The 72,089-nt window shown below is 41.7% G+C and overlaps 2 protein-coding genes across 3 annotated transcripts in view; one reads left to right on the forward strand and one right to left on the reverse strand.

Annotated features, from left to right (window-relative positions):
• Nucleotides 1–58, reverse strand: part of LOC115139660 (H2.0-like homeobox protein) — a 3,423-nt gene extending 3,365 nt beyond the window's left edge. The window contains exon 1 of one of the 2 annotated variants that reach the window (XM_029677283.2): nt 1–58. This exon is cut by the window's left edge and continues 521 nt beyond it. The gene's annotated coding sequence lies outside the window, so the exon portion shown is untranslated. The other variant, XM_029677285.2, reaches the window with a different exon arrangement.
• A 25,193-nt stretch (nt 59–25,251) lies between these two features.
• On the forward strand, nt 25,252–55,187 carry LOC115140528 (solute carrier family 35 member F6-like). Its single transcript, XM_029678858.2, has 6 exons — nt 25,252–25,433; nt 41,116–41,188; nt 41,359–41,530; nt 42,210–42,425; nt 46,920–47,030; nt 49,496–55,187. The coding sequence occupies exons 1-6, from the start codon at nt 25,357–25,359 to the stop codon at nt 49,969–49,971; spliced, it is 1,125 nt and encodes a 374-aa protein (XP_029534718.1). The 5' UTR covers nt 25,252–25,356; the 3' UTR covers nt 49,972–55,187.
• The last annotated feature ends 16,902 nt before the right edge of the window (nt 55,188–72,089 follow it).

Below are 72,089 nucleotides of genomic sequence, written 5' to 3' on the forward strand. Positions count from 1 at the left end.
CAGAAAGGCTGCCGTCTTTGTGTAAGTGCCAGAAATCTCTCACACAACTCTGACATGTTAGTCTTTGGTCTAAGTACTTCAACGTTGAAGTTTTTCCTCTGACACGGATTGGTTGCTTTCTAGCCAATAGAAGTTTGGTTTCGACACCCAAACACGCCCTTGTGATGGACATGTGCAGAGTTAAGTGTAGCTAATGACCATATATTGAATATCTTCATAAACATTTTCAACAGCAGTCACAGGCAACATCATCATCTTCGTCACTATCTTGTTCATCGTGGATGGCATGCAGCAACGACAACAATAAATCCAAGGGCAAACGTCTTCTGCAAGATGAACATGTACACATGTCGAATAGTGTAATTACGTTTATCCTTGCACTCGGCTTTTAGGCATTCCCCTGTATTTGTCTCTGAATACTTAAAAAAAAAGGTTGATACAACAATTATTAGGCTGCACTAGTGGAATCACATTTTCATATTTTCTGCATTGGGTTGGGTGTTTTGTCGCTCAAATGGCAAAACAACTGCAAATTAAACGATTTAGGGTACAAAAAAGTAAACACGGACAATATTGAAGTGTGCATTTGACAAAGATTTCATATTTTTGTGCCATGTTTAATTTCTGACAATATCATCAATCGAACATCATACATTTAGGTTACAAGCTAAAACAAGTGAAGTACCACGATCTACATGGTATATGTAGCGCCGAGTGCAGGAAACTATAGTTTCTATTGGATTCAGATTAGTCTGTTTTTTATGGGCTGTGATTCGTGCGAAATTAGCAGATATGCCTGTTGGATTTGTCTCAAAATAGAACATGTTTATTAACTATTTTAGGATACAGCAGCAATCCTTATTTCTTCCTTGGTAGAGGGGGAAACATTATAATTGCTGTTAGAACTTCCTTTTTTCAATATTTGTGCAACTTTATCTCGACCTGCAAGTTGCATGGTGACGCAAATCCGTCCCTATGCTCATAATAAACAGAGGAAATCTATTCCCCTCTTAAACGAAAACAAAATTAACTTCAGAGGCAATACTTCACCGGGTAACAAACATAATGGGGGGCTGATTATTATAACAATTACAAATATGTATGGGTAAATTGTATTTTTTAAGTATTATTGTAAGCAGGATTAGGTCTATACTTTTTGTCATTTTATATGGATAATAATATAAAAATAATCACAATCATAATCAGCATCATCATAACAATAAAAGTACAATCATATCCATATTGATAATAATATAAAATCGTTTACTCGTGGAATATTGTTGTTGTTTTTTAATCAAACTGAATCTCTATAACATGCTTACTTTCTCATACACTCCTCTAAAATGGAGAAGTAGTGTGCTTGTGTGTTTGTTTGCCTGCGTGCATGTCTGACATGGAGACGAGTTTGTATCGTGCAGGTACACGTTCCCAAATTCCCACGCCACGGATATAGGCCCATGCACTGTTTAACCCATTGTCATTACTGCATTCATTAGACTTGATTCATTGCCGGCAGGATCTATGACCCTGACTGCCTGCTATCGTGGTGTTTTCGGATGACACTTTTCCGGGTTCAAATTAGAAATTAAATGTAGGCTAACGTTTGCCCCCGATCATGCAGTCAAAACAATCCAGGGAAAAGGATGTAGCAGAGGCACAAAGGGTTACCACGCCTAAGTTATTTCAGGTGCCGATGAGCCTTCAGAGGGAAGCATTAAAACATGCACACTAAAACATGTCAAGGCACTGGAGGCTTGACACTCAAGAACGTCAGTATGTCAGTAAAATAGTGCCATTTAATTTAGGAAATTATTTCATAGTGAGTGAAGGTCAGGTTTGTCCAGTTGAAAATTAAAGTATGACCCATGTGACAAAGGCCTACAGTTATTGTTTCAGCTCTGATAAAATTGTTTATTTGCCTTTAGTTTTCAATTATATCAATGCAGGTTTGTGTTTAAACACCAATAACATTGTAATAGCTACACATCGTCCATTTAAAAGTGCTTTGTATTATACTTTATCCTGGAAATGTTGATTGAGGCTATCAGAACTTCCTAAGTGTATAAGCACGTTGAAAAAGAAAATGTCAAACCATGCATGAGTCCCAGTAAACAGTGGCAGATAAAAAAATATATATAAGTTTGACAGCAACAGCTGACTTCAAGCCTATTGTTGTCAGTTGATTTCTCAGTGTGTATTTTTCAGGTTTAATGGTATAAGCACGTTGAAAAAGAAAATGTCAAACCATGCATGAGTCCAAGTAAACAGTGGCAGATAAAAAATATATCTAAGTTTGACAGCTACAGCTGACTTCAAGCCTATTGTTGTCAGTTGATTTCTCAGTGTGTATTTTTCAGGAAGGCTTATCCGAGCTCAGGAAGGCTGATTGAGCGCCTCATCTAACAACTCTCTCGGATCAGATTTTGGGAGTCAATTAAATCATTTCCATTACTACACTGAGAATTATTACTCTACTCTGGTAAAACGTCGACCCAGGCCAAGATGACTATTTCTGGCAATGTTTGTCTCAGGAAGGAACTTTCGTAGATTTAATGGGACCTGGGCCATTGTACACGGCCTTCTGTATGGCATAGTGCCATTATTTTCAAAGCAAAAAAATATATTTTAAGGGAGTTATCCAACGTCAATTGAAAACAGGATTATCCCGTTTGTAACCCCAAATGTGGCTTTTATTATATGTATTCATATTTTAATCAGTTCTGTTTAATAGGTCCCCATGTTATGAGGGAAATGGACTCTCCATCATGTGAAAAGGTCTAGATGTTTTTGAGGATTGTTTCAGGGTGTCTGTCCGCTCACTGGTTCAACAAACATCAATTGTCTGTGTTATGTCTGTGTTGGTCCATATGAGTATTCCCATGACCTCTTTGACAGAGGGTTGGGACACCAGGCTAGCACAAAAAATATATCCCTATAGGTCTCAGTAGGCCACATTAGGACACAGACCACATTATCCAGGTTTTTGAATCTAATAGGAGAGAGCTCTTAATGTATTCCTTTATTTGTGATTGAAACATCATCTAAATGCATCAGGACCCGTTGGGAGACTTAGGCTGTTTGTTTTTGTTGCTGAATATTTGGAGGCCTATCAGTGTTGGACTGTTGCTAGGGCCAGCCAATAGGAGAGGAGCTATAGCCCAGCTGCCCATCAGTGGAGACAGGACTCATCACGCAGGAAACATAACAATCTAAATATCCTGATCTTCCACCACTGATCATGGGAAAATATGGAAACCTCGTGGATTTTCCCCTACCCTTTAGGCCAGCAATCACCATCCGGAGAGTTCCACTCATATGGCCATTAAATGTAACTCCACAAACTTCATCACAGGCTATAACAGTGATTGTCTCTGAATATGTCCACCCCAGACAAGTGACTCATAAATGCCCTCTTGTACCAATCCAAATGGGGAAGTGATCTATATCCCTAGTATATTTAGCTAATGAATAAGTCACAAACACATTTTATTAAATCCATATATAATGACTTTTCAAAGTTAGTAGGGCTAGTTGTATTTCAACTCCCTCCTCCCAATTAAATATAATTGTCTAATGTTTTTCTTTCCCCATCTCTTTGAGAAAAAAGAGAGCAAAACCCTATACTTACCACTCAAACAGAAACATCCAGATTTATAATGCCAACAGCCAAACCTGAATGTAGTTTAATCTCCACAGTTATTGTGGTTTTAGGCCATATTAAACTCAAATAAAAATAATTAACCAGAAGGCACATCATTAAAATCACATCATTGAAAAGGAAGATCCTGAGAGGCTACAGTGTGGGCCACATTATCTTTTTTTTCTCTCCATTTGTGGTCATAGAATTATACTGTTCTCCTACCTTTGCCCCACAGAAGAGTATAGATAAAACATTACGTGGTCATTAGATGGACATTGGGAGTGGTAGACTAACTACACTCGCCTCAGTCTGCCCTGTCGTTTAAACAATCGAAGGGCTTATTTAATGGAAGCTTTTAAATATGATGGTGTCCCAGTGTCTGTACATTAACAACCTTTGTGTTTACATAAAAACAGCCCCGTTGCAGATTAAAGTCGCTCCCCTCTTCGCCTCTTGTGACTGGTGCATTTAGGGCCTTCTGATTACTCGCTGGGTCAATGTACACAGGGTTAAATCACATTTGCTGAGTACTCCGGGGTTACAGCGCTAAATAAGAGAGGAGACTAATGGAAACGTAAAAGGTCATCATAACAAACCATTACTTATTTTTCTCTCCCAGTGTCCTGGCAGGCATCCCATGAGGCAGAGAAGATTCGAGGAACAGTGCGCACTCTGTATAATGACGCCCATGAGACCGATCGCCCAGGTCACTTTGGCAACCCCGTGGGCCAAAAAAAACTCAAGTTAAATGCTCTCTTTAAGTATTGTCTGCGACTGTGTGCTAGAGTGATCAATTTTGCATGTATTTAGCGCAACCCTTCACCATTGAGGTAAAGCAGAGCCTCTAAGGGCCGCGGCGATAGATCTGTACCAATGTCACACACTGTAAAATTGTTGTAATAACAAGCCGATGTGGAAACAATTGCGAGGGGTTAGCACCTGTACTTCCCAGATTTGGCCTACTAGAGCTGAATAACGTTCAATAGGCCTAGAACATTACACAGCCTTATTTTAACTTCTGAAAATGATTGTTATAGTCTACATCAGCCATAATGTTCTCTACCTGATTTATGGCCGTTAACAAAACAATTAAATCAAGGTTATGATCGGGCGTGTTCTTGCAGAGCGACATTTCACACTCCAAGTATCATCTTGATGGATTCCAGTTTTGTCAACGCTCCAGAGCTGTCCAAACAGACCGTGTTTTATTACCTCTCCCTGAATGTACAGCTGTCAAAATTACGAATGTATAGGACTTGTCATTAAACCAGAAACATCGTCTTAGCAATGCCAAAATGAGACAATAACATACAGTCATAATAGTTAGTATATTTAATTTCCGAATCTTCATCGCGAATCTGGGTAGTAATGTGGGAATACTATGCGTTAAGATCTATTTCAATGCCTTGTAATTTAATTGATTTGACATAAATCAAAATGTACAGCATCGAATATATAAAAGTAGCCTAACAAAAATATGAATACTCTTATTAATTTTGAGAGCAAGACAAATTCACATTTTTGTTATAGGCCCCAGGCCTATATATTATCCTAACGTTTTGTAAATATCATATCCATCTTTGGGTGGCAATAATGTTTTCTCTAATAAATCCGTGTTCCTTTTCTTTGTGCAGTTTTCATTATGGACACCTGGGCAGCCACAATTAGCCTACAGCACTTCCTCCCCCAGGACACCAATGCACTTTCACTTATAAAGATCACACCCCAGGGAGCACAGGTCCCGAGGCATCCATATACATGTGTTTAAAAAATACACCAATAATAGTTTTTCCACACAATCCCAAGCGCCCTATTTCATGTACAGTTTTAATGTAGGCTAATGCATTTTAAAATATATTTTATCATGTCAGCCTAAAGGTCATCAGATAATAGACAATACAGATACAGTAGCCTCATTTGTTTTTATTATGAAATGAAGTTTCTTTGGAAGCACGTGAAGCTATTTGGCTGTTATGCCAACTATAGTGGATTGTGAATATCAGTAGCCTAATTGTATTTATTCCTGCTAAATAATTAATGAATAACTGAAGGTGATTATATTGTTATTAGATGTGTCTATTGCTTATTTCTACAGGCTATTGTTAATAAAGAAAGGTTACTAAATGTAGCCTTATCAAGTTGTAGGCTACCCAGGGCTTTTGGGTGCAATTTACCTTTCAGGCACACACACACATTTACAAAATTATATTAGCTAACAAACCCTTCGTTGTAGACATTGCCTTTATTAAAATGTATAAGGTGCAGTGTTGCTGTGTAGGTCTAGCTTACCTGGGTATGATAGGATACCCCATTTATACATTCTTCAGGCTAGCCTACATTACCAGTTAAGCTTCTCATTTCTTCATAGCTCCTCTCTATTGATTCACCAAGTAGGTTACAGTTGGCCTAGTCTGGGTATCAGTCTTTTTGAGGTAACATTCCACTGACATTTTTGGCATATAACAGGAGTGAAATGCAATAACTGAAAAGAGATGGCAACCAGGCTTACAGTTGGCCTTTAAATAAAAGGCTATATTCTAACATCATTCTTGAAATCGGAAACCATTTTTGACTATTGTTTTATGTGATCAGAGATTCTAGTCCCCGTGCAGGTCCTTATTTGGAGTCCTTATTACAGCCTAATAAACTCTCGATACACAGGTCAACTTTAACAAAATGCTGTCATCTAGTGGTGGTTCTTAGAAACAACCTGTCATTTAAACAAATGGTACTTGTAATTGGAGCTAAATAGACTGTGCTTACACAGGCAGACCAATTCTGATATATTTTTCAGATCAGCTCTGAAAAGTATCTGATGTGATTGGTCAAAAGACCAATTTGTGGAATAAAATATCAGAATTTGGGCTGCAGGTTAGAGCATTGGGTCAGTAACTGTTGTTCTACACCTGAACAAGGCAGTTAACCCACTGTTCCTAGGCTGTCATTGTAAATAAGACTTTGTTCTTAACTGACTTTCCTAGTAAAATAAACTATTGGGCTGCCTGTGCAGATAAACACTCCAAACAGCCTACCCGGCCGCTCGGACGTGCCCGCATGATCTTAAAGCACACGGTTCGTTTGTATCAAATTCCAATGACAAAACTGGGGGCGTCAAAAATGCCATTTCAGAATGTGGGAGGGACATGTCCACCCCGTCCCCAGTCAACGTTGCGCCCCTGGTTATGTGCAGAAAAACATTCTCTTTTTGTCTTAACCATCACTGCGCTTCCCAACAATGTCTCAATTCGGATTACAACTTGGTCGGTGCTATCCGCAATCCTTTGGGCTTCTCAACTCTGACGTTTAATTTAAATGGTTAATGTAAGGGTTATGGTTAGGGTAGTGGATTAGGTTAGGGTTTAGAGTAGGGACGTCCCAAGGATCCCACATAGCACTAACCATTAAGGTGGGATCCCGGTTAGCACTAATCATTACTAAACATTGGGCTATATTTAGTGCATTGAGTGTGACACAGCATCAGGGAGGTTTTTCTCCTAAAATGTCGATGTAGATCATCAAATCCAGGCACGTTGAGCGTATTGTGGACAACGCGCTTCTCCACTGAAACCAGTGCTGTTGAATTCCGGTCCTGGATGGCCGAAACACTTCTGAGTTTTGTTTCTACCTGGTAGTTATTTGCACTCACCTGAATCAGTCCCTGATTAGAAGGAGAGGATGAAAACCAGAAGTGTTTTGGCCCTCCAGGTCCGATATTGAACAGCCCTGGCCTAAACTAATGCACAACAGGCTTGTCAAGTACGAATAATTCGGTGGGATTGTTCCCGTTTCTTATCCCAATAAGCAATCTATTTGTCTTTCCTCATAGCACAAGTTCAGCTGTGGTCAGAATGTTAAAGATCCAGCTGTCCACTTGACAGTCTGCTAAGGAAAGAAACTGCCCCGTAGAGGCTCACTTTCGATTCAGTTTCAATGTTTCATTTAAATGGCAATGTTTAAAGAGGTAGCCCATGCTATTTATTTTGTAAGGCATGGATGTATGTATAGCTTTTTGCATGTATAGGTGTATTTCACTTTTCAGAATCGCCCATCATAATGACATTAGTTTTCTATTCTTAAGATTAAAACTTTGAGCTTGAATGACCAGACACACAGTGAAGGACATGGTTTTCAGAACTTACAGATCAAACTTATCTTGGATTGTGTTGAAACCATATCCATTTTACTAGACTACCACATCACATAATACAACTAAGCCATTACATTTGATGGAAATATTGTCTTTCAGTTTCATGTAGCGGAAATGTAATCTAACAGCAGAACAACAGGATCACTGATCTCTATTGGATGTTCCAGATGATCCAGCTGCAGTTGGTTGATTGCAGCTCCCTGTGGTTTGCATTGAGGATATGCTGGCGTTTAACCTCTGGCCCCAATTGGGTTCTAAACTATAAGGCAGGAAGTTTTGCTGGTAGCAGGCAGGGCCAAGTAGAACTCCAGCTGGTGGCCGGTGGCCAGCTGGTGGCCGGTGTTGGTATGACAGGAGACAGGTGAAACTGGACACCTGCACTGGCTTGGATATTCATTTTTAAAGGGGAAATTCAAGGGGACATTAAAGAGGAAGGACAAGTTATACATTTGGCAGATGTTTGTAACCTTTGTATCATAAATAACCATTATAGCAGAATCTTTAGTATACTGATGAATGTTGGTCAAAATGCAGAAATCCTGGGTCATTTTACCAATTCAGTGAAACCAAAAAAAATTGATTTCGCCGAATTTTACCATTCTGGCATAAAGAGCACATTTTCAATTTCATAAAAAAAGTTAGCAGAGAACATGCCTACCGTTTACCCTCACTCCTAGGACAGACCAGAGCCTTAGATATGCAGTTTTAGAAACTGTTCTTCGTTTTGTAAGCATTACTACATGGCAAAGCAGCCAGAAGATTGTGGTTTGCAGGTCATAAAAGCACTGATAAAGGGTGAATATATACCCATTATCATAAAAGCACTGCATGAATCTCTCATCTTATTTGCGGTCCGAGAAAAAAAAAAGAAGCTTTTAATAAACGCATTTCATGGAAGTCTACGTAATTTTATATGACTGGAGACAAGCAGAATGTTTTTTCATACCACAATAGAGCATAACAATGCATGAGCGCATGCTGCAGCACCGGAGATGTTTTGATTTCTATACAGACTTTTGTTTAAAAAAAAAGAATAGTCTAAGTTTGGAACAGTGCTAAAGTTGAGCCCAACAGAACCAGTTACAACTAAACTATCTGACCATTAATGAATCGAGAAAAAGGCATTAGTTGTTTAACACAGCATCCGCATATCATCAGGTAGGCCTATATGCACTTGTAAAATAAAATCATTTGGGAAACTATCATTTTCTAATTGATTCTTATTTATTCCATGATATTGTTGTTACAAAATAGATGTGTTGACTGTGATTAGGGCGTGGGAATATAAGAGCATCTGCTAGGCTAAATTAACTAGTCATGCATAGCTCACCACATAATCCTCAAACCAAAGACTGGCCAAACACATTCAAAGGCACTGTATAGCCTAATAAGGCATTTTTCGTTTCATGATTATTTAATTCTAAGACATTTAAAATATATATATATATTTTATACTGCCTAAATGCTCAATTTATAGTCATGTTGTTGAAGTACTGTTGTAGATGTGTTGTTGAAAAGCTGAGCGCTCCTGCCAGCCTGTACTGTGTAACAAAGCCTCAGACCTGGCGGCAGAACGAATCAGTTCGACTGGCCTTTGATTTCCATAGGGTGGAAAGCTTTTTCACAGGACCTCCTAAGTGTGATCGCACTCCTATGCGCATTTTCTTCAAACAGTTGCACATCAATAATAACGTTTTCGTTTCTCAAAATCATTGTCACATGGTTAATCATAAAAATCTGAAGTAAAATGATAAAATGATAAAAATCATGTGATCCATTGGCGGCTAAAGAAATGAGAGACACAGCAGTAGGCCTATGACTTCCCTCGTCATAAAATACATAAGCCTTAAAGCCGACAAATACAAACAGTAGAAAATATCATGAGGAAAATTCCGGTTCTTTCAATCACATTCATCTATCTACTCAAACGGTCTGCCTCCCTTTCTATCTGACTCGACTGTAGCTGTGGCAGCAGAAGTGCAACATCGTATCAACTCATCACTTGATCCGTCTGGACGCTGTAGCTAGCAAACGTGCAGCAGTGTATCAACTAGCCCATTGAAGGCCCTCAGTTTCCTGCGCCAGTGAGCTCGGGACAGAAAGCTGTTTTTACGACGTTTCCACGGCATATATATGGGATAATAAGGTCCTTATATGTTGCTCTTTTATATTGCTTGATGATTATCGAGGCCAGGGGTGTTGTAAAGATTTTTCAAATACTGAGGAACCATAGTATCTTTCGCAATGGATGTTAACAAACAAACTTCGTTGGCGAAGAAAAAATGAGTGGTGTACATGGTGAGTTAAGACAATCAGAAATCAGACATTGCAAAATAGGCACTTTCCTACATTCTAGACAGAGACGCACCATATTTTCAGCTCACCCCCCCCCCCACCTCTTCTTCTTGATGCAATATTTTAAATAAGACACATTATCTTCACACATATTTTAGACGCTTTTTACTGACAGCCGCAACTCAATCCGCTAGACCTAATGCCACGCGCAGACTGGTGATTTGAAACAATCCACATGACTGTATTTTAATCTTCTGTGGTTAAATCCTGGTCTCTTGTGAAGTATTTTGAATTATTTAATTTAAACAGGAGTAATTATATATATATATATATATATATAATTTTGGCGAAACATCCATTTACTTTAGGGCAATGCAGCATTCTAACAGTGCACTGTGCACCCGCAAACTTTCCTTTCTAATTCGCAAGAGGCTGAAACCAGAGATCTGTAGCCTATAATGACGAGCTGCTTTAAGCTGAAGTCTGCATATTATTCCCATAGAAACGCATTGGGTTTATACTGGACATAATTTGGAGTTTATATATATTTTTTAAAATATATATATATATTTTTTAAACCTTGATTTAACTAGGAAAGTCAATTAATAACAAATTCTTATTTTCAATGACGGTGGGTTAACTGCCTTGTTCAGGGGCAGAACGACAGATTTTTACCTTGTCAGCTTGGGGATTCGATTTTACAAGTCCAACGCTCTAACCACTAGGCTACCTGCCGCTCCAGGTAGCGGCAAATAGAGTAATCCCTCTCGTTTCGCCTCCTCCTCTCTGCCGAAACCACCGGAGAAAGCAGCCGAGCGAGCGAAACGGCACCTATCTATTTGTAGCCCATGTACTGTCTGTATCGGATGCTGTCTGGCCAGAAATAGTATTGTCATGCCATACTCATTTGGTCCAGACAGCATCAGATACATGGTCTACACATACTGAAACAGAGGGGCGCTGTTTTGCTCACTCGGATGCATTAATTGATGCGTCTTTCTGTTGGCGCCATCTCGGTCAAATAAATGATAAATATTGGACGGGCGAGAAGGTACGGTAGGGCGGGCCAGGCCCCAAAGTCCCACCCATAACGCTGGCCCTTCATTTTCCTTCCTTCTTGGCTACCTGGCTTGCTGCTGACTGATTTAGAGTTACTATGTTGTTTTAATAACCTGTTAAATGTCTAACGTCAATTGATAATGACATAATCACACATTAGGCTTCTTCCCAGGCAAAGTATTTTTGTTGTCTCCTATAGGTTATAGTGCAGCCTCTGAATATCATAGAAACAAATCAAAGATATGCCATTTGCATCGGTCACTTCTTTCCACTGCATTTTATAGATTGTTTCTTCATAAAGCAGTGCGGACTAAAGTGTAGTTATATACTGAATAAAAATATAAATGCAACATGTAGTGTTGGTCCCATGTTTCATGAGCTGAATTAAAAGATCCCATAATTGTTCCATACCCACAAAAAGCGTATTTCTCTAAAAACGTTGTGCACAAATTTGTTTACATCCGTGTTAGTGAACATTTCTCCTTTGCCAAGATAATTCATCCACCTGACAGATGTGGCATATCAAGAAGCTGATTAAAGAACATGATCATTACACAGGTGCCAGAAACAAGCTATAAAATGCCACATTAAAATGTGAAGTTTTGTCACACAACACAATGCCACAAGCAGGCTGTCATGTGCCTTTTATTGAGGAGTGGCTTCCATGTGGCCACTCTACCATAAAGGCCTGAGTGCTGCAGAGATAGTTGTCCTTCTGGAAGGTTCTCCCATCTCCACAAAGGAACTCTAGAGCGCTGTTAGAATGACCATCGGGTTCATGGTCACCTCCCTGACCAAGGCCCTTCTCCCCCGATTGCTCAGTTTGGCCGGGCGGTCAGCTCTAGGAAGAGTCTTAGTGGTTCCAAACTTTTTCCATTTAGGAATGATGGAGGCCACTGTATTCTTGGGGATATTCAATGCTAGAGACATTTTTTGGTACCATTCCCCAGATATGTGCCTTGCTTTGTCATTGTGGGGTATTGTGTGTAGATTGCTGAGATTTTTTTTTTTAATAAATACATTTCAGAACAAGGCTGTAACGATTTTTTGGGGGGAAAGAGTCAAGGGGTCTGAATACTTTCAGACGGCACTGTATATATATATATATATATATATATTTACCCCCAAAAATATTGGGGATTTGAATTTATGCAGACAATTGCATTGATGGAAGCCACAATCTTTCTGCAATATTAAAGCTGATCTACCCCCTCTTCTTTTTGTAAAACACCTACTAGCCTAAAGTCAAATTAAAATGAAGACTGTTTAAATTAAATAGGCCTTCTCAAATAACCCTACTTTCAGCACCAATACACTGTCCATCTCCACAGCTGCCACTTCATAGTCAGGAATGGGTAGGTTACTTTCTAAATGTAATCCGTTACAGTTGCTACCTGTCCAATATTGTAATCGATATCGTAACTTTTGGATTACTCAAACTCAGTAATGTAATCTGATTACATGCCGTTACTTTTAGATTACTTCCCCCTGTCCAATATTGTAATCGATATCGTAACTTTTGGATTACTCAAACTCAGTAATGTAATCTGATTACATGCCGTTACTTTTAGATTACTTCCCCCTTAAGAGGCATTAGAAGACAAAAAATGTACAGTAAAAGTCTAAATTTGGACACACCTACTCATTCAAGGGTTTTTCTTTATTTTTACTATTTTCTACATTGTACAATAGTAGTGAAGACATCAAAACTATGAAATAACACATATGACCAAGGAGCTGTTGACGTTGTAAAGTTTGAAAAATTCATGCAAAATCGAGTGAGATGAAAATGGACAAACCTAAGGGTGTGCAATGTGTAGGCACACTGAGTGTACATTCAGAACCTTGATTGAAGACAGTAGGTAACATGATCAAGGAGCTATTGACATTTGACATTTTGAAAAATATGTAAAATCGAGTGAGATGAAAATGGACAAACCAAAAGATGTGCAATATGTAGGCCCACTGAGTGTACATTCTGAACCTTGTTTGAATTCAGTAGGTCACATGACCAAGGAGCTATTGAAATCAGAAAGCTTGAAAAATTAATGTAAAAACATGAGATGAAAATGAACAAACCAAATATAGAAGGGTAGTCAGTGGACATTCTGAACCTTGTTTGAGTCAAGTAGGTCACATGACCAAGGAGCTATTACAATTCAAATGTTTAAAAAGTTTGTACTTTGTTTACGCCCCTTAACTAAATCATCCTGGAATACAAAATGCTGCTCACATTTCCACGTTTATTCGTTTTGGAAAGCAAATTAATGTCCAAATCGTGAAAATTAGACCTGTGCAATGTTGTGCGCAATTTTTCCAACACCATGATACATATTTGGAGTCTGTTGCTCAAGTGGATTGAAAGCTATTGTGGTTTGAAAGTGCGAATATCCATTGAATATCCAACTTGAAACAGTCCGCGGTGTCTCTGACTTGTGGTCAGATTCGCTCAGGTGGAACAAAATTAACAAAACAGCCACACGACAATATTGGTTTTCGTGGTAAATGTGAAAAAAATAAATAATTTGATAATGGTTTTCATACACATACCTTGTCCATAATTTAGAGGCCTATGGGATTGTCATTGAAGAGGTAAAGGAGGGTGGTACATGTGATTTGCATAACATACCATTACCAATTGACATACCTTTGTATGCCTCCTTGTCTGTATACCTACAAACACAGGAACAAAAGTGAGCAGTTCAGTCATCTGCACCCAATATAGCTAGCCTTCAACATATTCTTATAGCATACATATTCTTACCTATTTGTTGAGTGATATCCATTGAATTGTGTCCATTTTCTGTTTTAGAAAGATTTGCACAAATATGAAAAGATAGATGGTTTCATCATAAAACAATATAAATGTAGGTCATATAAGGGACTTAATACCTTAATTTGAGGAAAGCGTGTACATTTGTCAGAAGCCTACCCCCTACTTTTTCGAACATTCTGTTAAAAATCGCGCAACATTTCAGCGTCCTGCTACTCATTCCAGGAATATAGTATATGCATATGATCAGTATGTGTGGATAGAAAACACTCTGACGTTTCTAAAACTGGTTAAATCACGGCTGTGACTATAACATAACGTGTGTTTCATCGGAAAGCGCAAGAAAAACTGATCACCAAAATCTGGAAAATATATCAATGCGCTACTTGCATGTATTGTCTATTGGAAAGCAAATTACATGGGGCTGAGATTGCAAATGCGCTACGCTAAATGCTAATAGCACTCCTTAAAACTCAAACGTTCATTAAAACACACATGCAGGGTACTGAATTAAAGCTACACTCGTTGTGAATCCAGCCAACAAGTCAGATTTTTAAAATGCTTTTCGGCGAAAGCATGAGAAGCTATTATCTGATAGCATGCAACACCCCGAAATACCTGAAGGGGACGTAAACAAAATAATTAGCATAGCCGGCGCTACACAAAACGCAGAAATAAAATATAAAACATTCATTACCTTTGACGATCTTCTTTGTTGGCACTCCTAGATGTCCCATAAACATCACTATTGGGTCTTTTTTTCGATTAAATCGGTCCATATATACCCTAAATATCGATCTATGAAAAGTGTGTGATCCAGGAAAAAAATAGCGTTTTAAAACGCAACGTCATTTTTTAAAATTAAAAAAGTCGACGATAAACTCTCACAAAACACTTCGAAATACTTTTGTAATGCAACTTTAGGTATTAGTAAACGTTAATAAGCGATCAAATTGATCACGAGGCGATGTATATTCTATAGCTGTACGTCTGGAAATAATGTCTGGGTAAATCTCAACCAAAATATCCTGTCGGAGACCGGAAGAAAGGCGCTGCCTTGCGTCCGTTTGACCAAAAAACAAATCGTAGGCAAATGACAAGCCTGTTGACATCGTGTGGAAGCTGTAGGTATTGCAACCTCGGCCCCATTTAATGTGGTTCACCTTTATCAAAGGGTTGAAGTGGCGCATGGATATATTTTTCCATTTTCAGTGATCAGATTTTCCTGCACTTTTCGATGAAACGCACGTTCTGTTATAGTCAGATTTAACCAGTTTTATAAACGTCTGAGTGTTTTCTATCCACACATACTAATCATATGCATATACTATATTCCTGGCATGAGTAGCAGGGCGCTGAAATGTTGCGCGATTTTTAACAGAATGTTCGAAAAAGTAGAGGGTCGACTTAAGGGGTTAAATAATATATAAATAAATGATGTCATATGAAATTGTATCTTGTGAAAAATAAATATTTAGACTACGGCTTTGTTTCAATGTGCTATTTCAAAATATACAGTACCAGTCAAAAGTTTGGACACAACTACTCATTCAAGGGATTTTCTTTATTTTTAAGAAATAACACATATGGAATCATATAGTAACCAATAATAACATGTAAGGACATGTACTGTATTTTCATTTACTTTTGAGGGTCTACAGCTATAACAAAACACTGAATGCAAACTTATGGCATAGGTCATTGTATTAGAATACATTAATGTATGATTTCTATAAACACTAGGCTTATATCACACATCTTTTCAATGATGAAAGAGAACAAAGATTCAATATATTCAAAGAATAAAGGGAAAGGGGAAAGGGAATATCTAGTCAGTTGTGCAACTGAATGCATTCAACCGAATTGTGTCTCCCATTTTAACCCAGCCCCTCTGAATCAGAGAGGATGTTAAAGCAGGGTGGCAATGCAAAGCAAATTATACATAAGCTTCTACTACCATCTATGGGTTTCACCATCATGCTTTACCAACAGCTTTTCATTACTCTTATGCAAATGTGTGTATAGTTTAAAAGAATGGTCAAACACGGTAAAGGGTAAGGTTGTTTACGTCAAACCATTGTGTGGTTAAAGCATAAACTGTGGAACATGACCCAGCTCTACATCATAGCCTTAGACCCGGGCTCTGCTCAACTTCTAGTCTCCTTATGGTCTCAAAAGACTGACTCAAACACAGAACACCTTACTTGTTAAAAAACATCACTAAAGGGACAGTTCAGCGAAATTACATATGATCTCAAAATGATTTCATAACAAGTAATTGAGCAACAAAACATGAAATGTAAACATGTTCAACGGAGACATTAACTTACATTTGTTTTTAAAATATGTAATTATGTCAAACTATCCCTTTAATGTTTTTGCAGTACTAAGCTTTGGGGCTGTGGAGGTTCTCTTTTGCCGTTGCCGATTTATGATCCAACTAAATTAGGTGAGCTCACTCCCCCACTTGTAGAGATATCTGTTGCTGTATCATCACAGCCAAATATGGAAATGTGAGCTTGCTCATGTGACTGAGGATGCAAAATACAGACAAACAACTTCAGTTATGCGACAGTCATAGAGTAACTATAACAGACATGACCAACGTTATTCTTCTACAATACACATTTCCATCCTATTTACTGATCCAATTTTTATACAAGCCTGAGGGTTACATAGAAGTCTTTGGCATCATGTTGTATTTTATATCTAATTCACTCCCTCTTTCCATCCAGCCCATATCCCCTTCTTTTCACATCCCTTTTACATCAACAGTCACCTGAGACTTCGAGCTTTGACAATGATGACAGTGTCCCCAGTACGTGTTTACTTGGGTTTGCACGCCTCTCCAATTTGAAATGCGGGTCTCCAATGAAAGGGCATCCAGGATCGCATCAGCCTGCCTCTGAGTTGGAAATAACAGTTATTACAACGATGCAGACTGATTGTTGACATATTCTCTAAGGGACATGGAGGGCTGCCAATTCTATTACATCCTGCACATTTCCAGCCAACGGCAATGGATGGGGCCCAAAGTGTGTGTCTGTACGTGTGTGTATTTGTGTGTGTGTTTGCGTGCGTGTGTCTGTATGTGTGCATACGTGTGTCTGTCTAACTGATATGGAGACGTCACATCCAACGCCATGTGTGTGCTCTCATGTGTGCGTGTGTGTGCTGCCACCGAAGATAGCTGAAGTGTGTCAGTGAATGTGAATATCTATTGATTAGCTTTGGCACTGTCTGATAGTGTCACGGTTTTCTTGCGGTGAAGGAGAGTCGGACCAAAATGCGGCGTGGTTATTTAGATACATCTTTAAAATGAAGATGAAACACGATCAATACAAAAACAATAAACGTAACATGAAAACCGAAACAGTCTATGCTGGTGCAAACTAACACAGAGACAGGAACAATCACCCACGAAACACTCAAAGAATATGGCTGCCTAAATATGGTTCCCAATCAGAGACAATGATAAACACCTGCCTCTGATTGAGAACCACTCCAGACAGCCATAGACTATGCTAGAACACCCCACTAAGCCACAATCCCAATACCTACGAAAACCCCAAGACAAAACACACCACATAAATAAACCCATGTCACACCCTGGCCTGACCAAAATAATAAAGAAAACACAAAATACTAAGACCAGGGCGTGACAGATAGACAGATCTGTGTTAATACCACAGCTTAATTAAGTGTCACACACACGCATCCTTTGTTTCTTTTTCCACATCAATCTGAGTGTGCACATCAATTTCAAATAATACTTTAGTCTGATGTTTGGACTGTTCGGTTCATTAAATAATATATAAATAAATGATATCATATGAAATCGTATCTTGTGAAAAATAAATATTTAGACTAGGGCTTTGTTTCAATGTGCTATTTCAAAATATACAGTACCAGTCAAAGGTTTGGACACAACTACTCATTCAAGGGGTTTTCTTTATTTTTATGAAATAACACATATGGAATCATGTAGTAACCAAAAACGTGTTAAACAAATCAAACTGCATTTTATATTTTAAATTCTTCAAAGTAGCCACCCTTTACCTTGATGACAGCTTTGCACACTTTTGGCATTCTCTCAACCAGCTTCCTGAGGAATGCTTTTCCAACAGTCTTGAAGGAGGTCCGACATATGCTGAGCACTTGTTGGCTGCTTTTCCATCACTCTGCGGTCCAACTCATCCCAAACCATCTCAATTGGGTTGAGGTCTGGTGATTGTGGAGGCCAAGTCATCTGATGCAACACTCCATCACTCTCTTTCTTGGTCAAATAGCCCTTACACAGCCTGAAGGTGTGTTTTGGGTCATTTTCCTGTTGAAAAACAAATTATAGTCCCACTAAGCGCAAACCAGATGGGATGACATATCACTGCAGAATGCTGTGGAAGCCATGCTGTTTAAGTGTGCCTTGAATTCTAAATAAATCACTGACAGTGTCACCAGTAAAGCACACCATCACTCCTCCTCCTCCATGCTTCATGGTGGGAACCACACATGCAGAGATCACCTACCCTGCGTCTCACAAAGACACGGCGGTTGGAACCAAAAATCTAAAATTTGCACTCATCAGACCAAAGGACAGATTTCCACCGGTCTAATGTCCATTGCTTGTGTTTATTGGCCAATCAAGTCACTTCTCATTATCGGTGTCCTTTAGTAGTGGTTTCTTTGCAGCAAATTGACCATGAAGGCCTGATTCAGACAGTCTCCTCTGAACAGTTGATGTTGACATGTGTCTGTTACTTGAACTCTGTGAAGCATTTATTTGGGCTCCAATTTCTGAGGCTGACTCTAATGAACTTAAACTCTGCAGCAGAGGTGACTTTGGGTCTTCCTTTCCTGTGGTGGTCCTAATGAGAGCCAGTTTCATCATAGCGCTTGATGGTTTTTGAAGTTCTTGAAATTTCCCAGATTGACTGACCTTCATGTCTTAAAGTGATGATGGACTGTCGTTTCTCTTTTCTTATTATATATGCACAGTCACTTTAACTATACATTCATGTACAAATTGGCCCGACCAACCAGTGCCCCCTCACATTGGCTAACCGGGCTATCTGCATTGTGTCCTTCCACCCACTACCCACCACCTGCCAACCCCTCTTTTACACTACTGCTACTCTCTGTTTATCATATATGCATAGTACCTTTAACCATATCTACATGTACATACTACCTCAATCAGCCTGACTAACCGGTGTCTTGCATATAGCCTCGCTACTGTTATAGCCTCGCTACTCTATATAGCCTCGCTACTGTCTTTTTCACTGTTGTTTTTCTCTCTTTACTCACCTATTGTTCACCCAATACCTTTTTTTGCACTGTTGGTTAGAGCCTGTAAGTAAGCATTTCACTGTAAGGTATTCACCTGTTGTATTCGGTGCACGTGACAAATAAACTTTGATTTGATTTGAGCTGTTCTTGCCATAATATGGACTTGGTCTTTTACCAAATAGGGCTATCTTCTGTATACCACCCCTACCTTGTCACAACACAACTGATTGGCTCAAACACATTAAGAAGGAAAGAAATTCCACAAATTAACAAGGCACACCTGTTAATTGAAATGCATTCCAGGTGACTACCTTATGAAGCTGGTTGACAGAATGCCAAGAGCGTCTTGACTTTACTTTCATTAATCCGATGACTGTTATTTCTCTAATCAACTAACTATGTATAATTGTTACCCAATTAAATTAATCATGCAACAATTAACTAATTAGGATTTGGGTCACCACGAGACCGGTTATTTAAAGAGTTATTATCTTCCAAATTAAACTGTAAAGGTCTTTACCTATTACATCCATAAACAGTAAACTCATTAATTATAACCCCGTATCAAATTATCATTCTGAAGAGTCGTAACCTCCTGCATCTGCAAAAAACCCAGCCTTACTTAAGATTCAGTACTACACAAATTGGTTGAATGATTTATTTGCTAGCTGACTAAATGGCAACACAGGATAAACATACACACTTAATACATTTAAACAGGTCCTTAGTGGACTGACAAGATATGCTACAAAAGACATGGAGAGGGCTCCTCTTAACGTTTGTACATTTTAGAAACTACTCTTACAGTAATCATATACTCCCGCCTGTCCGGCGCTGCCGGAGCCTCCCACCTGTCCGGCGCTGCCGGAGTCTCCCATCCGTCCGGTGCTGCCAGAATCTCCCGTCCATTCGGGACCCGTGGCTAGGGTCCCCAGTCCGAGGTCGGCTGCGAGGGTCGCCGCTCTTAAGAGGCCACGGCCAGAAAGACTATGGTGGAGTGGGGTCCACGTCCCGCACCAGAGCCGCCACCGCGGACAGACACCCACCCAGACCCTCCCCTATATGTTCAGGTTTTGCGGCGGGGGGGGGGGGGGGTACTGTCAAGTTCTGACATTAGTTCCTTTGTTTTGTCTTTTGTTTTAGTATGGTCAGGGCGTGAATTGGGTCTATGTTAGTTTGTCTATGATTTTCTATTTCTGTGTTTGGCCTGGTATGGTTCTCAATCAGAGGCAGCTGTCAATCGTTGTCCCTGATTGAGAACCATATTTAGGTAGCCTGTTTTTCATTGTGTTTTGTGGGTGGTTATTTTCTGTTTAGTGTTGTGTTGCACCTTACAGGACTGTTTATTGGTTGTTTATTGTTTTGTTTTCAGTGTTCATTAAAATATTTAAAATATGAACACTTACCACGCTGCACCTTGGTCCTCTCCTTCCCCAGACGACAAGCTTTACACGTGAGCTGCAGCTACACGCCTCTCTGGTCTGATATGTTAATTCTTAACCCATCATTTTATACAGTTCTTCAAAAGGGGCAGTTTGTGAGGCTGACATGCACTCGGACCTCACTCAAGGGGTCGGTGACTACTCACTTGTACAAAGATATATAATCTTAGAGTTTCTAAGATCACATCCCTCTCTTTAACAAACGCACTTTCATAATTTTTCATATCTCAAACACAACGTAAAGGATGGAAAGTTCACACATATATTGGGTATACTTTTCAAGTTACAGTATTTCCTTTATAACATTTGTAATGACATCACAAAATAACAACCCATATGACATTAGTCTTCTTTTAGGTCACCTCTGCCCATTCTCCATGTTCTATGTTATTCTCCATGTTCTATGCTTTAGAAAGTCTTAGAGTTTCGTCATGAAAACATCTGTGAAACAAAGGCACATTCCTGTGTGAATTTGGAGAGTGAGATAGTTGAATATTCTAATCGTTGATTTACAACAGGGTGTGAACTGTCAACCCCCCACCTGCTCCCTTCTGTGGGTGAGAGGGGGTCTGGCCGAAGTTATCCACTGCAAAGCTGATCCGACATTCCCAAACACATCCGACCCATCTGGATCCTCACAGGACAGTCATGACAAGTGTGCAAAGCTGTCATCAAGGCAAAGGGTGACTACTTTAAAGAATCTCAAATATAAAATATATTTTGATTTGTTTAACACTTTTTTGGATACTACATGATTCCATGTGTGTCATTTCAAGCAAAATTTAAATTAGGATTATATAATTTACCCCTCTGCTGGGTCAATCTCCCAACCCAATGTGCTGGGTTTATGTCACGACCCAATACAATGGGTTGTTTTAACCCAGCAATATATAGTAGTTTAATTAACCCGGCAGTTGGGTCAAGCGTTCAACCCAAGGCGCTGGGTTAGAAACACAACCCAAACACGCTGGGTTGAATTAACCCAATGCCGTGTTTGTCCAATATTAACCCAGAATTTATTAACAATAAGGAATAATATTCAGTTTCTATATTATAAGATACCAAAATATAAATTGTTTTCAGTATCCAATTTTTTTATTTTTCTGATTTGTTTCAATGCATTCAACAACTTTGGACAAAGCACTTCCACAGCCACCCATCTCCAAAGTTCACTCAAAAAGGCAATAGTTCTGAACTGGGTCTGAGTCTGGGTTTTTTCATTATTAAAATGGTGTTAATTATCTTTTAAACATCCATTGGTTAATCTATTGCTCAGTTATCACTTGGCCCATGTAAACAATTATGTAGTTGTCCCTTTAAACATCCTAATGTCAACATCCACATAGTTGTAGCTACATAAAAACTTATACAATTTATTTGGGAAAGATCCAGTCTTTGCTATTTTCTTCATTACCATACTGATGATTTCAAGTTTATTGAATTTATTTGTATCTGTTAGACAATGAATACATGTTGTTGAGTATATTTACTACATTTGTTTTTTTCTCTGAAGTAAGTTCATTTATAGGTATGTGATTTGAAGATACATTCGGAGGTTTACACACACTTTTTCAACCACTCCACAAATGTCTTGTTAATTAACAAACTATGGTTTTGGCATGTGGGTTTGGACATCTACTTTGTGCATGACACAAGTAATTTTTCCAACAATTGTTTAAAGACAGATTATTTCACTTATAATTCACTGTATAATAATTCCAGTGGGTCAGAAGTTTTCATGCACTAAGTTGACTGTGCCTTTTAAACAGCTTGGAAAATTCCAAAAAATGATGTCATGGCTTTAGAAGCTTCTGATAGGCAAATTGACATCATTTGACTCAATTGGAGGTGTACCTGTGGATATATTTCAAGGCCTATCTTCGAACTCAGTGCCTCTTCGCTTGACATCATTGGAAAATAAAAAGAAATCAGCCAAGACCTCAGATTTTTTTTTGAAGACAAATCTGGTTCATCCTTGGGAGCAATTTCCAAACGCCTGAAGGTACCACGTTCATCTGTACAAACAATTGTATGCAAGTATAGACACCATGGGACCATGCAGCCATCATACCGCTCAGGAAGGAGACGCGTTCTGTCTCCTAGAGATGAACGTACTTAGGTTTGAAAAGTGCAAATCAATTCTAGAACAGCAGCAAAGGAAAGGCATTTTAATGTCATAGATTTAGCCATTGGTAACTTGTAGAATTTATTTTATTTAACCTTTATTTGACCAGGAAATGCTCATTGAGACCCAGTCTCTTTTTCAAGGGAAACCTGGCCAAGAAGGCAGCAACAATCAATTAATAACATAATTAAAATATACAACGATACAACAACATGATCCAGCCTAAAAAAAGCATTTACACTCCTCTGTAACAGTTTCCCATCAATATTTAAAATTAATTCAGTGGCACTAACATATCTAGATGAAGCATGGATTGTAGACTATTCCATGCGTCTGGTGTAGAAGAAGAGAAGGCAATCTTGCCTAATACTGTGAATGTCCTGTGGACTTTAAGTAGCAACCACCTAGCAGACCAGGTATGGTAACTGCTGGTGGTGAAGGAGACCAGAATACAGAGGTAAAGAGGGAGTGTAGAAAAGGCCCATGGAGTTGGTGGAATACTCCTTTAATTCATTGCCATTTACTCAGCTGGGCCAGGGGCGCTTTAATTAGGTCAGGTGGAAATGTCCGACAAATCTCAACTCCATAAAAGGAGGAAATTGCCATCGCCTGATCTCGCTGCTTTCTCTTCCTTAACTCCATCTCATCCAGAAGTTCTGTGCGTCCATGAATCCACACTACTCAGTAAATATACCACTTTATGGTTAAAGGAATTCCTGCCTCAGTCTCATCCATTCCTCTGACACGTGACCACCTGTTCACCTTCACTGTCAGTCATCCTACCTGTCCAGCTACCCACACAGATTCCACTAATCTTTCAGGGAGTTTACCCAAAAGGACTTTGTAGACGAACACATACAAATGTATCTTTCTGCGCATATAAAGTGAGGTCCAACCTACCATTTGGTACAATGTGCAATGGTGGGTGAGTGACTTGGCATTTGTAATAAAGCGGTAGAATGCATGATAAAGAGTCCAGTCTTTGTAAGACGGAGGAGGCTGCATGCATATACAACAAGTCACCATAATCAATTACAGAGAGGAAAGTGGACTGAACAAGCTTTTTTCTAGCCAAGCCTTAATATGAAAATAAAAACCCAATTTCAAGTTAAGCTTTGTCACAAGATTATCCACATGAACTTTAAAGGACAACTTGTCATCCAACCAAATACCTAAGTATTTGTAGAATGACACTTTTTCAAGGGATATGCCACCAGATGTGACAATGCTAACGTTCTCTGACAGAGTTCTAGCTCTGGTAAAGGTCATGGATTGAGCTTTTTGTACATTCAAGACCAGTTTGAGACCATAAAGGGAGGCCTGCAGTGACTGAAAAGCAGTCTGGAGCTCTTCAACAGCCGGAACCAGAAAAGGAGCACATATATAACTGTATCATCTGCATATAGATGTAACTTTGCTGGTTGCATCCCATTTCCCAAATCATTAATGAAAACTGAGAACAACACAGGAGCTAAAATGGAACCCTGGGGCACACCTCTATTAATCTCAAGAAAGCTAGACTGTGATTGTCCGTATATACACATTGTGTTCTGTCAGAAAGATAGTTCCTAAACCAATTTACTGCCCCTTCACTGAGACCAATGTTTCTGAGTCTCGCTAGCAACAATTCATGGTCAACTGAATCAAAGGCCTTTGATAAATCCACAAACAGAGCAGCACAACGTTGCTTTTTATCAAGTGCATTAATGATGTTGTTTGCACAGTTATGGTGCTGTGCCCTGATCTAAAGCCAGACTGAACCCCGCTCAGTATGTTCTTTTCAATACGTTTTTTTAACTGTGAGTTCACTACGGATTCATAGACCTTGGCCAGGATAGGGAGTTTAGAGAGAGGACGATGGTTATTAGCATCTGAGTGATCTCCACCCTTTAGCAGTGGGAGGACATAAGCTGATTTCCAAATGCTGGGTATGGAATTGGTCTAGAGACTGAAGTTGAAAATGTGAGCCACAGGTTCAGTAATAATACCAGCTGCTATCTTTAAGAGGTAGGGGTCCAGGTTGTCTGGACCTGCAGACTTTTTAGTGTTTATTGCCTTTAGTGCTTTATAGACCTCAGTATAAGAAACAGGCTCAAAGTTAGGAGCAGGTCTGGTTTACAAGGGCAGAATAAATCCCCTTATGACCTGCTGGGACAAAGGTAATATACCCTTTGTTCTTCAGAAAGGGAGATGTGGTGTAATGTTAATATTGAGCAGTGACATAGGAGGGGCTTGATTGTCACAGGGAGGCAGAAGCCTGGACATTTTTTTGCCAGCATGTGTGTTCAATACAAGCCTTTTTTTTACGTTGTATTAAACAGTATACACATACAGAAGCAGTCCGTGTCTTCAAAAAGTAACCTACTCCGTAGGAGACAGGGTTGCATTTCAGGCATCATTCAGGGGCAAAATGCCCCACGAGCCAGAAACCATCCTTTCACTGCTTGTGCGCACTCAGTCAGCTGACACTCAAAGTCATGTGATTGGATTTTTGTAGGCAGATAGAGTGCACACGGTTGCTGGTAAACATCTCGCTGGGTTTGAAACAAAGTTTCTAGTTATTGTATATTATATCCTCGCACGTCCAACATGGCTTGGACAAAGTATCAACTCTTTCTTGCGGGTCTTATGCTCACAACCGGCTCTATTAACACGCTATCAGCAAAGTAAGTGAACGCTTCAGTTATGTTGTCCATTGATGACACCGTGTTTACAATGTAGCCAACGCGAATGTAATGCGTGTTAGACCATCAAGATTCAGGGTGAAATGTTGTTCATGTTTATTGCACTATTCCTGGTAAACAGAGTTGTTCCTCAATATATTTGTATCAACAGTTGTCTAAATTGGCGATTCATGGTATCTTTAATTTGGGAAAGTAAATATTTCCACCATCTTTGTAAATACCTTTTCATACAATCAAGCATGGTTGATAATGATATTCTGTAAGTTTAATTACAGCTGTCAATTGTAATGTATGATTACATTTGAAATGGGGAAATTGCTAGACATTCGACAAAATGCCAGACAAGGAAACCTTTCACATTTGCCTTGCGTCACTGTTGATTCATGTCTTGTCATGTCATGAAATGCAGGACACTGCTGTCTCAGCAAATCACTGGCTTTGTGCCACAAAACAGACACGACTCTAAATGGACTTCTGTAAATTACAGCGGTTTAACTTGCTGTCATGCAAAATAGGATGTGGATTGGGGTTACAGGTGGTAGTTCTGCTACTCTGCTTTTTTATGTCATGTGGAAATGACACCTAATCAACTTTAACATTTTGTCAAAGATGTGGTCTAGTCTGGCAAAAGTCCCTCAATATGGATACTGTATGTTACACATGGTTGCTCTTGCTCAGTGAAATGAGTCAATGTAGCAAATAGAGAGATCAAGTTTCATCCACTTTTTGGTACTTCTTACCAGGGCAGTCACCTGAAACCAAACCCTTCACTGTCTGCGCTTCACTGAGGAGAATGTTATCTTGAGCTGAGAACAGTTGCTTGTTGTTTAGAATTTATTTTCTTTATTTTTAGGGGTAATTTGTGAAGACTCTTTGAGTTGATTTGACCAACTGTGTTAAAGACTTGGCAGTGTGTGAATGTCAAATGTGTTCAGATCAAGAGCTAACTTTTGTCAATAAACCAGTGACTCAATCGGGCATATTTGTGATATGGAGCTCAATCTGCTGATGTGTGAGGGAAAAGGCGGCATCATCACTTTGTGTGGCACTGTGACTACTACATCCCTTCTATTGAATCAGCAAGGAGAACACTCACATGCCAGTCATGCCTCTACTGATTAGGCCTATTGGACTATAAAAGCCAATAGGTGCTAGTGCTGACCGATTAATGGAAAAGTTGGGTATTTAAATTTTTTTAAACAACATCTATAAAATCATTTGAATTCAATTTTTCTGTGAGCTCGATGTTCAGTTTCTGCAGGGGCGCAACTTTGCTTTTAGAAGTGGGGGGGACATAATTATAAAACCAAAAAAATATATATATTAATAAATACATTCATCTAGTTGCATAACTCAAAACAGCGTATCGGAATCAGTTCGGTGTGTGTGGAGCAGAGACGAGACTGATGACTCATGTCCACCTGATGCATCAAACTCATTGCATTCCGGCGGACGTCTTTCATTGTCAATAGAGCAGTCAGTGGTGCATTCTGTGTACCGCATGCGTTCAATATTTTCAACTCATGCGTCATTTTACCATGCGGTGGTACAAACGGAAGTACACACACACACTCTCCAACTAGCTCGCTTTTAGCTATTTGAAAGCTAAGCACTTGGGCGTCAAGTATGGAAAATGCAGGCTAGACATCTGGCAAAAAACAATGATTTGTTTATTAGGCTGTTCCAAATTGTCAGAAAAATTATATTTATAAACTCGCTCCTTTTTCTTGATCTTCTTATTGTTATTATTACTATTATAAATAGTGTAATTATAATTAGTAGGCTTAGTATAGCAGCCTCGTATAACCACCACTGAGCTGTAGGCCTAAAAGCACATCCTGTTTAGTCTTAATACTATAACTTACTTAGGCCTATATTTCAATACTTATATAGGCTACTGTATCAATCATTAATTTGTTCATGTCATACAGCATTCGAGTCATTCATGATTTGAAATTCAATCAAGCATTTTAGTTTTAAAATAAAACAAAGCGAGCCTTGAATAATTTGCTTAATCAATAAATAAACAGTTCCATTTTGGAAATTGCATTCGCAAATGAATGCGACGGTTTTTAGTCTTTGCTGTAATAAAGGCTTGAACAAACTCTCTGGTATGCTTAGAATTAATTTAGTCTTTACATTGTTCCAAATGGTCAGAAAAATTATATTGTAATCTATACAGCACCTGTTTGGCACACATAATATGCACATAGAGCTTGCTCCTCACCTTTTTATTGATCTCCAGTATTTTCCACAGCAAGACAAATGTATTCCACACATCTGACTTTCCCTTTACCTCCTGAGCAATGAGTAAACATTCCCCCATTTCAAGTTTATTTGTCATGTCTTCTGCATCCATTTTGCTGTCTGATGTGATATGCCCTATTTGGATGGGATTAGTCTTACTGGGGGAGGTCAGGTAATGTAATTATGTGCACAAGCACAAAACACCACATTTGTATTTTTAGTCGCGTCCAAATCTGCTATGTCAGTAATTTCTACATGACAGGTGTGTAAAAATTACAGATAGAATAACCTACTGTTTTTTTATGTCTTGAGTTAGACAGGTGTTGCTCGCGGTTGGCACAAGAAAGCAATAACTGATTCGATAAATTGAACTAAGTGCTGCACATAGGCTGCATGTAGGCCATTCATATATAGCTTATCAACTTTCACAGTGAATGCTTTTGTGCGTATGAATTGAATATTGCTAAATGCATCAGTAAAAAAATAGAGCCTATTTAATGCAACCCTTGCTGTTAATAGATCACAAAGCAGCAAACAACTGACAAACATTTGGAAATGTTAAGTTAACCTCTTAAGTCGACCCTCTACTTTTTTAAACATTCTGTTAAAAATCGCGCAACATTTCAGCGCCCTGCTACTCATGCCAGGAATATAGTATATGCATTTGCTTAGTCTGTGTGGATAGAAAACACTCAGACGTTTAAAAAACTGGTTAAATCACTGCTGTGGCGTTACCAGAACGGCATTTACATCGAAAAGCACAGGAAAAACTGATCACTGAAAATGGGAAAATATATCCATGCGCTACTTGAACCCATTGATAAAGGTGAACCACAATTAATTGACTGAGGTTGCAGTACCTACAGCTTCCACACGGTGTCTAGAGTCTTGTCATTTCCCTTCGAGTTTTTTCTTGGTCAAACACATGCAGGGCACCGTATCTCCTCCGGTCTAGGACCGGATATTTTCGTTGAGTTTCTAGCCGGACATTTTTCCAGACGGACAGCTAATGATCTTTACATCGCCTCCTGATGAATTTTATCGCTTATTAACGTTTACTAATACCTAAAGTTGCATTACAAACGTATTTCGAAGTGTTTTGTGAAAGTTTATCGTCGACTTTTTGAATTTAAAAAAATGACGTTACGTTTTGAAACGATGTTTTTTTCGTTTATCACACAGTCTACATATAACGATATCTAGGCTTTATATGGACCGATTTAATCTAAATAAAGACCCAAATAGTGTTTATGGGACATCTAGGAGTGCCAACAAAGAAGATGGTGAAAGGTAATGAATGTTTTCTATTTTATTGTGCGGTTTGTGTAACGCCGAAATGCTAATTATTTTGTTTACGTCCCCTGTGGGTCTTTTGGGGTGTTACATGCTATCAGATAATAGCTTCTCATGCTTTCGCCGAAAAGCATTTTAAAAATCTGATTCACAACGAGTGTAGCTTTAATTCGATACCCTGCATGTGTATTTTAATGAACTTTTGAGTTTTAACTAATACTATTAGCATTTAGCGTAGCGCATTTGCATTTCCAGAGCTCTAGTTGGGACGCAAGCGTCCCGAGTAGAAGCAAGAGGTTAACTTTCTCATCCATAGCCTTGAAAAGCATATCAAGTGCAATTTTTCTAAATGTTTTTTTTTTTTACATTACTTATTTATTTATTTTTATTTCACCTTTATTTAACCAGGTAGGCTAGTTGAGAACAAGTTCTCATTTGCAACTACGACCTGGTCAAAGTGAACACCTTGTTTCCTGCCTCATTTTGTTAAAAAGGTGGGGTAATTGACCGAGTAGCGGATACGGAAACCTTGTTACGACTTTTACTTCCACTAGATAGTCAAGTTTGATCTGATAAGAATATGGTGATTGACCGAGTCGAAAGCCTTGGCAAGGTCGATGAAGACTGCTGCACAGTACTGTCTTTTATCGATGGCGGTAGGAAAAAAAAGGGGAGTCTATATACATTGTGTGCAAAAGGCATGAGGTAGGCGAATAATTACAATTTTGCAGATTAACACTGGAGTGATAAATGATCAGATGGTCATGTACAGGTAGAGATATTGGTGTGCAAAAGAGCAGAAAAGTAAATAAATATAAAAAGTATGGGGATGAGGTAGGTAAAAATGGGTGGGTTATTTGCCGATAGACTATGTACAGCTGCAGCGATCGGTTAGCTGCTCAGATAGCAGATGTTTGAAGTTGGTGAGGGAGATAAGTCTCCAACTTCAGCGATTTTTGCAATTCGTTCCAGTCACAGGCAGCAGAGAACTGGAACGAAAGGCGGCCAAATGAGGTGTTGGCTTTAGGGATGATCAGTGAGATACACCTGCTGGAGCGCGTGCTACGGATGGGTGTTGCCATCGTGACCAGTGAACTGAGATAAGGCGGAGCTTTACCTAGCATGGACTTGTAGATGACCTGGAGCCAGTGGGTCTGGCGACGAATATGTAGCGAGGGCCAGCCGACTAGAGCGTACAAGTCGCAGTGGTGGGTGGTATAAGGTGCTTTAGTGACAAAACGGATGGCACTGTGATAAACTGCATCCAGTTTGCTGAGTAGAGTGTTGGAAGCAATTTTGTAGATGACATCGCCGAAGTCGAGGATCTGTAGGATAGTCAGTTTTACTAGGGTAAGTTTGGCGGCGTGAGTGAAGGAAGCTTTGTTGCGGAATAGAAAGCCGACTTTAGATTTGACTTTAGATTGGAGATGTTTGATATGAGTCTGGAAGGAGAGTTTACAGTCCAGCCAGACACCTAGGTACTTATAGATGTCCACATATTCAAGGTGGGAACCATCCAGGGTGGTGATGCTGGTCAGGCGTGCGGGTGCAGGCAGCAAACGGTTGAAAAGCATGCATTTGGTTTTACTAGCGTTTAAGAGCAGTTGGAGGCCACGGAAGGAGTGTTGTATGGCATTGAAGCTCGTTTGGAGGTTAGATAGCACAGTGTCCAAGGACGGGCCGGAAGTATATAGAATGGTGTCGTCTGCGTAGAGGTGGATCAGGGAATCGCCCGCAGCAAGAGCAACATCATTGATATATACAGAAAAAAGAGTCGGCCCGAGGATTGAACCCTGTGGCACCCCCATAGAGACTTCCAGAGGACCGGACAGCATGCCCTCCGATTTGACACACTGAACTCTGTCTGCAAAGTAATTGGTGAACCAGGCAAGGCAGTCATCCGAAAAACCGAGGCTACTGAGTCTGCCGATAAGAATATGGTGATTGACCGAGTCGAAAGCCTTGGCAAGGTCGATGAAGACGGCTGCACAGTACTGTCTTTTATCGATGGCGGTTATGATATCGTTTACTACCTTGAGCGTGGCTGAGGTGCACCCGTGACCGGCTCGGAAACCAGATTGCACAGCGGAGAAGGTACGGTGGGATTCGAGATGGTCAGTGACCTGTTTGTTGACTTGGCTTTCGAAGACCTTAGATAGGCAGGGCAGGATGGATATAGGTCTGTAACAGTTTGGGTCCAGGGTGTCTCCCCCTTTGAAGAGGGGGATGACTGCGGCAGCTTTCCAGTCCTTGGGGATCTCAGACGATATGAAAGAGAGGTTGAACAGGCTGGTAATAGGGTTTGCGACAATGGCGGCGGATAGTTTCAGAAATAGAGGGTCCAGATTGTCAAGCCCAGCTGATTTGTACGGGTCCAGGTTTTGCAGCTCTTTCAGAACATCTGCTATCTGGATTTGGGTAAAGGAGAACCTGGAGAGTCTTGGGCGAGTAGCTGCGGGGGGGGGGGGGGGCGTAGCTGTTGGCCGAGGTTGGAGTAGCCAGGCGGAAGGCATGGCCAGCCGTTGAGAAATGCTTGTTGAAGTTTTCGATAATCATGGATTTATCGGTGGTGACCGTGTTACCTAGCCTCAGTGCAGTGGGCAGCTGGGAGGAGGTGCTCTTGTTCTCCATGGACTTCACAGTGTCCCAGAACTTTTTGGAGTTGGAGCTACAGGATGCAAACTTCTGCCTGAAGAAGCTGGCCTTTGCTTTCCTGACTGACTGCGTGTATTGGTTCCTGACTTCACTGAACAGTTGCATATCGCGGGGATTGTTCGATGCTATTGCAGTCCGCCACAGGATGTTTTTGTGCTGGTCGAGGGCAGTCAGGTCTGGAGTGAACCAAGGGCTATATCTGTTCTTAGTTCTGCGTTTTTTGAACGGAGCATGCTTATCTAAAATGGTGAGGAAGTTACTTTTTTTGTAACAGTATTTATATTGAAATTTCACAATTTTCACCCATATTAAGAGATACAACAACAGAGACAAAGCACACAGAACAAAAAGAAAAACAGCCCCCACTTACCCATATCTACGTGCATATACATACACATACATACATACACATACATACACACATATACATATACCCATGCATATACACACACATATGCATACATACACGCACGCACGCACCCACACACATATACACACCCATACATACGTACACCATTTTCCTCTTCCCGCTCTGTGCTTCTCTCACCCCATCACCATCATTGCGTCCCTCAATACATACATTTTAAACAAACTTACAAACAGAAATTAAACAAAAAAGCTCAGTTTAAACCAAGAGGTTAGGTTCCACACATGGAACGTACAGTGTAGTTCTGAAATACATAGATCCCCGCCATTCTAAGAGAATCCTTGCAGCATAATAGCTGATACCTCAGGTTCTAGGTCATTTAGATAAGGTTCCCATACTTTGTAGAACTGGTCTGTTTTAGAATGCAATTTACATGTCAGATATTCCAGAGGCACCCATTCAAATAGTATCTTATGCCAGTCTTTAATAGAAGGAACCTTATCACTAATCTACTGTAAAAGGATGTTTTTCCTCGCTGAGAAGGTAAGGATGTTGTAAAGCCTCCTTTTACAGACAGAAGTAACATGCCTACTAGGGAGACCTAACAGTAAAGAAACTGGGTCCAATTCTAGATCAACCCCTAGGATCTTTTCAATTTCTTGCAGGACACCAGACCAGTATCTTTGTATTTTGGTACATGACCATAAACAATGTGTTAGGGTGCCTGTATCAGTTTTGCATTTAAGACACTGAGGGGAAGAGGAAGTGGGGCTAAAAGCATGTCTGCGATTTGGGGATATATGCAATCTGTGTATTATTCTTAATTGGATTGCTCTAGTACGGTTACATATAGATATTGTTTTTGCATATCTCCAAATGTCCTCCCACATCTCTTCGCCAATAGTAACAGACAATTCTTTCTCCCACACTTGTTTCACCCTCTGTGTGTTGACAGCAGAAAAGGACCTTAAAGTATCATAAAACAGACTTACAGACATTTTCCTTTGTGGGAAAAAAAGCATTCTTTCAATGACAGACATATCAGGGTTACCAATTAAGGTGGTGCTCTCCAGAATATAATGTCTTACTTGTAGGAAGCGGAAAAAGTCCTGCTTTGGGAGTCGATATTTCTCGACCATCTGCTCAAATGACAACAAAATCTTGTCAGCAAATAAGTCGTTTAGCCTGCGTATGCCCTTATTAAGCCATAAGTTAAAGCCAGCATCCAGCAATCCTGGACTGAAATCTGGGTTGTTAAGAATTGGGGTAAGAGCAGAGGTTAGTTTGGACCTTCCCAGGAAGCGTTGAACTGACCTCCATACTTTGAGTGTGTTAAGTGTAACTGGATTATTGCAGTGTTCTTCTACAGACTTGAAACTTCTGAAAAATAAAAGATCCTGTAAGGGGTATTTTGAAAGAGAAGTCTCAATGTCTAACCAAATAGAGGAGTCATCATTTGTGATCCAGTCAGAAATATAACAAAGGTGGGCACACCATTGATAGAACTTGATATTGGGCAGGTCCAAGCCGCCCATAGAACTTGGCAGCTGCAATTTTGCCATCTTAAGTCTTGACTTGCGTTTACTCCATATAAAGGAACTTAGCCATCCATTTACATCCTTTATTACCTTATTGGAGAGTAATACTGGGATAATTTGGATTGGGTAAAGTAGTCTAGGTAAAACGTTCATTTTCAGGAGGGATATTCTACCCAACCAAGAAATGGGGAGAGAGTTCCAGCGCTCCAGATCCTGTCTTATTGTATCAAACAAGGGAACAAAATTGGCTTTGTACATTAGCTGGAATTTAGGAGTTACAAATATACCCAGATACATGAAACCTGAGGGAGACCATTTAAAAGGGAAGGGGGGAGAAGTATTAGGTACAGAGTGTAGGCTACCAAGTGGCATAGCCTCTGACTTAGTTAGGTTAATCTTGTAGCCTGAGAATTCACTGAATAATTCAATTATATTAATAAGAGATGTAATTGAAGTCTCGGGACTAGAGATGAATATCAGGACATCATCAGCATACAAGCTTATTTTATGGTGAACATCACCAATGAGCAGCCCCTGTATAGCAGGCGTTACCCTGATGGCCTCGGCCAGTGGTTCCATAACGAGTGCAAAGAGGAGGGGGGATAAAGGACAGCCCTGTCTGGTACCTCTGTGTATAGAGAAGCTATTTGACCGTAGCCCATTAGTAAGGACAGCAGCCTGAGGATCATCATATAAAACTTTCACCCATTTTATAAAGTTGTCCCCCAGACCAAATTTATTTAGAGCAAATAATAGGTAAGACCACTCCACACGATCAAATGCTTTCTCAGCATCTAGGGAGAGCACAAGACCATCCACAGCACTTTGTTGGTAGGCTTGAATTACATTAAGAAGCCGCCTGACGTTGTTGCATGACTTACGGCCCCTAATGAAGCCAGTTTGGTCTCCTTTCACAATTAGTGGCAATGAGTCAGTCCTCTAATCTTGTGGCTAGAATTTTAGAAAGCAATTTTCTATCCACATTCAGAAGGGAAATTGGTCTGTACGAGGAACAAGACTCTGGACATTTTCCCTTTTTGAGAATAAGTGAAATGTTGGCTTTTCTCAGCGTTTGAGGGAGTTGGTCATTTGAAAATGAGTGGTTAAACATATCACGCAATGGCTCAAGGATCAGGCCGTGGAACTCTTTATAGAACTCACTACAAAACCCGTCTGGTCCTGGGGCCTTACCATTTTGCAGATTCTTAATTGCGAACATTATCTCTTCCTTGGTAATAGGGGCATTAAGGAGGGACCTCTGTTCTTCGGAGATAGTAGGGAGCTCAATCTTACCAAAGAAGTTCTCCATTAATTTGGGTGCATCCTTTGGCAGTTCTGAGGCATAAAGGTTTGTATAAAATTTCTTAAATGAGTCACTTATCAATTTATTTTCATATAAATGATTACCATCAGAATCAGTAATAGTAGCAATTGACTGAGAGTCAGCCCTCTTTTTAGCTAGATATGCCAAGTACTTTCCTGGCTTATCGCCATGTTCATATAGCTTTTGCCTGACAAATCTCATTTTCTTTTCAGCGTCCTGTGTTAGGAGAGAGTCTAACGTTGATCTAATGACTGATATTTCCTTTAATAGGGCAGGAGTGGGCGTTTTAATGTAGTCCTTCTCTTTAGTTCCTAATTCACCCTCTAACATTTTTTGCTTTTCCCGCTTTTTCCGTCTCTTAGTAGCTGTGTATGACCTAATCAGACCCCTGGCATACGCTTTACAGGTCTCCCAAAGGAGCGAGGGGTTATCTGTTGATTGAGAGTTAATAGAGAAAAATGCTTTAAACTCTGTTATAAAGTATGATGTGAATGTATGGTCTTTAAGAATGGTTGTGTTCAACCTCCAATGTCTTGACCGATTGAATGCCCCGTTGAGTTTTATGTCCAGGATCACCTCAGCATGATCAGATATGACTATGCTTCCTATCCTAGCAGATAAAACAGACTGCAAAGACGTCTTGGGCATAAAAAAATAATCTATTCTAGTCTGACATCCATGAGGTGCAGAGAAAAAAGTGAACTCTCTGTTGGAGGGATGGAAAGCTCTCCAGACATCCGCATACCCCAGATCATCACAAATAACTTTAAGTGACTTAGCTTGAGGAGAGAGGGAAGCTATACCACTCCTAAACTTATCAATAAGGGGGTTCAACAAGCAGTTAAAATCTCCTCCAACCACTGCAGTGTCTGAGTTTAATTCTGAAAAGTCTAGAAATGCCTTAGTGAGGAAATCAGGGGGGTGAGCAGGGGGGAAGTAAATGTTCATTATGGAAATGTTCTGCCCTTGTAAAGTACCATTAATTATAACAAAGCGACCAAATTTATCTTTCACACAATTCAAGACCTTAAGTGGTAAGTTCTTTTTCACCAGAATTGCTACACCTCTACTTCTGGATGTAAATGATGAGAAAAACACTTGACCAAACCCTCCTTGTTGTAATTTCAGGTGCTCCTTATCATCCAAATGGGTTTCTTGCAACAGGGCAATATCAATATTTTCTTTTTTCAAAAAAGACAATACTTTCTTCCTCTTAATGGGGTTATGGCTCCCTCTAATGTTCCACGTACATACACGCAGTCTGTTATCTGCCATTGTATCTTGACCATTCAATATTCAGACTGGATCCTACTGTAAAAGTGGGGTGGTACCTTTTTCCATGTGTTGAACTCTCCTCTATCTCACTGAGCATAAACAAAAAATATGAACCCTGAACTCGAACTATACTAAACCCAAAAATTAAACATGTAAAAATCCAAAAGGGGGTTTCCCACTAGCTAACATGCAGGGGATTTCAACTCTCCAATGTAGACTCTTAAGTCCGCATTGCCGCTCAATAGCCTCATCCTTTATATATATGGAAAAGAAAATCAATAGAAGAAGATTGAGGCTCTTCCACCTAAAACCAAGCCTGGGCACCAATATGGATTCACACATATCTCAGCCTGAGCTATAGCGGCTATTACTTTAGCAAGAAAAATAATAAAGTTACGAATATTACTGAGCCGGAGTACGTGGGGACTCACACCACTGTTTCGTTATCAGATTCAACCAAAAATAAACAAAGTTATTCAATGCTGTGGAGGTGCAGCTTAAAGTTATTTACCCGAGAGAGTCAATAAACGCAGCAGCCTCTTCAGGTGTGTAGAGCTTTTTAGGTGATCCGTTGACCATAATCTTCAATGTGGCCGGGTACAACAGTGCGTAGTCCATCTTCATTCTCCTGAGTCGAGCCTTCGCCTCATCAAACGCTTTGCGTCTTCGTACAACCACTGTGGAATAATCATTGAAGAATGAGACCTTTGGACCTTTATGTTGACTACCATCAGAGCCGATGTTTCTAGCCGCATCCATGACACACTGCTTGTCGGTGAAGTTGTGGAACTTTATAACCACCGGCCGTGGGCGTTGATTGGGGCCCGGTATCGGTGCTTGAGAGCGATGGGCTCTGTCCAGCTTCACACGACCAGCCTTAGTGTCCATTTGTAGGTAGCCAGGGATCCATTCCTCAAAGAATTTTACTGAACGTGTCCCTTCAGAATTTTCCGGGAGTCCCACAACACGAATATTGCATCTGCGTCCTCGATTATCCAAGTCGTCAATGTGCTCCGCCATTTCGCGCACCTGTTTCTCAAGTGCTTTTATCTTAGCGTCCATAGATGTAGTTCAGGGGCAGAAAGACAGATTTTCACCTTGTCAGCTCGGGGGATCCAATCTTGCAATCTTACAGTTAACTAGTCCAATTCAATAACGACCTGCCTCTCTCTCATTGCACATTGTTACGAAAATGCAGTAAGCCAAGGTAAGTTGCTAGCTAGCATTAAACTTATCTTAAAAAAAACAATTAATCATAATCACTAGTTAACTACACATGGTTGATGATATTACTAGATATTATCTAGCGTGTCCTGTGTTGCATATAATCTGACTGAGCATACAAGTATCTAAGTATCTGACTGAGCGGTGGTAGGCAGAAGCATGCGCGTAAACATTCATTTAAACAGCACTTTTGTGCGTTTTGCCAGCAGCTCTTCGATGTGCGTCAAGCATTGTGCTGTTTATGACTTCAAACCTATCAACTCCCGAGATGAGGCTGGTGTGACCGAAGTGAAATGGCTGGCTAGTTAGCGCGTGCTAATAGCATTTCAAACTTCACTCGCTCTGAGCCTTGGGGTGGTTGTTTTCCTTGCTCTGCATGGGTAACACTGCTTCGATGTGGTGGCTGTTGTCGTTGTGTTGCTGGTTCGAGCCCAGGGAGGAGCGAAGAGAGGGACGGAAGCTATACTGTTACACTGGCAATACTAAAGTGCCTATAAGAACATCCAATAGTCAAAGGTTAATGAAATGCAAATGGTATAGAGGGAAATAGTCCTATAATAACTACAACCTAAAACTTCTTACCTGGGAATATTGAAGACTCATGTTTAAAGGAACCACCAGCTTTCATATGTTCTCATGTTCTGAGCAAGGAACTGAAACGTTAGCTTTCTTACATAGCACATATTGCACTTTTACGTTCTTCTCCAACACTTTGTTTTTGCATTATTTAACTTGTTATGGAGCATGCGAATTTTCGCAGTCTTTAAAAAAAATCGCGCAACATTTCAGCGCCCTGCTATTCATGCCAGGAATATAGTACGTTCATTTGGTTAGTGTGTGTGGCTAGGAAACAGTCAGACCTTTCCAAAACTGTTTAAATCACGCCTGTGCCATTTACAGAACGTGCGTTTCAGTCGAATAGTGCATGAAAATCTGTTCACTGAAAATGTAAAAATATATTCTTCCGCGCCTGCAGGCAATTGTTTACAGAGAACAGAATTAAATAGAGCCGAGTTCTCATTGGCTACAGCTTCCCCATGCTGTCTAGAGTTACGTCATTAGTTTCGCAATTGATTCTTGGTCTAACCCAAACAAGGGAACTACTTTCCTACTGGCACCGCCCAGATTTTGGGGCGACCATTTTCAAACATATTTTTCTCCACGGACAAGCTAACGATTTCACACCGCCTCCTGAGGTATTTTATCGCTTATTAACGTGTACTAATACCTAAAGTTGCATTACAAAAGTATTTCGAAGTGTTTTGTGAAAGTTTATCGTCGACTTTTGGCATTTTAAAAAATGACGTTACGTTATGAAATGCTAATTTTTTCCTCCAATTCCAAGGTATTCCTAGCTCGATATCTAGGCTATATATGGACCGATTTAATCGAAAAAAGACCCTAAATTATGTTTATGGGACATCTAGGAGTGCCAAGAATGAAGCTCGTCAAAGGTAAGGAATGTTTTATATTTTATTTCAGCCTTTTCGTTTGCGAGCGCTAATGAAAAATCTGTCGTTTTTGTGACGTTGCAGTATGTGAGGCTGCATGGTACAGATAATAGCGTCTCATGCTTTCCCCGAAAAGCATTTTACAAATCTGACTTGGTGGATAGATTCACAACGAGTGTAGCTTTAATTTGGTATATTGGATGTCAATTTTTATGAAATTTTGATTTTTATCATAAACTATGCGTGGTGCACTTGAAATTTCAGAAAATTCGATTCCCGCTGGGGAAGCGCTTCCATAATTAAACCAAATTGAAAATATTTCATTATCTACTTGAGGCTAAATAGATTTTATTGATGTATTATATTAAGTTAAAATAAGTGTTAATTCAGTATTGTTGTATTTAAAAATAAAATAAAAAATTAATCGGACCTTTGACAGCGATAACTGACTTGAATCTTCTTGGGTATGACGCTACAAGCTTGGCACACCTGTATTTCCTGCACTTCTGCACTTCTCTGCAGATCCTCTCAAGCTCTGTCAGGTTGGAAGGGGAGCATCACTGAGGTCCTGAGCACTCTGTTGCAAGTTTTCATCAAGGATCTCTCTGTACTTCGCTCCGTTCATCTTTCTCTCAATCCTGACTAGTCTCCCAGTCCCTGCTGCTGAAAAACATCCACACAGCATGATGCTTCCATCACCATGCTTCACCGTAGAGATGGTGCCAGGTTTCCTCCAGACGTGACGCTTAGCATTCAGGACAACGTGTTCAATCTTGGTTTCATCAGACCAGAGAATCTTGTTTCTCATGGTCTGAAAGGCCTTTAGGCAAACTCCAAGTGGGCTGTCATGTGCCTTTGATTGAGGAGTGGCTCCCGTCTGGCCATTCTACCATAAAGGCCTGATTTGGTGGAGTGCTCCAGAGATGGTTGTCCTTCTGGAAAGTTCTCCCATCTCCATAGAGGAACTCTGGAGCTCTGTCAGAGTGACCATTGGGTATTTGCTCACCTCCCTCACCAAGGCCCTTCTCCCTCATTGCTCAGTTTGGCCACGTGGCCAGCTCTAGGAAGAGTCTTGGTGGTTCCACACTTCTTCCTTTTAAGAATGATGGCGGCAACTGTGTTCTTTGGGTCCTTCAATGCTGCAGATATGTTTTGGTACCCTTCCCCAGATATTTACCATTACCCAATCCTGTCTCTGAGCTCTTTCTTTCAACCTCATGGCTTGCTCTGCCATGCACTGTCAACTGTGTGATCTTATATAGACAGGTGTGTGCCTTTCCAAATCATGTCCTATCAATTGAATTTACCACAGGTGGACTCCAATCAAGTTGTAGAAACATCTCAAGGATGATCAATGGAAACAGGATGCACCTGAGCTCAATTTCGAGTCTCATAGCAAAGGGTCTGAATACTTATGTAAATAAGTTTATTTGTATTTTTTAATACATTTGAAAAAAAATATGAACCTGTTTTCGCTTTGTCATAATGGGGTATTGTGTTTAGATTGAGGAAAAAATAATGATTTAATACATTTTAGAATACTTCTGTAACGTAACAAAATGTGGAGAAAGTCAAGGGGTCTGAATACTTTCCGAATGCACTGTATATATGTATGATATGTGTGTCTGTAGCTTTTTCACTCATCATTATTGCCGATTCATTCAGGATTATCCGTAATCATGGGAGCATCCACATTAATGTAGAAGTATTTATAAACATATTCTATTTTTATTTACAATAAGTGACTCCAAAATGACGCTACATTATTTACCATTATTTTGTCCCCAATTGAAATGAATCTGAAACACAACCAAAAAAAACAGCAAATTCATTGGCAGTTACTGTCTTGTCCCATCACTGCAACTCCCATATGGACTCGGGAGAGGCAAAGGTTGAGAGCCTTGCGTCCTCTGAAACATAACCCTTCCAAGCTGCACTGCTTCTTGACACACTGCTCACATAACCCGAAAGCCAGCCACACCAATGTGTTGGAGGAAACACTGTCAAACTGGCCAGGTCAGCTTGCAGGCACCTCGCCCGCCACAAGGAGTCGCTAGAGCGCGATGGGACAAGGAAATCCCGTCGGCTAAACCCTCCCCTAACCCGGACGATGCTGGGCCAATTGTGCGCCGCCTCATGGGTCTCCCAGTCAAGGTTGGCTGTGATATAGCCTGGTATCGAACCTGGGGCTGTAATGACACCTCAAGCACTGCGATGCAGTGCCTTAGACCACTGCGCCACTCGGGAGACCTGGTGTGACATTCTTAATCAACGTTCTCTTCTCCTCCAGATGGGCTGACATGTTCTCCGCAAAGGGTTGTAAAGACTCCCCTGAACACGCATTCGCCCACCCATTTGTACAGGTACAGTCTTTCAAATAAAAATACATAGTGTGTAAGCTAAGACCTAAATTAATCACTTGTCTTTATCAACATTTTGGATGGATTAAATGTCAGTTATTTTTTTATTGCTCAGTGTCTGTCACTCCTGCCTCCCCTCTCTCTCTTTCTACCCCTCTGCCTCCCCTCTCTAGGCCGTAGGGATGTTCCTGGGGGAGCTCAGTTGTCTGGCTGTCTTCCACATGCTGCTTTGTCACGACAGACGGAGACCAGAGCCCAAGATGAACACGGGCCAGAGCTTCAACCCCCTCCTTTTCCTTTCCCCTGCCCTCTGTGACATGACCGCAACCTCCATCATGTATGTTGGTACGTGACCCCTACATCCAGGATATTTATCTTCATTTGGTATTGCAGTGCGCTCCAGGGTTTCTGGGCATGTTGCTCGTTGCTTGAGCCGCCATTTAATTCCCTCGTACCTTACATAAAATATTTTAACGTGACAATTCACACCGAAAAGCGCTTCCAAGTTCTATTCTTCAAAAGTATTTTTCAAAAACTGCAAGGAAGTCAAAATTATCTGTAACATTATGGTCAGGGACACAATTAAACACATTTTTCCATTAAACTTGAAGTTCCTGTGATGAATTCTCCATTTTATTAAGGAACTGGAACACAATATCTGAGAACTCTAGATTGTCATAGTGAAAGTTTGTGCTGACTGCCTGCAGACCTGGGTTCAAATAGTATTTGCTTTCTTTTGCCTGGAACTAGTTGCCAGTTGAACCAATTCAATAGTCCCAAGTGCAACTGCTGTCCATTTGCCACTCCGGGCAGACATATTGAAACAAGAAATCCTATTTACATTCTAGTCATTTAGCAGACACTCTTGTCCAGAGCGACTTAGTGTTAGTGCCTTTCACCTAGTCTGCTCAGGGATTTGAACCAGTAATGTTTCGGTTACTGGCACAGCACTATTAACCGCTAGGATACCTGCCGCCCTATTTGAACCAAGCTCTGTCTGTGACCCTCTGACTCTCTTCCCCAGCTCTGAACATGACGAGCGCCTCCAGCTTCCAGATGTTGCGCGGGGCAGTGATCATCTTCACAGGCCTGCTCTCGGTGGCCTTCCTAGGGCGCCGCCTGGTAGCCAGTCAGTGGACAGGCATCCTCATCACCATCCTGGGGTTGATAGTGGTGGGCCTGGCTGACTTCATGAGCGGACACAAGGACGACTCTCACAAACTTAGCGAGGTCATCACTGGTAAGGTTGAGAGAATGGTGGGTTGGAAGCTGATACTTGTAGAACACAATGAGTATGGTTTCATTCACACAATAATACAATTATTGTGAATAGTCAGATTAATATAAGTTTGATTTTAAATGTTTACATGCTTTGCAAGAAGAACAATTTCCTTAATCCTGTTTACATGGACACATCGGAAAACAGGCTACCTGATGGGACTTTGATAAATGCAGAAAATCACCAATCACAATAAACATTTTACCACAGCGAACAGGTTACTTTTGTGAAGCCTATTTGAGTCTGAGTTCAGACATATGAAGTTTGTTTGTGAAAACTATTTCTAAGATGAATACATCCAGTTTTTCCAAACTCAATATACTTGTGCAAAAGAAGAAAGCTTGCGTGGGATGTGCGCAGATCAAATACATGTAAAAATGGCCTACATCAAGCCAACAAAAACATTGCAGTGCACAGGTATAAAATATCCTATAAATCACATTGGCTATGCATGGCCTGTCTGCAAGGAACTTGAACATTGTGTCAACTAACTTGGGTCCGGCCTGAAGCTCATGCTAGCAAACTTGCAACATTGTATGAAATATTCTGGGCCCTTAGAGTTTCCTGCTCCAGTGAGCTCCGGACAGACAGACACAGCTGTAGGCTATTTGCACAAGATATAAGATATAGGCCTTTTTTATGACATTTCTACCGGATCAGAACATACCATTTTTTTTACCCTTTCATGCTGAGTGGTTATGAAAAGGGAGAGCATTTTCAAATAGGCTACGTTGAGGAACTATTGTCATTCTCATGTAAAAATAGACTTAGTTGACTTGCTTTTTGAGGCGAAGAAAAAATGACTCCACGGTGATGGTGAGTTAAGACAATCAGAAATAGTATCAGATTGCCAAATGGGCACATTTATAAGCCTACATATGTGCGCAGGCCAGGTAGCGTAGGCCCAGGGCCATGCGTAATCAGGTGCGTGTCCTTACTCAAGATTGACAGGAGCGCTCCAAACAAAAGACAATAAATAAATTGACAACTCATAAATGAAATAAAATAAACTGAAAACTTTTCCTCACAAGTGTAGCCTTGGTTGTGCGCTCCGCCATAATTTGCAAATAAATTCATTAAAAATCCTACAATGTGATTTTCTGGATTTTTTTTCTAATTTTGTCTGTCATAGTTGTAGTGTACCTATGATGAAAATTACAGGCATCATCTTTTTAAGTGGGAGAACTTGCACAATTGGTGGCTGACTAAATACTTTTACACACACACACACACACACACACACACACAGTGGGTAGAAAAAGTATTTGATACACTGCCGATTTTGCAGGTTTTCCTACTTACAAAGCATGTAGAGGTCTGTAATTTTTGTATCATAGGGACACTTCAACTGTGAGACGGAATCTAAAACAAAAATCCAGAAAATCACATTGTATGATTTTTAAGTAATTCATTTGCATTTTATTGCATGACATAAGTATGTGATCACCTACCAACCAGTAAGAATTCTGGCTCTCACAGTCCTGTTAGTTTTTCTTTAAGGAGCCCTCCTGTTGTCCACCCATTACCTGTATTAACTGCACCTGTTTGAACTCGTTACCTGTATAAAAGACACCTGTCCACACACTCAATCAAACAGACTCCAACCTCTCCACAATGGCCAAGACCAGAGAGCTGTGTAAGGACATCAGGGATAAAATTGTAGACCTACACAAGGCTGGGATGGGCTACAGGACAATAAGGCAAGCAGCTTGGTGAGAAGGCAACAACTGTTGGCGCAATTATTAGAAAATGGAAGAAGTTCAAGATGACAGTCAATCACCCTCGGTCTGGGGCTCCATGCAAGATCTCACCTCGTGGGGCATCATGAGGAAGGTGAGGGATCAGTCCAGAACTACACGGTAGGACCTGGTCAATGACCTGAAGAGAGCTGGGACCACAGGCTCAAAGAAAACCATTAGTAACACACTATGCCGTCATGGATTAAAATCTTACAGCACACGCAAGGTCCCCCTGCTCAAGCCAGCACATGTCCAGGCCCGTCTGAAGTTTGCCAATGACCATCTGGATGATCCAGAGGAGGAATGGGAGATGGTCATGTGGTCTGATGAGACAAAAATAGAGCTTTTTGGTCTAAACTCCAATCGCCGTGTTTGGAGGAAGAAGAAGGATGAGTACAACCCCAAGAACACCATCCCAACTGAAGCATGGAGGTGGAAACATCATTCTTTGGGGATGCTTTTCTGCAAAGGGGACAGGACGACTGCACTGTATTGAAGGGAGGATGGATGGGGCCATGTATCGCAAGATCTTGGCCAACAACCTCCTTCCCTCAGTAAGAGCATTGAAGATGGGTCGTGGCTGGGTCTTCCAGCATGACAACGACCCGAAACACACAGCCAGGGCAACTAAGGAGTGGCTCCGTAAGAAGCATCTCAAGGTCCTGGAGTGGCCTGGCCAGTCTCCAGACCTGAACCCAATAGAAAATGTTTGGAGGGAGCTGAAAGTCCGTATTGCCCAGCGACAGCCCCGAAACATGAAGGATCTGGAGAAGGTCTGTATGGAGGAGTGGGCCAAAATCCCTGCTGCAGTGTATGCAAACCTGGTCAAGAACTACAGGAAACGTATGATCTCTGTAATTGCAAACAAAGGTTTCTGTACCAAATATTAAGTTCTGCTTTTCTGATGTATCAAATACTTATGTCATGCAATAAAATGCAAATTAATTACTTTAAAAAATCATACAATGTGATTTTCTGGATTTTTGTTTTAGATTCCGTCTCTCACAGTTGAAGTGTACCTATGATGTAAAATTACAGACCTCTACATGCTTTGTAAGTAGGGAAACCTGCAAAATCGGCAGTGTATCAAATACTTTTTCTCCCCACGGTATATATATTTTTATTTATTTATTTGCCGCTGCTCGACTAAAAACAAATCTTGATCAAACAATCGACCAGTCAACTAAATGTTGTCAGCCCTACTCTGCCTACTGCCATAATCAGTTTAATCTTACATTATTACTGTGCATGTTAACATACTCATTGTTAAGAGGATAATGAGTGGGCACTTACAGTGACAAAGGTAGGGCCCTGTTCAAATACTCTTAGAACAGTGTTTAACAACCACTGTCTTAGAATATATCTTTCCCTCCTTCCTCACTTGAATTAATTACAGATCTAACTTCTGATTAGGTAGTTGAAAGCAAGCTTAACCTGTTGCTTCTACTCAGGACGCTTGCGTCCCAACTAGAGCTCTGGAAATGCAAATGCGCTACGCTAAATGCTAATAGTATTAGTTAAAACTCAAAAGTTCATTAAAATACACATGCAGGGTATCGAATTAAAGCTACACTCGTTGTGAATCCAGGCAACAAGTCAGATTTTTAAAATGCTTTTCGGCGAAAGCATGAGAAGCTATTATCTGATAGCATGTAACACCCAAAAAGACCCACAGGGGACGTAAACAAAATAATTAGCATTTCGGCGTTACACAAACCGCACAATAAAATAGAAAACATTCATTACCTTTCACCATCTTCTTTGTTGGCACTCCTAGATGTCCCATAAACACTATTTGGGTCTTTATTTCGATTAAATCGGTCCATATAAAGCCTAGATATCGTTATATGTAGACTGTGTGATAAACGAAAAAAACATTGTTTCAAAACGTAACGTCATTTTTTAAAATTCAAAAAGTCGACGATAAACTTTCACAAAACACTTCGAAATACGTTTGTAATGCAACTTTAGGTATTAGTAAACGTTAATAAGCGATAAAATTCATCAGGAGGCGATGTAAAGATCATTAGCTGTCCGTCTGGAAAAATGTCCGGCTAGAAACTCAACGAAAATATCCGGTCCTAGACCGGATTAGATACGGTGTCCTGCATGTGTTTGACCAAGAAAAAACTCGAAGGGAAATGACAAGACTCTAGACACCGTGTGGAAGCTGTAGGTACTGCAACCTCAGTCAATTAATTGTGGTTCACGTTTATCAATGGGATCAAGTAGCGCATGGATATATTTTCCCATTTTCAGTGATCAGTTTTTCCTGTGCTTTTCGATGTAAATGCCGTTCTGGTAACGCCACAGCAGTGATTTAACCAGTTTTTTAAACGTCTGAGTGTTTTCTATCCACACAGACTAAGCAAATGCATATACTATATTCCTGGCATGAGTAGCAGGGCGCTGAAATGTTGCGCGATTTTTAACAGAATGTTCAAAAAGTAGAGGGTCGACTTAAGAGGTTAACAGAGCAGTTATTTCACCAGTCCAGTCACATCTGATCAGTGATTACCTCAAGGAAAATGGGAAGGATACATTTGAATGGTATTCAAACAGGGCCAACGACTTGAGTTGGAGTCTATTGACTTTTCATTATTTAGATTTTGTTTGTACGGAGACTGGTTTTCCCACACCAGCAACATCTTGCTAAAATAAATGTCCAATGAGGAACTGCCGTGCAAAGGCCTTACCCATCTCTTCTAACCCTAAGGTGACCTTCTGATCATCATGGCCCAGGTCATTGCTGCTGTCCAGATGGTTCTGGAGGAGAAGTTTGTCTACAAGCATGATGTTCATCCTTTACGGGCAGTGGGCACTGAAGGTACGGTACAGTGAACATACTGTATACATAGGACGGCTGTGTGCATTTGGTTAATGTATAACTCCATGTACAGAATGTAACAATAGTGTTTGTAAGCTGTACACTCTTAAACAGAAGCATAATAATCAGATGTGTAGGTAGTACTTAATGACCTATTTAACCATTTCTGTTAATTTATTTCAACAGAAAAGTGTCTCCATTTCGTACTTGAGATGGTGCTAATGTTTGTAGATCATTACGTACTGTACATTATTTATAATGCGAGATACCTGGAGAAAATCAGACCTCTGGAGAATGTTTTTTTGTTATGCCCCTCCATTCAGTAAAATATATTGGCTCTCCCTGAACTCTTGGGGAAAAAAACAAGTCCCCATCTCCTATACCCGAAATAATAATTACAACTTAACCTCTAGCAACGAGCAATCCCGTATCCGGGAGCGTAATCATAGCCTCAAGCACATTACCATAACGCAACGTTTCCTATTCATGAAAATCGCAAATGAAATGAAATAAATATATTCAAACACAAGCTTAGCCTTTTGTTAACAACACTGTCATCTCAGATTTTCAAAATATGCGTTACAGCCAACGCTAGACAAGCATTTGTGTAAGTTTAGCATAGCATAATGCTATGCTAGGCTGTGCTGGCAGCAGGCAACATTTTCACAAAAATAAGAAAAGCAACCCAATTAAATCATTTACCTTTGAAGAACTTCAGATACTTTCACTCAGGAGACTCCCAGTTAGATAGCAAATGTTCCTTTTTTCCAAAAATAATATTTTTGTAGGTGAAAAACATCACGTTTGTTCATCCTGCTTGGCTGAGAAATCGACAGAAAAATACTTCAACTATAACGCATTAGCATAATGCAACTTTTTCTATTCATGAAAATCTCAAATGAAATGAAATAAATATTGGCTTACAAGCTTAGCCTTTTGTTAACAACACTGTCATCTCAGATTTTCAAAATATGCTTTTCAACCATAGCTACACAAGCATTTGTGTAAGAGTATTGATAGCTAGCATAGCATTAAGCCTAGCATTCAGCAGGCAACATTTGAACAAAAACAAGAAAAGCATTCAAATAAAATCATTTACCTTTGAAGAACTTCAGATGTTTTCAATGAGGAGACTCAGTTAGATAGCAAATGTTCAGTTTTTCCAAAAAGATGACTTGTGTAGGAGAAATCGCTCCGTTTTTTTCATCACGTTTGCCTAAGAAAAAAATCAGAAAATGCTGTCTCTACAACGCCAAACTTTTTATCAAATTAACTCCATTAATATCGACAGAAACACGGCAAACGTTGTTTAGAATTAATCCTCAATGTGTTTTTCACATATCTATTCGATGTTAACTCATTTGTGGCAGCTGTGTTTCTCCTTGAAGCAAACAAAAAATACACGCAGCTGGAGATTATGCAATAATTGCAACGGAGGACCCCAAGCGTCCACCTGGTAGATGTAGTCTCTTAAGGTCAATCTTCCAATGATTTGCCTACAAATACGTCACAATGCTGCAGACACCATGGGGAAACGACAGAAAGTGTAGGCTCATTCCTGGCGCATTCACAGCCATATAAGGAGACATTGGAACACAGCGCATTCAAAATCTGGCGCACTTCCTGTATGAAATTTCATCTTGGTTTCGCCTGTAGCATTAGTTCTGTGGCACTCAGACTATCTTTGCAGTTTTGGAAACGTCAGTGTTTTCTTTCCAAAGCTGTCAATTATATGCATAGTCGAGCATCTTTTCGTGACAAAATATCTTGTTTAAAACGGAAACATTTTTCATCCAAATTTTTTTATAGCGCCCCCTAATGCATAACTGGTTAAAGGACAGACCAGAACTTTAGATATGCAGAAACTCATTTCGTAAGCATTACATATCGAAGAGCCACTGTACACAGCATAGCCATTGGTTAGGCAGCAAAAAAGGGTTTACATTAGCAAGAGCAGGGCAGGCCAGGGCTCATGATTGGGAATGCCTATCCAGTGTAATCAGTGTAGCCAAGTTTTATATACACCATCCCAGCAGTGCAAAAACTGAGGAAGTACATTTTCTTAGAAATACAACTTTGCCCTGTCCTTCTGAGCATGTTCTTCGTATAGCCTAGGCCTAAAGTTTATAGTATAGGCTATTGATCATTTGATTAAGGCCACACTAGGCGCACTTGATATTGTGCGCCCAGCAGAGAATCAGGGATGAGGGGCAGCATTTGGGCACACATCGATATATATTAACCAACACATTCTCAAACACTGAGCAATATGACATTTAATCGATTTATAAATTACATGACCCTCCCCTGGACTAAAAAAAACAATACTAAACCCTCCCCCTAACTGAAATTGAAAAAGAACGACCCTCCATTTTCCTCCAGGTAACAATTGTATACATTTTGACCTATCCCTTAGTAATTCACTCTGCCTCCATTAATTTCCACCCTTCTTCTCCATTCTCCAGGGTTCTTTGGCTTCTTCATCCTCTCGCTCCTCCTCATCCCCTTTTTCTACATCCCGGTGGGCAGCTTCAGCAACAACCCCCGCCATGTCCTTGAGGACGCGCTGGACGCCTTCTGCCAGATCAGCCACAACCCCATGATCATCCTGGCATTGCTCGGTAATACAGTGTCCATCGCCTTCTTCAACTTTGCCGGCATCTCTGTCACCAAGGAGATCAGTGCCACCACGCGCATGGTGCTGGACAGCCTGCGCACTGTGGTCATCTGGGTGGTCAGTCTGGCTCTGGGCTGGGAGCAGTTCCATGGGTTACAGGTGTTGGGTTTCATTGTGCTGTTGGTGGGTGCGGCACTGTATAATGGGCTTCATCGCCCCGTGCTAGCAAGGATTCTGTGCTGCGCCAGTGTGGAGGAGGAAGAAGTCAACCCAGTGGAGAGGACGAGATTGCTGGACGAGGGAAGGGTGCAGGAAGAGGGCTAACTGACCTGATATGATGACCTCGCAACATGCTGAAAGTGTGTGTGTGTATGACATGTAGATAACATAACCCTGTCGTACTCCACACCATGCGTGTGTGACATAGACAACACATTTCTCAGATAACTACATGACAATATCTTTAAATTCCAGGTGACATATTGATAGGATCTTGGACTAGCCCTCCTCAAGGCTTGTTGCAGCATCGGTTAAATGTGTCAGTGGTGGCAGGCATCTTATATATCCCCAAAAGGTTAACCATAACATTGTTTGATAGAGTGCGCTACTGTGGTCATTGCAAAAGTATTCATCCCCCTTGGCATTTTTCCTATTTTGTTGCCTTACAACCTGGAATTAAAATAGATTTATGGGGGGTTTGTATCATTTGAATTACACAACATGCCTAACCCTTTGAAGATGCAAAATATTTTTTTGTGAAACAAACAAGAAATAAGGCAAAAAACAACTTGAGAGTACATAACTATTCACCCCCGCAAAGTCAATACTTTGTAGAGCCACCTTTTGCAGCAAGTATTTTGGGGTATGTCTCTATAAGCTTGGCACATCTAGCCACTGGGATTTTTGCCCATTCTTCAAGGCAAAACTGCTCCAGCTCCTTCAAGTTGGATGGGTTCCACTGGTGTACAGCAATCTTTAAGTGATACCACAGATTCTCAATTGGATTGAGGTCTGTGCTATGACTAGGCTATTCAAAGACATTTAAATGTTTCCCCTTAACCACTTAAGTGTTGCTTTAGCAGTGTGCTTAGGGTCATTGTCCTGCTGGAAGGTGAACCTCCGTCCCAGTCTCAAAGAAGTCTCTGGAGGACTGAAACATTTTTTTTCTCTAAGCAATGGTATTTTTTCTGGACACTTTTCTGTAAAGCCCAGCTCTGTGGAGTGTACGGCTTAACATTTCTAGGGCAGGCGTTCAGCTAGCGGAACCCCTCGACAACATTCCTATGAAAAGGCAGTGCGCAAAATTGAAAAAATATTTTTTGAAATATAACTTTCACACATTAAAACCTCTTAGAGCTCCCCCTCTATACTGCCCCTGTTGGAGAAAGTGCGTGCCCATAGTAAACTGAAAATATTTTTCCCCAAAATTGCTAATATATGCATATAAAAAATATTATCGAATAGAAAACACTCTAAAGCTTCTAAAACCGTTTAAATTTTGTCTCTATGTAAAGCAGAACTCTCAGGGCATGCATTCTCCCAAATGCTATCTTGTCATGGAGAAAGTTGGCCCAACTTTGACGTCATCTCACACGCACTTCCCAAACAGCTACCGCCCTGGGAACAGTCTGTATGTGTTCAGTGCGAAGCCTGCTTTCAATGGGGCTTCTCATTGTGAGAATCGCGCGCTCACGGGAGTTTGAGCGAGCTGAAACCTCTCGGCCACGCTAAAAAAAAGGTGACTGTTACGCGCGCTCTGGCCGGGCGATGTCCTTTCTTCAGGATCGATTAAACGACGTGTGTGTTTCTGTTCGCCCTCACGATTTCTGTGCACCTTTATAACATGTTAAAGCTTAATTATGAATATAGTTTGACAAGTTTACTCGACATATAATATGTACTTTCGGCGTTTTGGTGCGCATCCACTTGAAATTTGCCTACATTTCGACCGAAATGTGCCGTTTTTGAGAACCGAAAGACAGACTTGAAAACTGAACGCTGATTTGGTAAGTATAATCCCTTCCAGGTCTTCTGATGGAAGAACAGCAAAGGTAAGGGAATATTTGTGTTAATTTTGGGTTTCTGTCGACTCCAAGATAGAGGAGGGATACTGCTAATGTTGGAGCGCCGACTCCTAGTATAGCCTAGTGAACGCAACCTGTAACGTTAAAAATAAATGTAACACAGCGATTGCATTTAGAAGAAGTGTATCTAGCTATACATATGTAAAACATGCATATTTAGTCAAAGTTTATGATGTGTATTCCTTGTTAGCTGACGTTATCTGCCGGAGCTATTTAATTTCTCCTGACATTGTAGTAGCATTTTTTGAACGATGCGTCATTGTAAACAGAGATTTATGGATATATATTGCAGATTATTGAAAAAAATGAATGTACTGTGTAACATGTTATATTACTGTCATCTGATGAAGATTTCAAAAGGTTAGTGAAATTATTTTTCTTTTAATCCTGCGTTTGTTGATTGCATATTTTTTCCTACTTGGCTATGCTAATGAGGTATGTCTGCGGTGGTGGTTGGACATAAATATGTGCTATGTTTTCGCCGTAAAACATTTTAGAAATCTGACTTGCTGGGTAGATAAACAACTTGTTTATCTTTCATTTGAGCTATTTTACTTGTTAATGTGTGGAGGTTAAATATTTTTAGGAATATTTTTTCGCATTGTGCGTTATGCTAATGAGCTTGAGCCCTAGTCACGAACCCGGATCCGGTATTGGTGGACTATGAGGTTAACAAGTCCAATACAGCAAATGAACGAAACCTCTTGTTAATCTACCCATCGTGTCCGTTTTCAAAAATGCTTTACAGCGTAAGCACAACATATGATTGTTAGATCACCGCCAAGTAAAAAAAACACAGCCATTTTTCCAGCCTGGAGTCACAAAAAGCAGAAATATAGATCAACTGAATCACTAACCTTTGATCTTTATCAGATGACACTCATAGGACATCACGTTACACAATACATGTATGTTTGGTTCAATAATGTGCATATTTATATCCAAAAATCTCAGTTTACATTGGCACGTTACGTGCAGTAATGTTTTGATTCCAAAACATCTGGTGATTTTGCAGAAATACTCAAAACATCGATAAAATTGTACAATACAATTGTTATTCACAGAATTAAAGATAGACTTCTCCTTAATGCAACCGCTGTGTCAGATTTTTAAAAAACTTTACAGAAAAAAGCATAATCTGAGAATGGCACTCAGAGCCCAATCCACCCAGAGAAATATCTGCCATTTTGGAGTCAACAGAAGTCAGAAATAACACCATAAATATTCACTTACCTTTGATCTTCATCAGAAGGCACTCCCAGGAATCTCAGTTCGACAATAAATTACTGATTTGTTCCAAAAAGTCAATTTATGTCCAAATAGCCACTTGTTGTTAGCGTGTTCAGCCCAGTAATCCATCTTCATGAGGCGCAAGCACTTCGTCCAGACAAAAACTCAAAGTTCCGTTACAGGTCGTAGAAACAAGTCAAACGATGTATGGAATCAATGTTTAGGATGTTTTTAACATAAAATATCAATAAGCTTCCAACCTGAGAATTCCTATGTCTGAAAAAAGGCACTGGAATGAGAGGTAACTCTGTCAGGAGCATGCGTCACGAGCCTGAGACACTCTGCCAGACCACTGACCCAAACAGGTCTCATGAGCCACTCCTTTATAGTAGAATCCTCAAACCAGTTTCTAAAGACAGTTGACATCTAGTGGAAGCCGTAGGAAGTGCAACAACCAATATCCCACTGTATCTTCAATAGGGGCTGAGTTGAAAAACTACAAACCTCAGATCCCACTTCCTGGTTGGATTTTTCTCAGGTTTTTGCCTGCCAAATGAGCTCTGTTATACTCCCAGACATCATTCAAACAGTTTTAGAAACCTCTTCAATTTCTTTTTCAAGTTATCTTCTGTGGAGCTTGGTCTCTTTGTTGCCTCTCTGATTTAATGCCCTCCTTGCCTGGTCCGTGAGTTTTGGTGGGCGGCCCTCTCTTGGCAGGTTTGTTGTGGTGCCATATTCTTTCCATTTTTAATAATAGATTTAATGGTGCTCTGTGGGATGTTCAAAGTTTCAGATTTTTTTATAACCCAACCCTGATCTGTACTTTCCACAACTTGTCCCTGACCTGTTTGGAGCGCTCCTTGGTCTTCATGGTGCCGCTTGCTTGTTGGTGCCGCTTGCTTAGTGGTGTTGCAGACTCTGCGGCCTTTCAGAACAGGTGTATATATACTGAGATCATGTGACACTTAGATTGCACACAGGTGGACTTTATTTAACTAATAATGTGACTTCTGAAGGTAATTGGTTGCACCAGATCTTATTTAGGGGCTTCATAGCAAAGGGGTGAATACATATGCATGCACCACTTTTTTATTTATTATTATTTATATATATATATATTTATTATTATTATTATTTTTTTTTTCACTTCACTAATTTGAAATATTTTGTTACATGAAATCCAAATAAAAATCCATTTAAATTACAGGTTGTAATGCAACAAAATAGGGAAAACGCCAAGGGGGATGAATACTTTTGCAAGGCACTGTAATGGGTTTACTATGGTTTCTTAGACTTAACTAATATTGGATTCTGGGATATGGTAATACACTCGTTTTGAGTTGATTTAATTTTTAATGTTTTGGTCTTGGCCAGTGTCATTTGGTTTGGTGGCTCTCACCGCTGTTTTTCAATTGGGAAAATGGACTTGTGTTCAGCCCTGGCATTTGTACTGACCTCTTATTTCTGATTTCCCCTGGTGTGAAATCATGGACATGTAGTAACTTGGACAATATATTGCATATGGCACCAGTGGGCTGTTGGTTCCATGCTTTTTCAAATGTTTTTCATTGTTGCAATGTACATTTTACTAATGTGTCACTAGTGACATAACATAAATACTATGTCAGCCATTGGACTTTTAGTACATTTTTAGGGCTTTAAATTAAAAACCACAAATTAAAAGTTAGCTGAAATGTTCCCCACTGAACACTTGTTGCATAATGACTGATATTGTGTGAGTGTCACTACCATAAGTATGCTTTGGGATCTGTGATTCAATATTTCCTGCATGATTTTACCTGTGAGGTTTTCCCCTGTTTTATTATCAAACAATTGCAATTGTTCTGGATATATTCATTGACTGACACATTATCACATGTAAAAAAGAAAATGGTTATAAAGTCTATTACTAGCCCATGCTTCTTGGTACATAGTTTTCTATCAATGGATAGCGTGGGTGAATATTGCTGGCGCTACCCCTAAGGCTAAGCCATAGATTAAGTAGGTTAGTTGAACAGCATATCAAGCTCTCAGTAAGTGAATGGAAACTGTTCTCAGGACCAAGATTCCTATGTAGGTTTTTGTAAGACTTATGTTGCACTTTTTAATTAGGATGTACATTTGCTTGGGATTTTAAAGTGCCATGTGAACAATGTTGACTGGATGTATTGAACTTGGCTCCAGTTAAATGTTTTTTTAAATAAAAATGTGGAAATGTTATAAGCACTTGAGTTCTGTGCTGTATTATACTTAGAGATGAAATAGGAGGGTCGTTCCATGAAAATAATGCCTTTTTTTGTGTCCCTTTGTTTTAAGTAAATTGTGCCAAAATGTAGCATTTTGACATGTTCCTCCAACCCTGGGTCACGTCTAGGAAGATAGTATCCCATACTGTATCCAGGTGTCATCATTTTAAAGCGTTAGTTATATTGTTACTTTGACAATCATTTCTGAAGATGTATTTATTTCATGTGATTAGTGACATTTACATCTGTCCCTCATTTTAAGGTCAACTCTGTTACCTGAACTGAACTCATTTTAACATGGTGAAATTATTCATTTTTATATATTTTCTTCAAATGAAACATTCAACATCTAGTAATCATTGAGTAAAAGCAGGTGCGCTGGTTCTACTCTTTTTGACAATTTTCTGGTGTTTTGTGGCAGAAAACTGAGCGGTGCAGCATACAGTAACACGTCAACCCTGTTACCAATAGATGGACAGGCTAGAAATGTTTTTAAGAGCAACTACCCCTAAAAATGAACTTCTCGTTTAGTAAACAGCCTATGTGGCATCAATTGAAGTTAAACCCATTTATTCTACTGTCAAAATAACCACACAGTGTAAATAGGATCATTTCAGTCATAAAGTCAGTCTCGTCCAAAACAGTTTTGTGAAACTTGTGGTTGTGACTGCATCACAACGTAAATTAAGGTTGGTTGGGTTTGTTTCAATCCTGCCCTCAGCTGGCAGTACACAAGTAATCATCAATTGGGAGTGCAGCTGCTAGCAACCCGATCATAATGCCTGTGGTAAATTTGGGTTGGGTTTGGATTAGGGCTGTCCCTGACAACAAAAATATGTTGGTCGACCGAAAGCAGTCTGTTCGATTGGTCTACATTTTTAAATGTGTATTTTTTTCATATATAGACATATAGATGTGTTTTAATAAAATCAACTTTATGCATTGAGCTTGTCTGATGCTTAAAGTTTGGGGTTTGATGAAATAAGACAAATGCCTCAAGAAGGTAGGTGCCAGAGATCTAGATAAAAGCATAACCTGACCCAACGATTCTCCTCCCGCCCCTGCTGGCTGTCGCAGATACTTCCATTACTCTCCTGAAGTTGCCGTTAATAGGCTACATGAGGAGTTGGCAACCTTTCTCATGTGGAATGCCAATTTATCTTAGCTTTTCTACTGATCTACGTGCCAGTTGTGGTTTTCATATGCATATTTTTGTGAAAGTTTTATTTCATTTATAATAAAGTATTTGTCATGTGGTTCATCTAAATTCTATCTAAATGAAAATGATACAAACTTAAAAAGTAACTTCCATTGCCAACTATGTAAAAATAGCTTACATAAAGACAACAAATAAAAACATTGCAGCTAGCAGGTAGAAAATATCTTGATAAAAATAAGTATCCTAAAAATAACATTGGTAACAGATGGCATGTCTGCATGAACTTGAAACGTTGAATCAACTAACTTGTTACGGTTAGACGTTCCGCTAGCGGAACCCCTCGGCAATATCCGGTAAAATGGCAGAGCACCAAATTCAAATTAAATTACTATAAATATTAAACTTTCATGAAATCACACATGCAATACACCAAATTAAAGCTACGCTTGTTGTTATTAATTGCAAAAACCAACGGCATAAAGAAATAACAAACATGGGTACAAAACCCGACGCGCACCAGTAAACATGTGCACAAGCACTTACAACAAACAATTCCACACAAAGACATGGGGGGAAACAGAGGGTTAAATACACAACAGTTAATGAGGGAAATGAAACCAGGTGTGTAGTAAAACAAGACAAAGCAAATGGAAAATGAAAAGTGGATCGACGATGGCTAGAAGACCTGTAACGCCGCCCGAACAAGGAGAGGAACCGACTTCGGTGGAAGTCGTGGCAGTATCCCCACCCCCTTGACGCGCGGCTCCAGCAGCCGGGGCCCCCTCGATTTCCAGAGGGGGCGAAGGAACCTCCCGCACCTCAGACTCCTGGAGCGAGCCAGCCACCACCGGCCTGAGTTGAGACACATTGAACAAGGGGTTAATACGGTAATCTGGGGAAGCTGTAACCTGTAACTCACCTCATTCAATCTCCTCAGGACTTTAAATGGCCCCACAAACTGCGGACCCAGCTTCCGGCAGGGGAGGTGGAGGGCAGGTTTCGGGTCGAGAGCCAGACCAGGTCCCCCGAACACCGGGGCCTCACTGCAGTGACGGTCTGCGCTGGTTTCTGGCGCAGCACGGCGTGCTGAAGGTTAACATGAGCGGCATGTCTCCCATGTCTGCTCCGCGCACAGGAACCAGTCGTCCACCAATCCGGCTGAATCCCCCTTCCAGTGCGTACTGGGGTGAGGTTAGTGGAGGAGTGGCGGAGCGAGATCTGGGCCATCTCTACCCAGGGCACGAACGCCGCCCACTCCCTCGGCCGGTCCTGGCAATAAGTCCTCAGAAACCTACCCACATCCTGGTTTACTCTCTCCACCTGCCCGTTACTCTCGGGGTGAAAACCCAAAGTAAGGCTGATCGAGACCCCCAGACGTTCCATGAACGCCATTCAGACCCTTGAAGTGAACTAAGGACCCCGATCAGACACAATGTGTTCAGTCACCCCGTAGTGCCAGAATGTCATGAGAGAATGGCTCTTAAGGACTTAAAGTCAGATCCTTCGATTATCATTAAAAAAATGTGACAAAGGAGGAGGAATTTGTATACAAAACAAATGTGATTATGTGAATGAATGTCGCCGACAACTATCTAAAGGGGACTTCTATCGCAAACTGAATTGTGACCCTACCCTAAAATTCCAGCATAATATCTCATCCACAGTGGAAAGCTGTTAGGAATCAGGACAATTCACCAAAAAATAAGTTGAATTTCTATGTGTGAAATTTCCCAAGATACTAACTTTTTATACATTGCTAAATTACACAAACAAGTGTCTCCTCCTCCAGGTAGACCCATTGTAGCAGCAATCGACTCTGTGACATCCAACATTTCTAAATTTGTGGATTACCACATTAAACCGATGGTTGAGGACTCCCATTTTATGTCAAAAACATTAGTCATTGATTGTGGGCTTACAACTTGTGGGCTTACAATTTACTGAACTGGTATTATCCAATAACTACTTTTTCACCCCTTTCCCCCCCAACTATGCAAACCTGTATGTGGGACAATTGTGGGCTTACAACTTACTGAACTGGTATTATCCAATAACTACTTTGTCATTGAGTCAGACTTTTTCCTTCAAATTCGGGGTGTAGCCATGGGCTCCCCTTTTCCCCCCAACTATGCGAACCTGTATGTGGGACAATTTGAAGAAGCACTCCTTTATAAAACAGACACATCCCTTACTTTCTAAAATACTCCTATGGAAGAGATACATAGATGATGTCTTTGTGCTCTGGGAAGGAAGTCAGCAAGAACTAAATTAATTCCAAACTCTACTAAAAGAGAGCTCTGAATACCTCAAATTCATCATGCAGACTGACGAGAGAAAAATAAACTACATGGATTTATGGATTATCAAAGAGAATGATGCATTACGCACAGACTTATACACAAAGCCCACAGATTGCAATACCTTGCTATGTGCGGATAGAATGCATCCCTTTCCCCTCAAGAATGGTCTACCATATAGCCAGTTGTGCAGGGTTTAACGAATCTGTGGCCACCAGACAGATTTTGACAGCAACGCTAAAAAAATGACAGTTAAATTCCAAATGAGGGGCTACAAGGACAAAACTATTGATGCTGCAATGATGAAAATATCTCAAAAACCAAGAGAGGAATTAATAAAAACTCAAAGAAGAAAAACAACGCAACCGTCTTTTGCACTAAGTACACCAAGGGTTCAGAGAAAATGAAAGCAATCCTGAAAAAGCACTGGCATATTCTGCAATCAGACAAAAAATACACCTCTTCAAGGAACACCCACTGGTGGTCTATAAGCGTGGTCCCAATATTGGAGATGACTTGGTGAGCTCTGACATGCCCCCTGAGCACACTCAGACACTCTTGACTCCTATCCCAAATGGAAACTACAAATGTGGCTCATGCACACAGTGTAATAGCACTATAAAACCATCTTTCTTCAAACACCCACATACAGGTCGAAAGATCCCTGTTAGGGGTATCACCTCATGCAAGACCAAGGGAGTAATCTGTCTCATCACCTGTCATGTGGAAAAGCCTACGTAGGACAAACAAAAAGACAATTAAAACAATGCATAGCTGAACACCGCAGCTCAATCAGGTGTAAGAACATTGACTATCCAGTAGCAGCTCAGTTTGTTGAAGCTAACCATTCAATCTCCTCCCTCAAATACACAGGCATTGAACATGTTGCTCTACCAAGGACAGGAGGTAACATCGAGATCCTACTACTACAAAGGGAGGCTTACTGGATATCATATGTAAAAACATTGACCTCTAGTGGTCTGAATATTGATTTTGATCTCAGGCCCATCTCATGAACAAATCTTTCTTTTATGAGTCTTTTTTTAAGTCTTATAAATTGATATTTTATTTCTACATTTTATTAACTCACACCAAATATGTTCCCCCTGTTGGTGATGCTCATTATACATTAAGGTTGAACCAAAAGTTTACATGTAACAAATATGAAATTAAATACGAAACAATCATGTGAAGTTGAATTAAACACTAATGTATGTTGATGCTAATATGATGTACAATATTCAATTATGTTTCTATATGATAACAATAGCCTAATATATTTTATATGCCATAAACCATAGTTTTTTTTAACAGTTTCACTATTTCATTTTAATTAACTTAATCATTATGACACACCCTTCACTATTGTCATTAGTTGCACTAATTGCACTGTTTGTCTACATAACCTGGTTCAAGTACTCATGACATTACCCTGAAGAAGGCACAGTGATGCCGAAATATTGGTAAATATCCATTAAATTGCTGGGAGTTTATACACGGAGTGTGCAACTTTATTTTGATAGTTTATTCTCCGTTAGTCAGCACCTCCACATAAACACATTTTTCTGGGTGTGCGCCAGATCATGTTTTTTAATCTTCTTTAACTTCAAATCAAACTTAATTTGTCACATGCGCCGAATACAACAGGTATTTCACCTTACAGTGAAATGCTTACTTACAAGCCGTTAACCAGTAACGCAGTTCAAGAAATAGTTAATAAAATAATTACCAAATAAACTAAAGTAGAAAATAAAAAAGTAACACAATAAAATAACAACAATCTGTTTCACCTGTCTTTGTGCTTGTCTCTACCCTCCTCCAGGTGTCGACCATCTGCCCCATTACTCCCTGTGTATTTATACCTATGTTCTCTGTTTGTCTGTTGCCAGTTCGTCTTGTCAGGTCTTACCAGCGTCCTTTCCCATCTTACTGTTTCTCAAATATCTGTTTCCTTGTTTTTCTCAGTTCTGACCATTCTGCCTGCCCTGACCCCGATCCTGCCTACCGTCCTGTACCTGCCTGACTCTAACCTGATCACAAACATTTACCTGTCCTTGACTTGCCCTTTGCCTGCCCCATGCTTATTATAAATGATCTGAGAACTGTACTATCTGCCTCCTGTGTCAGGAACGCCAGAACTGTGCCTTCAACACATTGCTGGAGCAATTTCACAGATTGTCTGTGAGGCAGCCCGCCACTACTGTAACCCCCCAGACTGTCAATTACCCTGCTACTAGCTGTGTTTCTCCCCAATCTACCCCGGCTTCCCAAGAACCCTGCTTACCTTCTCCGGAGCGCTACGCTGGAGATCCCTGCTTACCTCCTCCGGAGCGCTACGCTGGAGATCCCCGGATCCTGACCGGGAGTTTCTCTCCCAGTGTTCCTTCATCTTTGAGCTGCAGCCCTCTTCATTTTCCTCGGATTGCTCGAGGACAGTGTATGTGATAACGCTGATGTCCGGGAGGGCTCTAGACTGGGCTACAGCGGTGTGAGAGCAACAATCCACCATTTTCCACAGACTGGAGGAGTTCGTGGAAGAGGTACGTAAAGTGTTTGATTCTCCGTTGTCCGGGAGAGAGGCTGCTCGAAAGCTGCTCCAACTACGTCAGGATTCCCGTAGTGTGGCAGACCATGCAGTGGATTTTTGCACGTTGGCGGCTGAGAGTGCCTGGAACCCGGATGCCCTGTTCGAAGCGTTCCTTCACAGATTATCGGAGGTGATTAAAGACGAGCTCGCAGCCCTGGGGCTGCCCCTGGACCTCGACTCCCTCATTGCCTTGACCATCCAGATCGATGGGCGGCTACGGGAACGTATGAGAGAGAGGGAGTGTGTTCCCTGTCACCGACGCTTATCCTCGATTTCCACCTCGCCTGCGAGGGTTCCCTTAAAAATCCCCAAAGCCCACATTTACGAGTGGATCTGATGTCGCCCGAGTTTTCTCTGAGGTCACAGAGGGCTGTCCAGTCATCTCCTTCGGAGCCTATGCAACTCGGCGGGGCTAGATTGTCTCCTGCTGAGCGCGTACACAGACTTAACACCCAGAGCTGTCTGTATTGTGAAGCTTATATTTTTGATCTACCTGCTCATTAAAGAACCAGGCTCATCAAGTAGGTGCTAGTACGCTGGGAGTTTCGCATTTGTTGTACCCTTCTCCATGCTACTCTGTTGTGGGGTGACCGGTCCAAATCTCTTCGGGTGCTCATAGACTCTAGGACAGACGAGAGATTTATGGACACTACCTTGGTGTCAGAGCTGGGAATCCCCACACAATCCCTCTCCATTCCCATGGATGTCAGAGCTTTGGATGGGTGCTTTATTGGCAGAGTCACCCACACTACGTGTCACATTAACCTGAGAGTGTCAGGTAATCACAGCAAGTCTATGCAGTTCGTGCCCATCGAATCCCCTCATGCACCCTTGGTTTGGGGTTTTCCTGGCTCCAGAGGCACAATCCGCTGATCGACTGAGCTACTGGTTCTATCCTGGGTTGGAGCCAGATTTGCCATGCGCATTGCCTGAAGTCAGCACTGCCTGCCCCGGGACGTCTTCCTGTGGACTTGGAAAAAGCCACGGACCTCTCCACCGTTCCTGCAGGGGAATACCAGGACCTCCGGGAGGTTGTCAGCTAGGCCCGTGCCACCTCACTTCCTCCGCATCGACCCTATGACTGCGCCATCAACCTTCTCCTGGGCACTACACTGCCTCGGGGGTGGCTTTATTCCCTGTCAGGGCCGGAGACCAAGGTGATGGAGAAGTATATTGAGGACTCCCTGGTTGCAGGGGGTATCCATCCTTCTGCCTCCCCCACCGGTGCAAGGTTCTTCTTTGTGGAGAATAAGGACAAAACCCTGTGTCCGTGTATCGACTACCAGGGCCTTAATGACATCACGGTTAAGAAACGTTACCCGCTTCCATTCAACGCCTCGGCTCTCCAGGGTTCTCCAAGTTGGACCTCCTGAACGCCTAACATCTGGTATGGATATGGGAAGGGGATGAGTGGAAGACCGCCTTTAACACAGCTATCAGGCACAACGAATACTTTGTGATGCCATTAGGATTGACCAACGCTCCTGCTGTGTTCCAGGCTCTGGTAAATTATGTTTTCCGTTCATATTCGTCTAACTTGATGACATCCTTGTGTTCTCCCACTAGGCTCAAAAACAGGTCCTACATGTCAGACAAGTCCTCCAGTTTCTTCTGGATAACCAGGTGTTCGTCAAAGTGGAAAAATGCGAATTCCATCGCTCCATCTCCATCTCCTTTCTTGGGTACATCAAAGCTGCAGGCAACATACAGTTGGATCCTGAAAAGGTGAGAGCGGTGGTGGATTGGCCGCAACCCACCTTCAGAGTGAAGCAGCCATGCTTCCTGAGGTTCGCAAATTTCTACTGCTGGTTCCTCCGGGCTGACGGCACTCGGGCCTCCACCCTGTCAGCGCTCACCTCTCCCAAGGTCCCGATGATGTGGTCTCTAGCTGCAGACTAGAAGTTCTTGGGCCCCAATTTACCTCCGCCACCATCCTAACGGGCTCTTTCCTCTCGACTGGGCTGCCATCCTGGCTCCCATCAGACCCGGGCCTTTGTACGACAACGCTTTTGGTGGCCCACCATGGTTCTTGACGTCTCCGTATTCATTGCCGCCTGCAACGTGTGCCCAGAATCAGACTCCTCGGCAAGCTCCGCCTGGCCTCCTTCAACCACTTCCTGTCCCTCACCGTCCTTGGTCACATATCTCTGGACTTCGTCACTGGACTCCTCCTGTCTGATGGCTACATGGTTATCCTTACTGTGGTAGACCGTTTTTCCGAAGCCACCCATTTCATTCCTCTCCCCAACCTACACTTTGCCAAGGAGCTGGCTCACCTCATGGTGAAGCATGTCTTCCAGATCCACTGTTCCGGTGGATATGGTAGCCCAGTGATTTGAGCGTTGGACTAGTAACCGGAAGGTTGCAAGTTCAAACCCCCGAGCTGACAAGGTACAAATCTGTCGTTCTGCCCCTGAACAGGCAGTTAACCCACTGTTCCTAGGCCGTCATTGAAATTAAGAATTTGTTCTTAACTGACTTGCCTAGTTAAATAGGCAACTCATTGCGTCGTTTGCCAGCCTCTCATACGGGTTCCAGCTCCGGTCAAACGGCCAGTTGAAGCTAGCCAATCAGGACCTGGATATGACTCTTTGCTGCCTGGTCTCTGCCAATCCCACCATCTGGAGTCAGCAGCTCGTGTGGCCAGTGATCTCTCGCCTTTTGAGTGCTCCCTGTGATATCAACCCGCGCTCTTCCCGGAGCAAGAGGAAGAGGTCAGCATACCCTCAGTCAAGATGTTCGTCCGCTGCTGTCGCCGTACCAGGAAGAGAGCCCGGTCGGCTCTTCTCTAGACCACCTCCAGGTATCGACGACAGGCCACCAGACCCCGGCTCCCCGTTATCGTCTTGGGCAGAGGGTATGGCTGTCCACTCAGGATCTTCCCCTCCAGGTAGAGTCCCTCAACCTGTCCCCCACTTTTATCGGCCCTTTCCCAATCTCCAAGATTCTTAGCCCCTCTGCTGTTCGTCTTCTACATTCCACTTTTCATGTGTCTAGGATTAAACCTATGTCCCACAGCCTTATATCTACTGCCCTTTGCCTGCCCCGTGTTGATAATAAACGATCTGAGAACTGTATTATCTGCCTCCTGTGTCGGCATCTGGGTCATATCCTGAGTTGTGATAGAGGCTTTATACAGGGTGTCCCGGTTCCGAGTCAAAGTGTGGGGATACAGATTAGTTGAGGTCATTTTCATATGTAGATAGGGGTGAAGTGACTATACATAGGAAATATGCAGTCTTTGACCATTTTTGGGGCTTTCCTCTGACACAGCCGAGTATATAGGTCCTGTATGGCAGGAAGCTTGTCCCCAGTGATGTATTGGGCCGTACACCCTCTGTAGCACCTTGTAGCGTCAGATGCTGAGCAGTTGCCATACAAGGCCATGATACAACCAGTCAGGATGCTCTCGATGGTGCAGCTGTATACCTTTGAGGATCCGGGGAAACATGCCAAATCTTTTCAGTTTCCTGAGGTGGAAAAGGTATTGTCACGCCCTTATCACGACTGTCTTGGTGTGTTTGGACCATGATAGTTCATTGTTGATGTGGACACCAAGGAACTTGAAACTCTCAACCAGCTCCACTACAGCCTCATCGATGTTAATGAGGGCCTGTTTGGCCCACCTTTTCCTGTAGTACATGATCTGCTCCTTTGTATTGTTCACATTGAGGCAGAGGTTGTTTTCCTGGCACCACACTGCAAGGTCTCTGACCTCCTCCCTATAAAGCAAGATGGCGCCGACAGAGATTGTCGCCTTGCTTCAGGTCCTTAGGAAACTATGCAGTTATTTGTTTTTTTAATGTATTATTTCTTACATTGTTAGCCCAGAAAATCTCAAGTGTTATTACATACAGCTGGGAAGAACTATTGGATATAAACGCAATGTCAACTTACCAACATTACGACCAGGAATACGTCTTTCCCGAAGCGGATCCTTTGTTCGGACCTCCAGCCTGGACATGAGATCTTATCCCAGAGGCCGACCCAAAACAACAAGGTTGCCGAAGGAGAGGCAGACGGAGCGGCCTAATGGTCAGACTCAGAAGGTGAGGACGCCGTCCACCTCTTCCGAGCATATTACTCTCCAATGTCCAATCGCTAGTTAACAAGGTGGACAAAATTAGGACACGAGTTGTCTTCCAGAGAGACATCAGAGATTGTAACATTCTCTGTTTCACGGAAACATGGCTCAATCGGCATATGTTGCCAGAGTTGGTACAGCCACCCGGTTTCTTAATGCATCAGCCAACAAAGACAAACACCTCTCTGGTAAGAAAAAGGACGGGGGTGTATGCCTTATGATTAACGACTCATGGTGTAATCACAACAACACACAGGAACTCAAGTCATATTGTTCACCTGACCTAGAATTCCTTACAATCAAATGCCGACCACATTTTCTTTCAAGAGAATTCTCTTCAAATAGCCACAGCCGTGTATATCACCCCAAGCAGATACCTCATTGGCCCTGAAAGAACTTCACTGGACTCTATGTAAACGGGAAACCATACATCCTGAGGCTGCATTTATTGTAGCTTGGGATTTTAACAAAGCTAATCTGAGAATGAGACTTCCTAAATTCTATCAGCATATCGAATGCGACACGAGCTGGTAGCATTCTGGATCATTGCTACTCTAACTTCCGTGATGCATACAAAGCCCTCCCCCGCCCTTGCTCCCAGCCTATAAACAGAATCTAAAACAGGAAACTCCCGTGCTCAGGTCTATCCAACGCTGGTCTGACCAATCAGATTCCACATTTCAAGATTGCTTCGATCACGTGGACTCGAATATGCTCCGGAAAGCCTCAAACAATAACATTGATGTATAAGCTGACTCTGTGAGCGAGTTTATTAGCAAGTGGATTGGAGATGTCTTACCCACTGTGACTATTAAAACCTTTCCTAACCAGAAACCGTGGATTGATGGCAGCATTTGCGCAAAACTGGAAGCGTGAACCACCCGCTGTTAATCATGGCAAGATGACTGGAAACATGACCGAATACAAACAGTGCAGCTATTCCTTCCGCAAGGTAATCTATAAGGCAAAGCATCAGTATAGAGACAAAGTAGAGTCGTGATTCAACGGCTCAAACGCGAGACGTACGTGGCAGTTAATTACGGATTACAAAAAGAAAACCAGCTCCGTCGCGGACATCAACGTCTTGCTTCCAGACAAAGTAAATAACTTCTTTGCTCGCTTTGAGGACCATACAGTGCCACTAGCACGGCCGGCTACCAAAGCCTATGGGCTCTCCTTCTCCGTGGCCAACGTAAGTAAAACATTTAAACGTGTTAACCCTCGCAAGGCTACCGGCCCAGACGGCATCCCTAGCCATGTCCTCAGACCATGCGCAGACCAGCTGGCTGGTGTGTTTACGGACATATTCAATCAATCCCTATCCTAGTCTGCTGTCCCCACATGCTTCAAGATGGCCACCATTGTTCCTGTTCCTAAGAAAGCTAAGGTAACTGGACTAAATGACTATCGCCCTGTTAAACTAACTTCTGTCATCATGAAGTGTTTTAAGAAACTAGTCAAGAATCATATCACCTCCACCCTACCTGATACCCTAGGCCCACTCCAATTTTCTTACCGCCCCAATAGGTCCACTGACGATGCAATCGCCATCACACTGCACATTGCCCTATCCCATCTGGTCAAGAGGAATACTTATGTAAGAATGCTATTCATTGACTAAAGCTCAGCTTTTAACACCATGGTATCCTCCAAACTCGTCATTAAGCCCGAGACACTGGGTCTCGACCCGCCCTGTGCAACTGGGTTCTGGACTTTCTAATGGGCCGCCCCAAGGTGGTGAAGGTAGGAAACAACATCCCCACCCCGCTGATCCCCACAAGGGTGCGTTCTCAGCCCTCTCCTGTACTCCCTGTTCACCCAGTAGCTCACATTGTATAGAACATTGCAATACATATACTGTACATTAACAAATATATATATGTTGTTCTAAAAATGTTGTCACCACTATAATCTTTATCTGAATCAAGAGACAAAATATGGGGCTGATTCTTTTGGAAAAAGTCTCAGACAGTATACAGTAGGCCTATATACCAAAATCCACAGATCTAGATTATTACAAAGTATCTCTATTCAATCAAATATATTTATAATGTCCTTAAACCCCTAACAGCAAGCAATGCAGATGTAGAAGCACAGTGGCTAAGAAAAACTCCCTAGAATGGCAGGAACCTAGGAAGAAACCTAGAGAGTTTACTAGACGTAAATGTTTACTAGATGTACAATGCACATCACAGTTGGGATAACTTCCACAGATTGACAGAATTAGGCTAAATGTTCAGCTCATGATAGAGCTTACATCATTTGAAGTGAGGGATAAGTGAATAGGCTTGAATAGGTTTAATTAAACTAAAACATTTAGCATTCACTTATTTTATTCATGAGCTACATTACACAAAATGCTTGAAATGAACCAATTACAATTAAGCTTTGTATTCAATTCAATTATAGATGGGCTATGCAATGTCTCAGAGAACAGAGAGTACAGAATCCACACTAACATCCAGGCATAAAGTTCACTACACATTTATGCATTCATTGATCCATAGGTGATTTGACCATGCATTCATGACATACAGGGTTAATGTTGTTTATGTTATTATGATCAACATCCTTAGAAAGATTATGTTACATAGGCTAAGAAGGATAATTAAATGTCTGTGGTAAGGTATCGTTATTGACTTGTAAATCTACCAGGATTTTGGTTCATTGAGGTCACATGAATGATCGGCCTCAGCCTCCAGGTTGGTTACTGTATTCAAATACATGGGAATCATTGAAAGGTTAAAATATGGACAGCAGATGGCAGACAAGTCCAAAGTTGTTTGGCTGGCTCTGGCTTGTTCTGCAAGATCCTCTGACTTGCTCAGAGCTAGTGTAGAGAATGTCAATCAAGCCAGGTTGATGAGCAGAGCAGTTTGTCAAGGACAGCTGTCATCCTTAAAGAAAGGCCCCCAGACCTCACATAATACGCACCAACCTGGCTTGATTGACATGACGATACGCATGTCTCTTTTTTTCGACACATTGTTTCATCCGATTATGTCCACTGACTTAAAGCTGCAATATGTGGAAATGTGGGTTATAAGCAAGTCCAAGAATCGGTAGATCTGTTCTATGTGCTCTATTTCTATGCTTCCCATTCTTACGTTTTGTGTTTGTGTCTTTTACTTCCGGCTTTCAACTTACACTTGAAAGTTGTGATAGTAGAATAGACATGGTACAATTTCGAAACTGGGTAGTGCATCATCAGTTTTCCTCTTGTCATGTCAATCATTGCATACCTTAGAGAGCTATTTATAACTTGTTAGAAATGTCCAGATCAACTAACTAGCCCATGTCAGCTGTAACGGCGTTCGTCTGTTGAAAGAGAGTCGGACCAAAATGCGGCGTGGTGGTTACTCATGTTCTTTAATGAAAAATGAACGATACATGAAATAACTAATATACAAAACAACAAACGAAACGCGAAAACCTATACAGCCTATCTAGTGTCAACTAACACAAAGACAGGAACAATCACCCACAAACACACAGTGATACCCAGGCTACCTAAATATGGTTCCCAATCAGAGACAACGAGAATCACCTGACTCTGATTGAGAACCGCCTCAGGCAGCCATAGCCTATGCTAGACACCCCTACTCAGCCACAATCCCAATGCCTACTAAAACCCCAATACGACAACACAATAAACGCATGTCACACCCTGGCCTGACCAAATAACTAAAGAAAACACAAAATACTAAGACCAAGGCGTGACAGAACCCCCCCCCCCCCCTAAGGTGCAGACTCCCGGACGCACATCAAAACCATAGGGAGGGTCCGGGTGGGCATCTGTCCATGGTTCCGGCTCGGGACATGGACCCCACTCCGTTAATGTCTTAGTTCCTCCCCCTCGCGTCCTAGGATAGTCCAATCTCGCCGCCGACCATGGCTTAGTAGTCCTCACCCAGAACCCCACTGGACTGAGGGGCAGCTCGGGACTGAGGGGCAACTCGGGACTGAGGGGCAACTCGGGACTGAGGGGCAGCTCGGGACTGAGGGGCAGCTCGGGACTGAGGGGAAGCCCGGCACTGAGAGGAAGCCCGGCACTGAGAGGAAGCCCGGCACTGAGAGGAAGCTCGGCACTGAGAGGAAGCTCGGCACTGAGAGGAAGCTCAGCACTGAGAGGAAGCTCCGCACTGAGAGGAAGCTCCGCACTGAGAGGAAGCTCCGCACTGAGAGGAAGCTCAGCACTGAGAGGAAACTCAGGCAGGTAGTTGGCTCCGGCAGATCCTGGCTGGCTGGCGGATCTGGAAGAGTCTGGTTGACTTGCAGATCTGGCAGAGTCTGGTTGACTTGCAGATCTGGCAGAGTCTGGTTGACTTGCAGATCTGGCAGAGTCTGGTTGACTTGCAGATCTGGCAGAGTCTGGTTGACTTGCAGATCTGGCAGAGTCTGGTTGACTTGCAGATCTGGCAGAGTCTGGTTGACTTGCAGATCTGGCAGAGTCTGGTTGACTTGCAGATCTGGCAGAGTCTGGTTGACTTGCAGATCTGGCAGAGTCTGGTTGACTGGCAGATCTGGCAGAGTCTGGTTGACTGGCAGATCTGGAAGATTCTGGCTGACTGGCAGATCTGGAAGAGTCTGGCTGACTGGCGGATCTAGCTGCTCTGGCTGCTCCATGCAGACTGGCAGCTCTGGCTGCTCCATGGAGACTGGCAGCTCTGGCTGTTCCATGCAGACTGGCAGCTCTGGCTGCTCCATGCAGACTGGCAGCTCTGGCTGCTCCATGCAGACTGGCAGCTCTGGCTGCTCCATGCAGACTGGCAGCTCTGGCTGCTCCATGCAGACTGGCAGCTCTGGCTGCTCCATGCAGACTGGCAGTTCTGGCTGCTCCATGCAGACTGACAGCTCTCGCTGCTCTATGCAGACTGGCTGCTCCATGCAGACTGGCAGCTCTGGCTGCTCCATGCAGACTGGCAGCTCTGGCTGCTCCATGCAGACTGGCAGCTCTGGCTGCTCCATGCAGACTGGCAGCTCTGGCTGCTCCATGCAGACTGGCAGCTCTGGCTGCTCCATGCAAACTGGCATGCTCTGGCTGCTCCATGCAGGCTGACAGCTCTGGCTGCTCCATGCAGGCTGACAGCTCTGGCTGCGCTGAACAGGCAGGAGGCTCCGGCAGCACAGGAGAGGAGACAGGCTCTGGCTGCGCTGAACAGGCGGGAGGCTCCGGCAGCGCTGTAGAGAAGGAAGGCTCTGGCTGCGCTGAACAGGCAGGAGGCTCCGGCAGCGCTGTAGAGGAGGAAGGCTCTGGCTGTGCTGAACAGGCGGGAGGCTCCGGCAGCGCTGTAGAGGAGGAAGGCTCTGGCAGCGCTGAACAGGCGGGAGGCTCCGGCAGCGCAGGAGAGGAGACAGGCTCTGGCAGCGCTAAACAGGCGAGACGCACTGAAGGCCTGGTGCGTGGTGCTGGAACTGGTGGTACTGGACCGAGGACACGCACAGGAAGCCTGGTGCGGGGAGCTGCCATTGGAGGACTGGTGTGTGAAGGTGGCACAGGATGGACCGGACCGTGAAGGTGTATTGGAGAGCCTGAGAGCAGGGCTGGCACAGGACGTGCAAGGCTAGGTAGGTACACAGGAGGCCTAGTGCGTGAGGCTGGCACAATTTTCACCAGCCGACTAACACGCACCTCAGGACGAGTATGGAGCGCTGACCCAGGTGCCATCAAATCCCCGACACGCTCTGTCGGACGAATATCGTATCTAAAGCACTAAACTAGCAACTCCCTCATTAGTCTCTCCTCCACTTTCCCCATTAACTCCTTCACAGTCTCTGCTTCGCTCACCTCTAACACCGGCTCTGGTTCTGGTCTCCTCTTTGGCTCCTCACGATAAACAGGGAGAGTCGGCTCAGGTCTGACTCCTGACTCTGCCACACTCTCCCTGAGCCTCCGCCCATACATTTTTGGGGCTGACTCTCGGGCTTTCTTCTGCGCCGCCGTGCTTGTCTCTCCAACTCCATTCTCCTATAACCTGCTTCGCACTGCTCCAGCGAATCCCAGGCGGGCTCCGGCACTCTCTCTGGTTCGACCGCCCACCTGTCTATATCCTCCCAAGTAGTGTAGTCCCGATATTGTTGATCCTGCTGCCGCTGTTGCTTCTCCTCATACCAGCGCCTCTCAGCTCTCTCCGCCTCCAGTTCTTCTTTGGGGCGGCGATATTCTACAGGCTGATCCCAGGGTCCTTCTCCGAACAATTCATCCTCCCATGTCCGTTCCTCCTTTTGCTGCTTCTGCTGTCGCTGTTGCCTGTTACCACGCCACTCGGTCCGGGTGTGGTGGGTGATTCTGTAACGGCGTTCGTCTGTTGAAAGAGAGTCGGACCAAAATGCGGCGTGGTGGTTTCTCATGTTCTTTAATGAAAAATGAACGATACATGAAATAACAATAATATACAAAACAACAAACGAAACGCGAAAACCTATACAGCCTATCTAGTGTCAACTAACACAAAGACAGGAACAATCACCCACAAACACACAGTGAAACCCAGGCTACCTAAATATGGTTCCTAATCAGAGACAACGAGAATCACCTGACTCTGATTGAGAACCGCCTCAGGCAGCCATAGCCTATGCTAGACACCCCTACTCAGCCACAATCCCAATGCCTACTAAAACCCCAATACGACAACACAATAAACCCATGTCACACCCTGGCCTGACCAAATAACTAAAGAAAACACAAAATACTAAGACCAAGGCGTGACATCAGCTTTTTAACTAGATTTTTTAGCCCATAGATTCATTCAAAT

This window comes from Oncorhynchus nerka, linkage group LG13 (genome assembly GCF_034236695.1).
Source record: "Oncorhynchus nerka isolate Pitt River linkage group LG13, Oner_Uvic_2.0, whole genome shotgun sequence".
Classification (NCBI taxonomy): Eukaryota; Metazoa; Chordata; class Actinopteri; order Salmoniformes; family Salmonidae; genus Oncorhynchus; species Oncorhynchus nerka.

Excerpts from the sequence above, each read along its gene's own strand:
- LOC115140528 (XM_029678858.2), top strand. The coding sequence starts at position 25,357 with ATGGCTTGGACAAAGTATCAACTCTTTCTTGCGGGTCTTATGCTCACA. Across the intron at positions 41,189-41,358 it reads TCGCCCACCCATTTGTACAG|GCCGTAGGGATGTTCCTGGG; the intron begins GTACAGTCTTTC and ends TCCCCTCTCTAG. Across the intron at positions 41,531-42,209 it reads AACCTCCATCATGTATGTTG|CTCTGAACATGACGAGCGCC; the intron begins GTACGTGACCCC and ends TCTCTTCCCCAG.